We start from the raw sequence: 72,089 nt of genomic DNA on the forward strand, positions 1-72,089 counted from the left end.
TTTTCAGTTTGCATTGAGATTTCTCATCAGATATTTTGATCTCATTTCATATTTCTCACGATATTTGATATATAATTAATATTTCTCAGTAGATTTTCTAATCTCTATTTAATACTTATTTATTTTGTTGATATGCAGGCTGTCGTTGGTTGGCCATGGACGCTTTTTGCAATTATAGTGCAGAGTTTGTTTTTTATTTGTCTCTTTATTCTTATAAAATTTTGATTTTTGTATTTTTGGTTATATTTATTTATTTATTATTATTATTATTATTATTTTATTTATTTTTTTTCACATCTTTGTTTTTGTGAGCATGGCCATGCTAATTTATGGTTTGACACTTTTATCTTGTGTGTTTTTTTATCTAATTTTTTTGGTTCACATTTTCTTTTGGGTTAAATAGTGTCAATTTAGGGATGGTCCAGAGTCCAGAGGTGTAATGGGCAAGGCAAAAGAGGTATGTTTGGGGAATTTTCTTCTTATGCATAAAGACAAACAAGGTATGTATGGACAAATTTACTTGTTTGTTACTACATAGTTACATGGTTCTACGCCCATTTTTATTTAACTCATCTTTTGCTTCATAATTATATCATGTGTGTTTGTTGAAATGTAGATGTAGTGCAGATTAAGTGCAAATTAAGAAAGGTGAAGGAACCTTGCTAAAATGACTATTTTCTTTGCGTAAGAGAGATGTGAGGTGCCATAGCAAAGGTATAAGCACAGATAGAGGGTGAGTTATATTTTGTTGCAAGACTCATGTTTAAATAGATGCATATTATATTATTTGAGATTTATTTATATAATGTGTAGTATACAGATGTGGGTAAAGGACGATCGTGGAGTATTGAGAAAACTATGCAGGTATGTATGGGGGGCTTTACTTGTTTGTTACGACATAATTATATGATTCTATGTCCATTTTTATTAGACTCGTTTGTTCTTTCATCATTATATCATCTGTATTTCTTTGAATATTGTGTGTATTTAATATTACTCATAATATGTTTAAGTAGATGCATATTATTTCATTTCAAATTTAAATATATCGTGTGTGGTATGCAAATGTGGGCAAAGTAAGGTGGTGGAGTATTGAGAAAACTACATAATTGTTTTTGTATGGGAGAGACTTGCTAATGTGTAGGAGAACAAGGGCAAAAAGTGCGTTATCTTTTGGTTTTGACATGGATATCTTCCCCTTCCCGTTCCCCTTTCCCCTTCTTTTGGAATTACGATTTTTGGTCATTACATAAGATGCACTTTTGCATAATATTACTCATGAGACATTTTGTTTTGGTTTATGATTTGACATAATATATCTAAGTTTTTGTTTGATACATTGTGTAGGAAATTAAGGTAGGTCCTAACAACTATGTTTATACAAGCATGATGGATGAAGGCAAAGATTGAGGTGATATGTCTGGCTCCATTTTTGTGTATTTAAATTCAAGGCATCTTACATTATTTGTCATCTATGTAATGATTGACCACATTGTAATGCGGGTAATGTAATAATGTAATATGGAGAATAACTAACTAAATTCTTGAAATATATAAGATGTACTTTTGTGTAATATTACTCATAAGACAATTTTGGTTTATGATTTTTCATAATATATCTAAGTGTCTGTTTGGTACATTGTGTGGGAACTTAAGGCAGGTCGTAACAACCCGTAGTTACACAAGCATAGTGGGTGAACTCGAAGATTGAGGTGATATGTATGGCACCATTTGTGTGTATTTAAATGCAAGACATCTTACATTTTTTGTCATCTATCTAATTATTGACGTCATTGTAATGCAGGGAATGTAATGTGGAGAATCACTAAGATATTTTGATCTCCGCTTCATATTTCTCACAATATTTGATACTTCTCAGAGTATTTTCTAATCTCTATTTAATACTTATTTATTTTGTTGACGTGCAGGGTGCCCTTGGTTGGCCATTGATGCTTTTTGCAGTTATAGTGCAGAGTCTATTTCTTATTTGTCTTTTTATTTTTATTCTTGTTATTTTTGTATTTTTGTCTTTTGTTATTTTTGTTTTTTTTTTTTTTTTTATATTGTTTGTTATATTTTTCTTATTCTTGTTTTATTTTGTTTTTTCCATGTTGTGGCTGTTGTATCCTTGTTTTTGTAAGCATGGCCATGCTAATTTATTGTTTGGCATTTTTATCTTGTGTGTTTTTTATCTATTTTTTTTTGGTTCATATTTTCTTTTGGGTTCAATAGTGTGGATTTAGGGATTATCTAGAGTCCACAAGTATAACGGGCAAAGGCGAAATATGTATGTATGAGGAATTTGCTTCTTTATGCATAAAGACAAACAAGGTATGTAGGGGGGCTTTATATTTTTGTTACTACGTAATTGTATGGTTCTACGTCCATTTTTATTTAATTCATTTGTTGCTTCATCATTATATCATGCGTGCTTACTGATTTGATTAAGAAAGGTGAAGGAACACTGGTGAAATTACTATTTTTTTGCATAAGAGAGATGTGAGGCACAATAACAAAGGTATAAGCAAAGATAGAGGGTGAGTTATATTTTTTTGCTAGGCTCATATTTAAATAGTTTGCATAGGACAGATGTGAGGCACAATAAGAAAGGTATAAGCAAAGATAGAGGGTGAGCTATATTTTTTTGCCAGGCTCATGTTTAAATAGATGCATATTATATTATTTGAGATTTATGACTCATGTTTAAATAGATGCATATTATATTATTTGAGATTTATTTATATAGTGTGTGGCATGCAAATGTAGGTAAAGGAATTTGAGATTTATTTATAGTGTGTGGTATGCAAATGTAGGTAAAGAAAGGTGGTGGAGTATTGAGAAAAATACACAGGTATATATGAGGGGATTTACTTGTTTATTACTACATAATTATATGGTTCTATGTCCACTTTTATTTAATTCATTTGTTGCTTCATCATTATAACATGTGTTTATTGAAATGTAGATGCAGTGCAGATCAAGAAAGGTGAAGGGAAACAGGGGGTTTACTTGTTTGTTACTACATAATTATATGGTTCTATGTCCACTTTTATTTAATTCATTTGTTGCTTCATCATTGTAACATGTGTTTATTGAAATGTAGATGCAGTGCAGATTAAGAAAGGCGAAGGGAAACAGATGAAAGTACTATTTTCTTTGCGTGAGAGAGATGTGAGGCACCATAGCAAGGTATAAGCAAAGATAGAGGGTGAGTTATATTTTGTTGCAAGACTCATGTTTAAATAGATGCATATTATTTCATTTTAGATTTAAATATATAGTGTGTGGTATGCAAATGTGGGCAAAGTAAGGTGGTGGAGTATTGAGAAAACTACATAATTGTTTTTGTATGGGAGAGACTTGCTAATGTGTAGGAGAACAAGGGAAAAAAAGTGCGTTATCTTTTGGTTTTGACATGGATATCTTCCTATTCCCGTTCCCCTTCCCCCTTCTTTTGGAATTACGGTTTTTGTTCATTACATAAGATGCACTTTTGCATAATATTACTCATGAAACATTTTGTTTTGGTTTATGATTTGACATAATATATCTAAGTTTCTGTTTGGTACATTGTGTAGGAAATTAAGGTAGGTCCTAACAACTATGTTTATACAAGCATGATGGATGAAGGCAAATATTGAGGTGATATGTATGGTTCCATTTGTGTGTATTTAAATTCAAGGCATCTTACATTATTTTTCATCTATGTAATTACTGACCACATTGTAATGTGGGTAATGTAATAATGTAATATGGAGAACAACTAACTAAATTCTTGAAATATATAAGATGTATTTTTGTGTAATATTACTCATAAGACATTTAGTTTTGGTTTATGATTTCTCATAATATATCTCAGTGTCTGTTTGGTACATTGTCTGGGAACTTAAGGCAGGTTGTAACAACCCGTGGTTACACAAGCATAGTGGGTGAACTTGAAGATTGAGGTGATATGTATGGCTCCATTTGTGTGTATTTAAATGCAAGGCATCTTACATTTTTTGTCATCTATCTAATTATCGATGTCATTGTAATGCAGGTAATGTAATGTGGAGAATCATTAAGATATTTTGATCTCCGCTTCATATTTCTCACAATATTTGATATTTATTTAATACTTCTCAGAATATTTTCTAATCTCTATCTAATACTTATTTATTTTGTTGACGTGCAGGGTGCCCTTGGTTGGCCATTAATGCTTTTTGCAGTTATAGTGCAGAGTCTATTTCATATTTGTCTTTTTATTTTTATTCTTATTCTTTTTGGATTTTTGTCTTCTGTTATTATTATTATTTTTTTATATTGTTTGTTATATTTTTTCTATTCTTGTTTTATTTTGTTTTTTTTTTTTCCATGTTATGTTGTATCTTTGTGTTTGTGAGCATGGCCATGCTAATTTATTGTTTGGCATTTTTATCTTGTGTGTCTTTTTTTTTTTTGATTCACATTTTCTTTTGGGTTCAATAGTGTGGATTTAGGGATTATCTAAAGTCCACAAGTATAACGGGCAAAGGCGAAATAGGTATGTATGAGGAATTTGCTTCTTTATGCCCAAAGATAGACAAGGTATGTAGGGGGGCTTTATGTTTTTGTTACTACATAATTATATGGTTCTACGTCCATTTTTATTTAATTCATTTGTTGCTTCATCATTATATCATGTGTGCTTGCTGATTTGTAGATGGAGTGCAGATTAAGAAAGGTGAAGGAATACTGGTGAAATTACTATTTTTCTGCATAAGAGAGATGTGAGGCACAATAACAAAGGTATAAGCAAAGATAAAGGGTAAGCTTTTTTTTTTTGCCAGGCTCATGTTTAAATAGATGCATATTATATTATTTGAGATTTATGACTCATGTTTAAATTAGGTGCATATTATATTATTTGAGATTTATTTATATGGTGTGTGGTATGCAAATGTAGGTAAAGGAAGGTGGTGGAGTATTGAGAAAAATACACAGGTATATATGAGGGGCTTTACTTGTTTATTACTACATAATTATATGGTTCTATGTCCACTTTTATTTAATTCATTTATTGCTTCATCATTATAACACGTGTTTATTGAAATATAGATGCAATGCAGATTAAGAAAGGTGAAGGGAAACAGGCGGTTTAGTTGTTTCTTACTACATAATTATATGGTTCTATGTCCACTTTTATTTAATTCATTTGTTGCTTCATCATTGTAAAATGTGTTTATTGAAATGTAGATGCAGTGCAGATTAAGAAAGGTGAAGGGAAACAGATGAAAGTACTATTTTCTTTGCGTGAGAGAGATGTGAGGCACTATAGCAAAGGTATAAGCAAAGATAGAGGGTGAGTTATATTTTGTTGCAAGACTCATGTTTAAATAGATACATATTATTTCATTTTAGATATAAATATATAGTGTGTGGTATGCAAATGTGGGCAAAGTAAGGTGGTGGAATATTGTGAAAACTACATAATTGTTTTTGTATGGGAGAGACTTGCTAATGTGTAGGAGAACAAGGGAAAAAAGTGCGTTATCTTTTGGTTTTGACAAGGATATCTTCTCGCTCCCGTTCCCCTTCCCCATTCTTTTGGAATTACGATTTTTGTTTATTACATAAGATGCACTTTTGCATGATATTACTCATGAGACATTTTGTTTTGGTTTATGATTTGACATAATATATCTAAGTTTTTGTTTGGTACATTGTGTAGGAAATTCAGGTATGTCCTAACAACTATGTTTATACAAGCATGATGGATGAAGGCAAAGATTGAGGTGATATGTATGGTTCCATTTGTGTGTTTAAATTCAAGGCATCTTACATTATTTTTCATCTGTGTAATCATTGACCACATTGTAATGCGGGTAAGGTAATAATGTAATATGGAGAATAACTAACTAAATTCTTGAAATATATAGCATGTAATTTTGTGTAATATTACTCATAAGACATTTAGTTTTGGTTTATGATTACTCATAATATATCTAAGTGTCTGTTTGGTACATTGTGTGGGAACTTAAGGTAGGTTGTAACAACCCGTGGTTACACAAGCATAATGGGTGAACTCGAAGATTGAGGTGATATGTATGGCTCCATTTGTGTGTATTTAAATTCAAGGCATTTTACATTTTTTGTCATCTATCTAATTATTGATGTCATTGTAATGCAGGTAATGTAATGTGGAGAATCACTAAGATATTTTGATCTCTGCTTCATATTTCTTAGAATATTTGATATTTATTTAATACTTCTTAGAATATTTTCTAATCTCTATCTAATACTTATTTATTTTGTTGACGTGCTGGGTGCCCTTGGTTGGCCATTGATGCTTTTTGCAGTTATAGTGCAGAGTCTATTTTTTATTTGTCTTTTTATTTTTATTCTTGTTATTTTTGTATTTTTGTCTTTTGTTATTTTATATTTTTCCTTTTCTTGTTTTATTTTGTTTTTTCCATGTTGTGGCTGTTGCATCTTTGTTTTTGTGAGCGTGGCCATGCTAATTTATTGTTTGGCATTTTTATCTTGAGTGATTTTTTACCTATTTTTTTCTGGTTCACATTTTTTTTGGGTTCAATAGTGTGGATTTAAGGATTATCTAGAGTCCACAAGTATAACGGGCAAAGGCGAAATAGGTATGTATGAGGAATTTGCTTCTTTATGCATAAAGACAAACAAGGTATGTAGGGGGGCTTTATGTTTTTGTTACTACATAATTATATGGTTCTACGTCGATTTTTATTTAATTCATTTGTTGGTTCATCATTATATCATGTGTGCTTGCTGATTTGTAGATGCAGTGCAGATTAAGAAAGGTGAAGGAACACTGGTGGAATTACTATTTTTTTGCATAAGAGAGATGTGAGGCACAATAACAAAGGTATAAGCAAAGATAAAGGGCGAGTTATATTTTTTTGCCAGGCTCATGTTTAACTTGATTCATATTATATTATTTGAGATTTATGACTCATGTTTAAATAGATGCATATTATATTATTTGAGATTTATTTATATAGTGTGCGGTATGCAAATGTAGTTAGAGGAATTTGAGATTTATTTATATAGTGTGTGGTATGCAAATGTAGGTAAAGGAAGGTGGTGGAGTATTGAGAAAAATACATAGGTATATATGAGGGGCTTTACTTGTTTATTACTACATAATTATATGGCTCTATGTCCACTTTTATTTAATTCATTTGTTGCTTCATCATTATAACACGTGTTTATTGAAATGTAGATGCAGTGCAGATTAAGAAAGGTGAAGGGAAACAGGGGGTTTACTTGTCTGTTACTACATAATTATATGGTTCTATGTCCACTTTTATTTAATTCATTTGTTGCTTCATCATTGTAACATATGTTTATTGAATGTAGATGCAGTGCAGATTAAGAAAGGTGAAGGGAAACAGATGAAAGTACTCTTTTCTTTGCGTGAGTGAGATGTGAGGCACCATAGCAAAGGTATAATCAAAGATAGAGGGTGAGTTATATTTTGTTGCAAGACTCATGTTTAAATAAATGCATATTATTTCATTTTAGATTTAAATATATAGTGTGTGGTATGCAAATGTGGACAAAGTAAGGTGGTGGAGTATTGAGAAAACTACATAATTGTTTTTGTATGGGAGAGACTTGCTAATGTGTAGGAGAATAAGGGAAAAAAGTGCGTTATCTTTTGGTTTTGACATGGATATCTTCCCGTTCCCGTTCCCCTTTCCCCTTCTTTTGGAATTATGATTTTTGTTTATTACACAAGATGCACTTTTGCATGATATTACTCATGAGACATTTTGTTTTGGTTTATGATTTGACATAATATATCTAAGTTTCTGTTTGGTACATTGTGTAGGAAATTAAGGTAGGTCCTAACAACTATGTTTATACAAGCATGATGGATGAAGGCAAATATTGAGGTGATATGTATGGTCCCATTTGTGTGTATTTAAATTCAAGGCATCTTACATTATTTTTCATCCGTGTAATGATTGACCACATTGTAATGCGGGTAATGTAATAATGTAATATGGAGAATAACTAACTAAATTCTTGAAATATATAAGATGTACTTTTGTGTAATATTACTCATAAAACATTTAGTTTTGGTTTATGATTTCTCATAATATATCTAAGTGTTTGTTTGGTACATTGTGTGGGAACTTAAGGCAGGTTGTAACAACCTGTGGTTACCCAAGCATAGTGGGTGAACTCGAAGATTGAGGTGATATGTATGGCTCCATTTGTGTGTATTTAAATGCAAGGCGTCTAATATTTTTTGTTATCTATCTAATTATCGACGTCATTGTAATGCAGGTAATGTAATGTGGAGAATCACTAAGATATTTTGATCTCTGCTAAATATTTCTCACAATATTTGATATTTATTTAATACTTCTCAGAATATTTTCTAATCTCTATCTAATATTTGTTTATTTTGTTGACGTGCAGGGTGCCCTCGGTTGGCCATTGATGCTTTTTGCAGTTATAGTGCAGAGTCTATTTATTATTTGTCTTTTTATTTTTATTCTTGTTATTTTTGTATTTTTGTCTTTTTATATTTTTCATATTCTTGTTTTATTTTGTTTTTTCCATGTTGTCGCTGTTGTATCCTTGTTTTTGTGAGCATGGCCATGCTAATTTATTGTTTGGCATTTTTATCTTGTGTGATTTTTTACCTATTTTTTTCTGGTTCACATTTTCTTTTGGGTTCAATAGTGTGGATTTAGGGATTATCTAGAGCCCACAAGTATAACGGGCAAAGGCGAAATAGGTATGTATGAGGAATTTGCTTCTTTATGCATAAAGACAAACAAGGTATGTAGGGGGGCTTTATGTTTTTGTTACTACATAATTATATGGTTCTACGTCCATTTTTATTTAATTCATTTGTTGCTTCATCATTATATCATGTGTGCTTGCTGATTTGTAGATGTAGTGCAGATTAAGAAAGGTGAAGGAACTCTGGTGAAATTAATATTTTTCTGCATAAGAGAGATGTGAGGCACAATAACAAAGGTATAAGCAAAGATAAAGGGCGAGCTATATTTTTTTGCCAGGCATCATGTTTAACTAGATGCATATTATATTATTTGAGATTTATGACTCATGTTTAAATAGATGCATATTATATTATTTGAGATTTATTTATATAGTGTGCGGTATGCAAATGTAGGTAAAGGAATTTGAGATTTATTTATATAGTGTGTGGTATGCAAATGTAGGTAAAGGAATGTGGTGGAGTATTGAGAAAAATACACAGGTATGTATGAGGGGCTTTACTTGTTTATTACTACATAATTATATGGCTCTATGTCCACTTTTATTTAATTCATTTGTTGCTTCATCATTATAACATGTGTTTATTGAAATGTAGATGCAGTGCAGATTAAGAAAGGTGAAGGGAAACAGGGGGTTTACTTGTATGTTACTACATAATTATATGGTTCTATGTCCAATTCATTTGATGCTTCATCATTGTAACATGTGTTTATTGAATATAGATGCAGTGCAGATTAAGAAAGGTGATGGGAAACAGATGAAAGTACTATTTTCTTTGCGTGAGAGAGATGTGAGGCACCATAGCAAAGGTATAAGCAAAGATAGAGGGTGAGTTATATTTTGTTGCAAGACTCATTTTTAAATAGATGCATATTATTTCATTTCAGATTTAAATATATAGTGTGAGGTATGCAAATGTGGGCAAAGTACGGTGGTGGAGTATTGAGAAAACTACATAATTGTTTTTGTATGGGAGAGACTTGCTAATGTGTAGAACAAGGGCAAAAAGTGCGTTATCTTTTGGTTTTGACATGGATATCTTCCCGTTCCCGTTCCCCTTCCCCCTTCTTTTGGAATTACGATTTTTGGTCATTACATAAGATGCACTTTTGCATAATATTACTCATGAGACATTTTGTTTTGGTTTATGATTTGACATAATATATCTAAGTTTCTGTTTGGTACACTGTGTAGGAAATTAAGGTAGGTCCTAACAACTATGTTTATACAAGCATGATGGATGAAGGCATAGATTGAGGTGATATGTATGGTTCCATTTGTGTGTATTTAAATTCAAGGCATCTTACATTATTTTTCATCTATGTAATCTTTGACCACATTGTAATGCGGGTAATGTAATAATGTAATATGTGGAATAACTAACTAAATTCTTGAAATATATAAGATGTACTTTTGTGTAATATTACTCATAAGACATTTAGTTTTGGTTTATGATTTCTCATAATATATCTAAGTGTCTGTTTGGTACATTGTGTGGGAACTTAAGGCAGGTCGTAACAACCCGTGGTTACACAAGCATAGTCGGTGAAATCGAAGATTGAGGTGATAAGTATGGCTCCATTTGTGTGTATTTAAATGCAAGGCATATTACATTTTTTGTCATCTATGTAATTATCGACGTCATTGTAATGCAGGTAATGTAATGTGGAGAATGACTAAGATATTTTGATCTCTGCTAAATATTTCTCACAATATTTGATATTTATTTAATACTTCTCAGAATATTTTCTAATCTCTATCTAATACTTATTTATTTTGTTGACGTGCAGGGTGCCCTTGAATGGCCATTGATGCTTTTTGCAGTTATAGTGCAGTGTCTATTTCTTATTTGTCTTTTTATTTTTATTCTTGTTATTTTTGTATTTTTGTCTTTTGTTATTTTTGTTTTTTTGTATTGTTTGTTATATTTTTCCTTTTCTTGTTTTATTTTGTTTTTTCCATGTTGTGGTTGTTGTATCTTTGTTTTTGTGAGCATGGCCATGCTAATTTATTGTTTGACATTTTTATCTTGTGTGTTTTTTAATCTATTTTTTTTGGTTCACGTTTTTTTTTGGGTTCAGTAGTGTGGATTTAGGGATTATCTAGAGTCCACAAGTATAACGGGCAAAGGCGAAATAGGTATGATGATGAATTTGCTTCTTTATGCATAAAGACAAATAAGGTATGTAGGGGGGCTTTATGTTTTTGTTACTACATAATTATATGGTTCTGCATCCATTTTTATTTAATTCATTTGTTGCTTCATCATTATATCATGTGTGCTTGCTGATTTGTAGATGGAGTGCAGATTAAGAAAGGTGAAGGAATACTGGTGAAATTACTATTTTTTTGCATAAGAGAGATGTGAGGCACAATAACAAAGGTATAAGCAAAGATAAAGGGTGAGCTATATTTTTTTGCCAGGCTCATGTTTAAATAGATGTATATTATATTATTTAAGATTTATGACTCATGTTTAAATAGATGCATATTATATTATTTGAGATTTATTTATATAGTGGGTGGTATGCAAATGTAGGTAAAGGGAGGTGGTGGTGTATTGAGAAAAATACATAGGTATATATGAGGGGCTTTACTTGTTTATTACTACATAATTATATGGTGCTATGTCCACTTTTATTTAATTCATTTGTTGCTTCATCATTATAACATGTGTTTATTGAAATGTAGATGCAGCGCAGATAAGAAAGGTGAAGGGAAACAGGGGGTTTACTTGTTTGTTACTACATAATTATATGGTTCTATGTCCACTTTTATTTAATTCATTTGTTGCTTTATCATTGTAACATGTGTTTATTGAAATGTAGATGCAGTGCAGATTAAGAAAGGTGAAAGGAAACAGATGAAAGTACCATTTTCTTTGCGTGAGAGAGATGTGAATTACCATAGCAAAGGTATAAGCAAAGATAGAGGGTGAGTTATATTTTGTTGCAAGACTCATGTTTAAATAGACGCATATTATTTCATTTTAGATTTAAATATATAGTGTGTGGTCTGCAAATGTGGGCAAAGTAAGGTGGTGGAGTATTGAGAAAATTACATAATTGTTTTTGAATGGGAGAGACTTGCTAATGTGTAGGAGAACAAGGGTAAAAAGTGCGTTATCTTTTGGTTTTGACATGGATATCTTCCCGTTCCCGTTCCCCCTTCTTTTGTAATTATGATTTTTGGACATTACATAAGATGCACTTTTGCATAATATTACTCATGAGACATTTTGTTTTGGTTTATGATTTGACATAATATATCTAAGTTTCTGTTTGGTACATTGTGTAGGAAATTAAGGTAGGTCCTAACAACTATGTTTATACAAGCATGATGGATGAAAGCAAAGATTGAGGTGATATGTATGGTTCCATTTGTGTGTATTTAAATTCAAGGCATCTTACATTATTTTTCATCCGTGTAATGATTGACCACATTGTAATGCGGGTAATGTAATAATGTAATATGGAGAATAACTAACTAAATTCTTGAAATATATAAGATGTACTTTTGTGTAATATTACTCACAAGACATTTAGTTTTGGTTTATGATTTCTCATAATATATCTAAATGTCTGTTTGGTACATTGTGTGGGAACTTAAGGTAGGTCCTAACAACTCGTGGTTACACAAGCATAGTGGGTGAACTCGAAGATTGAGTTGATATGTATGGCTCCATTTGTGTGTATTTAAATGGAAGGCATCTTACATTTTTTGTCATCTATCTAATTATCGACGTCATTGTAATGCAGGTAATGTAATGTGGAGAATAACTAACTGAAGTGTTGAAATCTATTTCTGAGGAAAATACTGTAGTAGAGTGCAAAGGTACATGTGAGTTTTTTTTGACGCATATATTCATATATGATCCACTATTTACCAATATATGATCATCCTCCTTATCTATTTACAGTTTATGATTTTGTCTTTACATAAGATGTACATTCTAGTGCATGAAATTATTCATAATATCTCACAACATTTTGTGTGTATTTAGTATTTTGAGTTCAATGCAATGCAAATAATGGAATGTGAATAATCACTAATGAAACTACTAAAATATCTTTATGAGAGAGAGATTGTAGTAAAGTGTAAAGGTAAGACAAAGGTAGAGGTGATTTATTCCATACAAAATTTGTGTATGATTTGTGATGAAATCCTTCTCATTTCAAATACAAAAATTTTCCTTCCTCTTAATGTATTAAGTTTGAATTCTAGTGCATAAGGTTACTCATAATATCATTGGTCTCTAATTAAGATTTTTCATTAGATATTTTTATGTTACTCTGATCATTTTGTGTATATTTAATATTATTCATATTTTTGGTGTGCAGGGTGTCCTTGGTTGGCCATCGACGCATTTTGGGGTTGGAGATTGGTGTGTCCATTTGTTGTTTCTATTTTCTTGTTTTATTTTATTAGTTTTGTTGTTGTTGTTGTTTTTTATTTTATTTATTTATTTTGGTTTTGTTGTTGTGATTTTTTTTCTACTCGTGCTTTTTCTTACTTTCACATTTGTGAGCATGGCCATGCTAATTTGTTGTTTGATATATTTTTTTCTTTATTTTTTTTCTTCTATATATATATATATATTTTTTTTTTTTTTTGGTTTGGGGGCGAAGGGGTTGTAGTTAAACAAGTCATTACAACCTCTGCTCTTGGTTTAGTTTCAAAAGTGTATTGGACAAAGGTAATGGAGGTATGTACTAAGTAATTTACTTATTTATTAGTATATAATTTTGTTAATTGTCTTAATTTAACTCTTACTTCATAATTTTCTCATTTGTTTAAATTGAATGCAATGTAGGTTAAAGAAGGTGGAGGTGCACTGATGTAACGACTTAATATCTTGTGTGAGAAAGATGTGGGGCACTATAACAAAGGTAGAGGCAATGACATAAAGGGTGAGTTATATTTTGTGATAGAGGGTTAGTTTCTTGTTTTTGTTTTTGTTTTTCCACTACTATGGATCTTTGTTTTTGCATTTGTGAGCATGGCCTCCTTGGTGTGATGTAAACTAAGTCAAATATACCAAATAGTAGAAACAAATAGTAGTAATAATTGCATCCTCAAATGTGCCCCTTTATAAAAGTTGTTTAATCAAACTAGACAAGAGATATGTGGACAACTAAACCCCATGAGAAGATGTGCAAGTCAACCCTCCACATGCATGAATAGAAAGTCATTCAACCCCCCAAATAAACAATTTTCAGGTGAATGCTCAGGATCTGTTATCACTCAGAATTTACCCCGCTGTATAAAGGCAAATGCTGAGGCAACCCTTGAACTAGTCTTGGAGGTCGGAAGCTGGCCCTTCCAACCTAGAGAGTGCTTTCTCTAGAACTCAGTGGTCCAATGTCACTTCAACAACTAGTTGTTTGCTCAGATCAGTCTCCAGATCTTAGGTAGGGTAAAGGTTTTAATGGAGTGGTTGGACTAAGCAAAAATCCATTGGGCATGGAGTCAAAGGATATCAACTTCAGGGTTTCAGATTTGGTTGCAAAACAATTGAACTCAAAGGCCAGATAATTAGCTAATTACTAGACAAAATCATCCAAGCATGAATAAATGAAGTAGAAAACACTCAACCCAAAACAAAGTATCTGATAAGATGAATTCTATAATAACTTCCCAGACTGAAAGGGTGAATATTTGCTGGCAGATCTATTAGGCACCACAAAGAATGGTGTGATTTGAGACCACAAGGGATGTGGTAATCATAGAGGTTGAATTGGTAGTAGAAGAGGTAGAGGTCGAATGGGACGCTAGTCAAGCCAACAACCAAAATAGTAGTTGGCAGTTGTAGGGCAAGCCAACTCTAACAAGTTGTGTATGTGAGGAAGGAGAGGGCTGTCAAAGAAGCTGCCTGTAACCATTGTTGAGTCAGTGTCAACAATGTATGGGGCAACGAAAACCAACTGTCGAGGACAACAGTGGTTGGGCTAAGAGGAAAAATCCAGCTGCAATCAAATCTAGCAAGGTCAGCAATAAAACTGTTAGCTGACAAGAGAGTTGCGATTGTAAAGCCCATATGGTGCCGCAAAGTGGTCAAAACATAGTCATTCAAACAAGGAGAGCCGCGTTGTAGAGGAATCTAGCAGTCAACCATAGATTGGGTGAAGTCTTAGAGGTGCTGCCGATAACGAAGCAAAGATTATACAAGGGGCATACAAGGTTGGAGAGTTGCATAAGCGTGGTGCCAGTTTGTAGTACAACGAGTAGTGATGGGTGATCACCTCTTAGAGGGAGACCATACCAGCTGGTGCGTTGGAGTAATGGTGACAACAATGAAGTCGACAAAGGAGTAGTCACAGTCCTATAGTTTGTGTGAGAGCCACATATCAACCATAGTGTACATAGCATTGAGGGTGCATCTAAGTTCAGTCCTCGAAAGGTGAGGGTTTCATTGATTCTCATGGAGAAGGGCATATGGGAGTTTGCTAACTCCAAACTCACGATGCCTATAGATGTTACATAATTGGCCAGCTATAACTAAAAGTATGTGAAAGCTAGGAGAATTATCTTGGATGTGGTGAGGGATCATGTGATTCCTCACCTATCTGAGAAGAAGACAAGAAGGGACATGTGGGAGGCTCTGATGACGCTTTATCAGAGTGATGATGCAAACAGAAAAATGCTGCTAAGAGAGAAACTCAAGAACACTAAGATGACCAGAGCAAATACCATGACTAGTTATTCGACAAAGATCACATAGGTATGTGATGAGTCGGCAACGGTTAGGGCGACCATGACAGGGGCTGAATTGGTAAGGACGATCTTGAATGGCTTCACTAAGTTATGGACTCTTTTCATGAAGGGAATCATCCTAATTGGGAAAGATTATGGGATGATTTTGTTCAGGAGGTGATTAAGGAGGAATCTCTAGGAGGCCAATAGAGGAGTGATGATGAGAACCTTTCCCTTACCTATTAAGAAAGGCAAGGAAAGAGGAAGAAAAATACAGGTGGACAGGCTACTTCACAAGCTAGAACGAAGAAGGCTTTGAGCAAAATGAAATGATTTGCATGCCACAAGAATGGGCACTATGTATCACAATGTTTAGAGAGGAAGAAAAAGGGGAAGGGGAAGTTGCAACAAACATCAGTGTCAACAATGGTTCATGAGTTTGCATTGAAGTTTAAGAAGGGCTTCTCATTTGTCTCTTATCTATCAACCGACACCATCAGAAGGATTGACTTGTACCTGGATAGTGGTGCATCATACCATGTAAGAAGAGGCATAGGAGCTATTTAGCAGTCTAATGGATAGTGATTGAGACTTGTTTGTGGTGGTATTGATGCGAAGAATGCAGTGAGGGGTGTTGGAACTGTTAAGTTCCAACTCGAGTTAGGAGGTTCATTGGAAGTAAAGGACATGCTATATGTACTAGTACTAAAAAAACACTGATGTATCCTCCATCCCATCTTTGAATCAATAAACATAAGAGCCCTAACATAAGTGTATCCAATGTTTGGAGCAAATGTCTCCTCGTAATCCTTTCCGTCCTTTTGGGAAAAACTGTCAAACACACATGGAGAAGACAACCAGAGTAGGATAAATGTGAGATACATTCTATTAACAATATTCACATATAAATACAATTCCTTGTGACCCTTGGATTTTATATACTAAGTGGTCTCTTGGACTCTGGTGACTGTTCACATTCCACACCAACCCATAGAGGCTTAGGTGTCCAACATTCCCCCTTAATCCGAAGGGGTATGTATGAGTCCAAGAAGAGAGTTGTAAAAAAAAATGTGCAAAAATGCATGGCAACACTAGGCTGAATGTGTTCTCTGAAATGTTGGTATAAGGGGGTGGTTGAAGGATAACAACCAACACTGGGATGCTTAGTGCAGTTTCTAGAACTCTTCCAAGTCTGGCAAGAAGTTGAAATTTTCTGCTAGAGGAATTGTCCCTAATGCTTCGGAGAGGGAGACCTTCAACCTAGAAAAGGGAGGTCTACAACCTGCGATGGTTTAAGGATGACCACCAATTCTGGAATGCTTAATGAAATTCCTGGAACTCTTCCAGAACTGGCAAGAAACTGAAGTCTTCTGCTAGAGGAAGTGTCCCCAATTCTTTAAAGAAGGTGAAACTCAGCCTGAAAAGGAAGGTCTCACCCCGCATAGATGGTTTAAGGCTAACCACCAACCAATGGCATGCTCAGGAGCATCCTCTCTGGCTACAACTCTAAATCTAGTATGACAGGTTGTGGCTCAGGCTCGCTTGATGTGGCTTTGAAGCTTGTAGATGACCATCACTTCCCCCCTTGTCAGATACAAGGTGAGAAGATGGAGAAAACTCAAATGTAAGATTGTTCAATACTCTAGAACAAGTTCTGAAATATGATTGAAATATCTTCTTCATTGTTGAAGCCCATTGCCAAGAAGCGATCCATCCAAGGTGAATTTTTGTTCTTGTAGGAGGTTTGTTTTTGAAGCATGTGTTTGAAGACTGAGTGGTTTTATGACAATGCTCACATGGATGAAGATCAAAACAATGATCTTTCATATGGTCAACTCGGTCACAATGTTGGCATTTAACATTCTGTTGTTGTTGCTGTTGATCTTTCATATGGCCAACCTCAACTTTATATTCTTGATGTTGATGGGAGTCTGTCTCAATGCTCTGAACAGAAACAGGTTCAGAATGATGACTCCATTGTTGTAATTCTTCTCGTTGTAACTATGATTCAAACTACAAAAATTCTATGTTTTCTTGTGCATGTTGTAGAGGTTTGAATATCTCCGAGAGTGTCTTTGCTGACTTTAACTGTGCTTCCACCAGTAGATAAGATTAGAGTGCTTAATAACTCTAATAATCCATGAATTTTCTCCATTATTCAAACAATTCAAGTCAACAAATGACCAAAAATGTACTTGTAGAAACAATGGTTTTAGAAAATTAATTTGCCAACTTTTGAACTTGAATGTGAAAGAGTCCAAAAGTGTTCACTATAGATATCAAGGCAACAATAGGGAAGCACAAGAACCTTCTTTTTTTTCTCTTTACCTATCACAACTTCAACATATTCAAATTCCTTCACGTTGCAAAAAAAGAGAGCCGAACTTCACTAGAGATTACAGTTAGAGAACTTGTTCTGTGTTTAACTGTGGACTATAGAATTCAGTCAAGAATGGAAACATCATCGACTAATTCACCGAACTCGAAGTCATAATCGACGCTGCTTAAACTCATTCTTTAATGCAAATCTTTTAGGAGAAATTACCAATTTAATGCAAGATTGAAACCGCCAGAAGGGAATACATCACCGTGACATGGATAATAAACCACAACAAAATTGTTGTATGCGCACAATATGAATACATCACCTCTATAAAGAATCATTCTATTATGTAAACCTTGGCTGCTTTGCTATATAACTATGTACCAAACTCCAATATGACATGTACCATTCAGTGGACAACAGACCAAACGTACGATATTTAATTCACATGGTTCAACGCAGATTCCACAAGCATATACTTTACGGTTCAATGCATATATCACCATTCAACGATCATACCAGGCAGGAATGACACATGAAGAATGTGCACATATAAACTCCTTGCTTCAAGGCATTTCTCAACATTCCTCTATGGCCTCAACTTCACACATTTTTTAATAGTCTTCCACGACTTTCACAAGTCGGCTTCAAAAATTGGGTTTGTTTCTATCTATCAGCGGCTTACCCAACAAAATCATGTAGTTTTGGCAAACCAAGAAGTCCACAGGCTTCAAACCAAAGTCCTCAAATCAAACACAATCACAATGAGCATGGAATCTAGGTCGTGTTTAGCTCCAAAACCATTGTTTGAATTGCAAAATCAGAGTGCAACCGACAATACATGAAGCAATTTCTTTCTGATAATGGGATATGAATGAAATTTCGCAGATATGCCAAGTTCCCCTTCTTCCTTCTTCGTCGCTGCTTTTCCCAATGTTTTTTCATCACCGTTAAAAGTCAACAAAATAAAAGCACAAAAAGTGCAAGGAAAAATGATATTAATTGTGCCTACGAAGACAGGTCTCCTAGTGTCGTGTCGCTGGGCAATCTCCCAACATTGGCAATGACTATGCAAACCTAAATTAGGATTATGCAAAGCTCCTCTTTCAGAATGGCACACAAGACAAACATGTAGAGCTCCTCTCTCAGAATGTTGCTGACATGCACAAAGAGAATTGAAATGCCGCAAACATGTGTAGGGAGTGTTATCACTGAAATAGATAGCACTCTATTTGCCAGAAAGAACCTCTACCTTTTATTTTTATTTTTTATTTTTTTAATTCTGTCAGAAGATAAGGCAAACAGTCACTGATGGAGCACAAACATAAATGACGAGCAAAGGGAACACTGAGTATAAAACATATCAATCGTTTCTTAAAAATCCTTAGGTGCGTTTGTCCGTTATTTTTTTATATGGAACAGTAGGCAGAAACTCAACTCAAATTTGGTGGATAGAGGATTCAGAATCACAAATCTGAATGGCAAAGGGCCAGGTCTGACCAACCCACTTTGATACGCATTGCAGAGTTATCAGGCAGAAAGGCCACAAAATCAGTGGCTCAATTTAGGGCAAGAGATCGCCCGCTCTGATACCATGTCAAACACACATGGAAAAGACAACTAGAGTAGGATAAACGTGAGATACATTCTATTAACAATAATACAATTCCTTGTGACCCTTAGTCTTCATATACCAAGTGGTCTTTTGGACTCTGGTGACTGTTCACATTTCACACCAACCCATGGAGGATTAGGTGTCCAACAAAAACCTTTGGCCACGAACCTAGCCATGTACTTCTATATGCTCCCATTTGTAGCATGTTTGATCTTGAAGATCCATCTCGAACTAACGACTAATTTCCCCTTTGGCTGCAATAGAATGCCTTAGACATCATCCTTCATGATAGAAACATACTCTTTTACCATGGCGTCTTGCCAAACTTGTTGGCCTATTGCCTCCTCGTAATTGCTAGTCTCATAGTCAATGATGTCAGTCATGAGTGCCATTTAATGAGGAAACTATCTCGGTGGTTTGCTCTCCTTGAAAGTACTACTAAGAGCCTTCACATGCTCTTGAGCATCTCTTAGTGTCTACTCTAGCCATTTCAGCCTCCTCTTAACAGAACTAGAAGGTGCCTCTTGCTCCTCCTCTTGATCTGAAGACTGAGTAGTTGTTGCTGGTGTTGGCCTCTCGTCTGTTGATTTTTACATGGTCTTCTTTAATGATAATTATTTTTGATGATTTTTTCTTTTCTTATTTTTTTCATTAATTCCATCATTCAATAATTACACATAAGACATCAACCATATAGTAAATAAGATAGAAGGATCATAAAGAGACAGCCACACAAGAACACAAGAGATTTACCCTGGGAAAACCCGCAATGGAGTAAAACCCAACCACCCTTTTCAATAGAGAATTCTTTATTTCGATAGAGACACATCTAGGTCAATAACTAATTCAAGCTTGGTCCAAGGTCCATCCTTCTAGTCAGGTCAATCTCGCTCAAAACAAACTTTGCTCTAGCCTAAAAAATGCTGCTCTACTAGGATGGTTCAGATGTCGATCTTTGCTCCTCTTAGCTGCCTCAAACTTATACTATATGATGCCTCTAAGATGCGAATCTCTTTGCTTCAAATATGATGCCTCAAAGATGCAAGTCTCTTTGCTTCAGAATTGCGAGCTTTTTTACTTCGGAACTGCGAGCTTTTTTACCTCGGAACTGCGAGCTTTTTTACCTCGGAATTGCGAGCTTTTCTACCTTAGAGTAGATGAACAAGCTACCTTAGAACTACCTCAAAACTGCCATGCGAACTACCTCAAAGCTGCCTCAAAACATACGAAAAAGCTTGTTTCAGACCATCCGAAATTTCCACAGAAGATGCAAGCTCCTTCTTAGCTTGATAGAGGAACGAATTGGCACTTTATATAGTTTTTCTTTAGGCCGAATGGGTGTGTCCTTTGTTGGAGCCAACTTGGCTATTTGAGAAGGGAGGAGGTCGACATAACCATTTGGAGCCAAAACTTTTCATTTTGAATTTCTTTCTTTTGAAAGTTCAAATGGGACGTGTCACAAAATAATTTTCTTTAGCGTTTAAAAATATGCTTTACAAATTCCTAATGACTCAAGCATACATTATGAATGTTGGAAAACTTAGTAGGTCATGCATTTAAACAATTCTCCTTATCCTTAATAATTGCTTGTGAAATTTAGTTAACTTCTTATTATTCTTTATTAGATTTTCTTCATCAGACAATTACCAAGAGCATAAACCATGAGGATCATAAAAGACAATGAACACAAAATTTAGGCTCCAATCTAGGGCAAAATCCCAAGGGAAGACATTGAAATAACTTCTTCTCTTTTTATAGAATCAAGTCAAATGAGAAATTCAAGACCCAAAGACCAAAGTTAAAACCTCCTCCAAGCACCAAGTCAACCCTCCAAGGAATCCTTCCTTAAGCAAGTCAAAGTCTTCAAAGTCAACGAAAGTCATGCTTCTTTGAATTTGCTCCAAATCTCAGTTTTGACCCTTTACATCAGACTTACAGTTTAGACTTGCAATTCTTGGCCTCCTAGTAGCTGCAAAATTCCTAATTTTCACACGTGTGAGAGAATCAAAGCAAAAAATCAGATTTTTCTTCTTGCTCTTTGACTTCCTGTTCTTCGCTCTTCTTGTCTCCCTTTTCTTGCTTGAGATTGAACTTTTGAAGTGTGTTTGAATGATTCAAACTCTCTTCCTTACATACCCTTCACATTAGGTTGAATAAGCCTCTCCTAGGTCGACTTTTCATTGGCAGGGCTGTTTTGGTTTTGGAGGTCAAATTTTACTTTCTAGACACAAAAATAATATCTTTTACATGTTACAACTTGCACAAATGGGTCTTGTATAGATGATAATGACTCTTTTGACTGCATGAAATGCATGCTTGACCTAGTTGATCAACAAAATAAAGCAAAGCATGAAACTCATGCTTGAAAATAATATTTTTCTTTCTTCTTTTGCTCATTACATTAAGATATACATAATGACAATTATGAAGACCGAAACTAGTTACTTTTTCCAACAATGAAGACTGACCATAGTTGCAAATATCAACATCCTCAACCTTCAAAGGCTCTTGCTCACCTTTGTCTTCCCTTGTGATGGAATGCACACCTTATATGCCTTGGAAGTTTCATTGCACCCAAAAGAAAATGCCCTTTTGTCTTGAGGGCTCCAACTTTGTCCTCTTCTCTGATGGTACATGGATATACGCTGGACACTCGAAGATACAAAAATGCCCAACCTTTGGTTTCACTCCTGTCAGCATCTCCTCAAAAGTCTTATCCCCTAAAGGCTAAGAACTTGTGAGGACTCTTGTTTTGAATATAAATTGCTATGTTGCATCCTTTTCCTCATAGGAGCATGGGAAGATATTGATTACGGATCAGGGCTTTAACAACCTCGATGATGGCACTATTCTTCCTCTCAACAACCCCATTTTGTTGGGAGTTGTAAGGAACTGTCATCTTTTCTTGATGCTTTCCTATTTGCAAAATTCCTTGAACTCATTTGAGGTATACTCACCCTCATTGTCCAACCTAAGGACTCTGATCTTCCTCCCAGTCTGGTTTTCCACGAACTCTCGAAACTGATTAAAGACCTTATCCTTGGTCTTCATGAGGTAAATCCATGTCCTCATAGAACAATCACCTATAAAAGTCACATAATAGTTGTACCCACTCAAGGACCCTACTGACATAGAACCACACACATCAGAATGTACTATATCCAACAACCCTTTGGACTTGGAATCATTGCGTGGGAAAGTGGTCTTGGCATACTTGCCAAGTGCACACCCTTTGCAAACACCCTATTCCTCCACACTAAACTAAGGAAGATTAATGACAATCTCCCGAAATACAGGCAAAGCCTTGTGATTCAAATGTTCCATTTACCTATGCCACAACTTGCACAAAGTTATCACTATCATGAACCAAGGCACGTACCGGCTAACCCTTTCCTCCCAATAACTCATCTTGTGTTAGAAGTTGAAGATCTGGACTTGATAATCACCTACCCCTCCCGGAAACAAGCCTCATATCCCTTGTCCTTCATGGCTGAGACTGCAAGAGGGTTCTTGTCTAGCCCTACAACATAAAAAACATCTGTAATATCTCGAATTGAATAGCTCGAAGCCCTTTATTGCACACTTGGCACTTTTGCCAAGCTCTACAAAGTCATTCTCTCTCATGCTGGCCAATTACTCCTACAATCACGTCATATGATGAGATGCTCCACTGGCCACGAACCATGCATATTTATCAGTGGTGCCAGAAATACATGTTACTACCTTGAACTCCTTGAACTTGTTGGAAAACTTGCTCACTTTTGAGTCTATTGATGTTGCAACTTGTGACTTCCCTTTGCCATTATTTTTGTTTGGACACTGACTTGCATAGAGGCCAAATTTGTGACTTGCAAAGCATTTCACTTTGTTCATGTCCTCCTTTTCTCCCTCTTTTAAGGTATTCTTTCCTCTTGTGTTGTTCTTCCCCATTCCCTTCCTTGCCTGATTAACAAGGGCAAGGTTCTCATCATCACCTTTGGACTAGCTCCCATGAAAAGACTCCTTGAATTGAATCTCCCCCTGAATGAAATCATCCCATAGCCTCTCCTAGTTAGGTTCTCTCTTGCTTTGATCCCTTTGTTGAAGAATACCCATGGCTTTGAAAATCCATGTAAGGTTGTCCTAACCAACTCTTAATTTGATATTGCCTTCCCATCTCTAGCCTACTCATCTTGGACCTATGTGATCTTGGTGAGAGATGTAGCAACTGTATTTAACTTGGACATCTTGTTGTTCCACAACTTCTCCTTCAACACCATTTTCATTAGAACTTAGTCAAAGCCTCCCACATTTCCCCACATTTCCCTTGCAGATTTCTTCCTATAAAGATGAGGGATCACATGATCTCTCACCCCATCCAGGATGATTCTCTTGTACTTCACGCTCTTTTGGTTACGGGCAGCCAGTTGTGAAACATCAACAGGGGGTGGGCATGCTACTCGTAGGCTCCCAAATCTCATTCTCCATTAACACTAATAATATCCTCTTATAGACTTATAGCTGGATGCACCCTCCAACAGGTCTTCAAACCCCAACTTAGTTGCAATCATCTTCACAACTTCTAAATCAAATACTGAAACCCCATAAAACTAAAAAAATAAATCATTTTGTCGTTACAACCCTTGTGACAAATTGATATTCATTCTCCTCAAAGTTTTAGTGCTTCAATACCATGTTAATTTTTATACAAGAACTAATTAAATTTTCCTAGCAATTTATTTTATACCCAAAAAATATTTCACCTAAAATTGTTAAAAATAAATACATTGGTATTTAACTTCATAATTTGTGGAATTAAAAATAGAAAATCATTCACAATAACAACAATTTGCCCAACAAATTCTCCACTTTTCTATTACTTAAGAAAATTAGGGCTCCTTTACCAAGGAAAACAACCCTTAGAGAACACAGGAAATACATCAATTTAAAACTTGGAAATATCACCTCCTAGAAATTTCAGCCTGCTAGAAAATTCTACCCTTGAAGATTTTCGGCCTTTAAAAACTCAACTCTTGCAATTCGACCTTTTCTTTTCCATCTATACAGTCCCCTACGCATCAGAGAAATTGACCCCTCTTTTAGGTCGTGCGCAATCCTCCACTAGAACTTGGCTGCCTCACAAAACTCGCCCTCCTCTCTCTCGAAGATCTTGGCTCTTGAATTCTTCTTGTTGTAATCTCGCCCTCCGGTCTCTCCAAGATCTTGGCTCCTGAATTCTTCTTGTTGAAATCTCCTTGTTGCACACTTTTCTTCTTCTCTTCAATTTTGAGTCTTTCACTTTTGAGAAAATTGCTCCTCCAAGAATAATGTGTCTTTCACCTCTCCCTTAGACTTATAGACTTATTGTATAATTTCATTAAGACAAATCCCTAACCCTAATCTCCTAGGTGATGAGTGGCTAAGATTAAATCATAAGTTTCACTGAGATCAACGTGATGAGTGTCTAAGATTAGATCATAAATCTCACTTGAGATCAACGGTAGAGATTCGATCTAATTCCTTAAATAGCAAACATTAATCAAGTAAATTAATTAGTGTACTTTTCCTAAGTTAGACTAGGGGAAATAAATCATATTAATCACTTCTCATGAGCAAACACCTAAAAAGGATTTTGGACGTCTTCTGCATGCTTGAATTTTAGAATATGTACAGGCACCTGTCCAAGCTATAATTATCAACAATCATGTTGGTTTGAGGTGGAGGTCCCACACATGTTTGCCATCCCCTACTGATGGTAGGTGTGACCACTATTGGTGGTCAATTGTCCAAGTCTCCTTGCTTTATAATTTGCTCATTACCCCTAGCATTAACATTGTCCTGCACATGTTTGCCAACCCGTACCCATGGTAGGTGTGGTCACCAGTGGAGGTACCACACATGTTTTCCATCTCCTACCCATGGTAGGTGTGACCACTTTTGGTGGCCACTTGTCCAAGCTTCCCTACTTTCTAATTTGCTCATTACCTCTGGCATTAACATTGATATATCTGAGCAATACCCTTAAAACAACAACTAAAACAGATTTTATTTTTTACCTAGACAACAAGGAGATAAAAGCAAGCAACAGAAGTGACAAATGCCTAAGAAGATTGAATCCATTGCTTTATCTCTATCTCCATTTTCAGTTGCTACGGGTCTTTCATTTTGCCGCCCCACAAATTAATGTGACTTTTAGCCATTGATACTGGTAGAGGGGAAAGAACCTGTTTGTGATCCTTTTCCTGGGGTTAAGATGCATAACCATTATATCATGAGGGTGAATGGTCCTTCTCCTTGATTAATTGTAAGATGCATAACCATTATATCATGAGGGTGAATTGTCTTTCTCCTTGCTTAATTGTGCTGGTTTGAGGTAGAGTGACTGCATTTATTTGTCCCTTACACTTGTGACAGTTGTTACCCCTAGCATCAAGAGTTGATATTTGGGTATTTGGGCAAATTAGTCACGTGAAAATTATTTGGGTATTTGAGCAAATTAGCTACGTAAAAATTATGAATCTATTTTAACAAATTTATGAAAAAATAGCCTAGAAGATGATTCAAGTAAGACAGATTTTTAACTCTAATAATTTAGGAACATTCCCATTGTTTTGAGTGGACACCCTAGCCATCATTAGAGAATCCAATTGAAGCTTTGCTCCCCTTCAAAGTTTCAATTTGATCAATTTGATCTGCCAATGATGGGTAGAGTGTCTCTCATTTCTTTGATAATGGGTAGACTTTCACAATTTTAAAGTCCAGAAATTATAATTATAATTGAACTCTAAATAACCATGAACTTCCACATACTGAAATATGTAAGATTATGTTTTTGGGAATTCATATTGTAGATTCTGATTTGTTGTTGTTAAATAAATTTCATTATATCGCTTGTCTCTTACATGAAACACATGATCTGATGGTTATCTTTACATTACATTTTTGATAAAGAACCATACCCTTCCCAGTTTCTAGGGGTATCTTTTGGTTTCTTCTTCTTAAATAAATTTCATTATATCTCGTCTCTCAAATGAAACACATATGATCTGATGGTTATCTTTACATTATAATTTTGATAAAGAACAATACCCTTCCCAGATTCTAGGGGGAATCTTCTGGTTTCCTGTTAAATAAATTTTATTATATCTCTTGTCTCTCATATGAAACAAATATGATGTGATGGTTATCTTTACATAGCAATTTTGTTAAAGAACAGCACCCTTTCCAAATTCTGAGGGTATCTATATGCCAAATTTGTTTAGGAGTAACAGCCGACCTACTAAAACTCAAGCTATTCGAGCAGGGTAGAGCTTTGTAGGAATGGAGCTTGGTACTCTTCATCAACCTCACGAGTGAACCCCTGCTTCATTGGCCTGTCAATATGCTTTCATATTAAGAAATGAGTTATCACCATGTACAGGAAATGCTTTCTTGATTCTTTCTATTCAAGTACAATTAATTCTATTGATCCTTCTTTCATATTAAGAAATGAGTTATCACTATATATATGAAATGCTTTCTTGATTCTTGATTCTTCCTTTCCAAGCACAGTTAATACTTTTGATCTACAAAGTTAGAAAGAGAAGAAGAAGATAGTAGAAAAATTGCTATTGATCTACAAAACTAGAAAGAGAAGAAGAATATAGAAGAAAAATTTCAGGCACTTGAGGAAGTGTCTCATTATGACTCTTTACAATTAGCCTTTTTCGAGGTACATTTTTATTTATTTATTAATTTCAGGCACCTGAGGAAGTGTCTCATTATGACTCTTTACAATTAGCCTTTGTCGAGGTACAAAATTTCCCAGTGATGCTTGAGTGTGGTTCCCAGTGATGCTCGAGTGTGGCCCCTTCCTCTTTAATTGCTAGTTATCTTCTAGAGAATCATGACTTACTCTTTACAACTTTGTTTTTTGAACTAGCTATTGGAATCAAAACTCTGTTGGAACGAAAATCTGCCAGACACGAAGAATATAAGCTTCATCGTTTTCCAAGCTAAGAAATAAGATAATTGTTTCAATGGGCTCCAAAGATTATGGTAACATATGAACTTTGTGGCGACAGACGAGAGACTGGAGGAAGCTGAGTGCTCTAGAAGAGTTAGAGGACCTATTCCCTAAGGAGGTTATGGTAATGTGGTTAAACTTGTGTTCTTTCATTTGAACTTTGTGGTGACAGACAAGAAACTGGAGGACGCTGAGTGCTGTAGAAGAGTTAGAGGACCTATTCCCTAAGGAGGTTGTATATATTATATATAGCAACTTTTGATCTTGTTACTTTTAATCCAATGCCTAATCATTCACTTAGAAGCTTACTCTACTGCAGAGGTGATTGACCTCATTGTAGCAAATATATATGATTTGGGACCACCGAATCTAAATTTTGTTAGGAGAATAGATTTGTTTTGGGTGTGGGAAAGACCTTTTAATTAAAGCATAGGGGAAATATTTTTTTTTATCAGCTATATATATGTTGGGGGAAATTGTAGTATTGTTGAAAGAATCCTTTGTTCCAAATTAGCACCTATTCAAGGGATTGATGCTGAGATTTCAATATTTGTCTGTTGGAATTTGCCAATAGTAGAGATGAGAAACAAAGAGTGATCAACAAGCAAATCTTCCAAGACAAATTGGCATCTCCTTTGAGGAAATCGAGTAAAATTCCAAGGATGTTAGGTTGAAGTCACTCTTCGTGACTTAAATCTAACATCCTTGGAATTTCGCTCCAATGTGATTGGCCTGCAACATGTTGGCCAGACAGACACAAAACAAATTGAAGATCTTGGCTAGACTAGAAAATAACAACGCCAAGATGGGACTTGAGCAGCGAAAGTGGAGGCGTACTGGGTGAAAGAAAGAGGAGAACAAATAGCTAGATAAGAAGAATATATGTTGGCAGAGGTTCATTTTTTCTTGGGTTGGGGAAAAAGGAAAGCAGGAACAAAGAGGGAAAAAACGTAGGTAGAGAGAAAACAGATCATGTATGTAAAAGAAAATGCTGGAAATTTCGAGCTGACAAGACATGAACATCAGTGCTAACGGTGAGCAATCATATAATCACTGAGGAGACCTTAACATTTGCACAGAATGTGATCAATCTTATTGATGCTAAGGATCCATCGTATAGTCCCTAAGGAGACTTGAACACCTGTGTAGAAGGTGATCCATCTTATGGTTATTGAGGAGGTATTGTATTGTTACTGAGGAGGCATGCACATCAACACAAGTGGAACACCATAGGAGTAAGAGTGTGTAACAACACGTGTAACACCACCAGAGTAAGAGTGTGTAACAAAGTTGTAAAGGGGTGTTTAAAGGCAACTTTACACAAAGGGATCTTGGATTTCCATAGCACACAGAGGAGAAACACAATTTGGTTGAGCAATAGGAGTATTGACCAATGTTACCAGACTCGAAATCAACAATAAATCGACGAGGAAAAAGAGCGAAGAGTTTTAATCGGAACGGAAAAAAATCGGTGAATTCAATAAATAAAGAGATACACATATATTGAATTAAAAAAAAAGAAAAACATTTTTCATTGATATTCAATAAAGTCATGTCAAAACAATGCATAATATCAATAGATGTCCAAAATATCATGAATGAATAAGTATCTCATATATTTTATGAGTCCAAACATGGTACAAACTTCAAAGTTCCGAGTCCAGACTCTTAACTAGTGACTACATAGAACCAGAAGCATCTGCTTCTAAAAGTTTACAAAACACTGCATACTAATCAGTAAAAAATCAGTAACTAAGAGTCTAAGACTCCTAGAGTGAGAACTAGAAGCGATTACTCCCACTCCTTCGCTTGCTTGAATCTCAAAGTTCTCTAAGCCATGTAGGCTTAAAAGTGGAGCCTCTTCTAATTGGACCCAATTTGATGCATTTGTAGTTTGTAGATCTATCTCTTCAAGGCCGATTGGTGAATGATCCAAACTTGTCATTATCATGAGAGATTGAAATGTGAATTAAAGTTTGAACTTTAGTTTAAACTTCAAATTAGATTATGAAGCCTTCAAATTCAGGATCTCACCTAGTATTTGCTTGTTGCGAAGTCGTAGATTGTAATGGACAAATACAAAGTCATTTAAGCGCTTGTGTCAATCAATTCCCCTTCTTAGAATGTATTTTCTCAAACATGCTCCAGTTGCACTCGCAACCTGAAGCACTGCATTATTGGTTTAAGATTTGAATGGCAAATCTCTTCAAATCTAGCGTATCACTACCAAAGTTTTGCCACCAAAGACCTAGCAAGTGGCAATTGTTCGTGAGTAGTAAGTACTAAATACTAAATAGTAAAAACTTAAAAAGACAAAAAACTTTAATAAAACATTTAACATACAGAATAAAGTTTAAACCAATTTAATGAATTGGTGAAGCCTTCAAGCCTCAAAGGGTACCTAGCAACATCTTAGTCCTTTCTCATATAGCATTGGTATAGGAAAATGATTTAGATGGCATCCTATAACCTGTAATTCAAAGACACGACTTCGAAATTTTGGAACAGGGAAGCACCTTTCCATGCATGTCAAAAGTCCTCTGCCAACATTCCCATCCTCATTAAATTTTCTCTTATCATAAAAATATTGTGGGATTAAGAAGTACCCAACAACATTTAAGGGCGAATGCAATTGCCTATCCCAACTTGCATCAATAATGTCCCAAAGAGGCAAATAATCTGCTCCTCATCCCCATATCTTCTTTTGATGGCCTCCTTTGCAGATCCATCATCTCATAAATGTGACCGATAGCGGGTTTGTCACCATCAACCATCTTGAAAGTTCAAGCTTTCAAATTTAATGAAATATGCAACCTTGAGAATAAAAAGAAGCTTGAAATGAAATTTAAAAAATGAAAAAGTTAAAAGACTTGAAGTACATGAGAACTCTGACAAGGGACTCTGTCATAGCAATAATCTCTTCGACATCTTTCCAGAAACTGTCATTAAACGCAAGTGCAACAATTTCAATGCCTTCAAGGGCCTTGGAATGGATGCTATCCACTCAGGTACCAAGAACATCCTCTTTAGATTTATCTTTTGCTCGACCACATATTGCAAAGATATGAAATTGTTGCAAATCTAGTCACTGTAGGTCGAACAATCTCTTTACCTTTAGTGTATTTTCTCATGGTGTTTAGGACAATAGTGTGGATTGGTTATGGATTTTGCCTTCGCCACAACCTCATGTATCCAATGAAGTTTACCAATGTCCTCAAGCATTAAATCTATGCAGTGGGCAGTACAAGAGGTCCAAAAAATAATGGGGTGCCTAATCTCAAAAAGTCTACCAGCAACCATATAATTAGCTGCATTCTCAGTGACAGTTTGTACAACATGTTCTTCTCCCACTTCTTGAGCGACTTGGGTAGTCTTAACCTTGTTTGAGGCATCCACTGATTTGAGAAACATTATGCATGTTGGACAAGATACAAGGAAATTTATTAAAGTTCTATTCCTCTGATCTGTCCATCCATCACTCATGATAGTGCACCATGTTTCTACCCATGATGAATGAAACTCAGATAGCACAAGTATGGCATCTTCAACACTCTCTAACAGCAAATCTGTCCTAAGGTGACATCTTCAACACTCTCTAACAACAAATTTGTCCTAAGGTTCTCGATGAAGGGGCTTTGAACCTTGGACGTGCAACAACAACTACATCAATCATAGCTTGCGAATGAGGACTTCTGGCACAATGGAAAAGTGTATCAGAATAGTACCAAAAGCTAGTAATGGCCTTCCTTGCCTGACTATGGATATTTTTTTTCCAACCAGTGCCATCCAAGGTAGGTTGGGAACCGGTTTTTGTGTTGGGAGCGAAAAAGTGTTTATGCTTCCACCTCCAGTGTTGAATGCAGGATGATTCATTTGGCCTTGAGTTTGACTTGGACTTAGAGGCATGTGTGGGAAACTTGGGAATGACATTGAGGATTCAACAGAGGGAGGTGACAAGGAGGTATTGGAAGAAGAATGGTCAACTCCAAGAGTTCCTATTTCTTTGGGAACCAGTTTTTGTGTTGGGCGCAAAAAAGTGTATATGTTTCCACCTCCATTGTTGAGTGCATGATGATTCATTTGGCCTTGAGTTTGGCTTGGACTTGGAGGCATGTGTGGGAAACTTGGGAACGACATTGAGGGTTCAATAGAGGGAGATGGCAAGGGGGTATTGGAAGAAGAATGGTCAACTCCAAGAGTTCCTATTTCTTTATTTTGCTTTGCTTTGCTTTCTTAGCATTAGGCTGGCTCAACATATCAAGGGTCGAGATTGCTTGGTGTTTGACATTTTCGTCAACATTGTCGCAGAGATATCATGGTTGAGTATCTGTGCAAGGTGGTACTTGAACTATAAATGCCTCCACTACATTTCACTTTGCAAAATTTACAAAGGAGCCTGGGGTCTTTAGGAATCTTGTCACAATAAGCTCAAGCAAAGTCCTCCCTCGGCATTATTAATTTTTGGACTTGTGTTTAATTTGTGGCTCTTGTAGGCCCGTAATAGACAAAAAATAAAAATAAAAATGATACAAAAAACTGAAAAATTAAATGAAATCAATGCACATTGCAAACCTGGAAACTTTCTTAATCATAATGAAGAAGTTAAAATTTAAAAGATGAATATATATGTGATCTGCTTTGTGATCCATGCAACAAAAGGTAACCCAACTCAGCACAACCAATAATGGGTATTGTCATATAGACTAGATTTCGGGAAAAAATTGGTTAAAAATCAAATGAAGGAAAAGAAATAACAATCAACATTGTCTATTGGTCAAAATTACCAGATGATAATACTTGGTACGCTTGTGTCTCTGAGGGCATTCTTTAGCAACAGTTTTACCCACATCTATTTTTACAGCACCGCCATTATTTTTACTGATAGGATCACCACTGACCATTGGTAGAAAAGATCTGAGATTAAATTTAGCTCTATTTACACTAGGGTGAACCCCGACAATTTTATTATTATTGATACCATAAAAATTGCTATTGAATCCCCAGTAAGAGCCACCCTTCACCATTATTCCACTTCAATGGAAGTAAAATATGATTAAATAAAAATAAAAACAAATAAAAGCCAATGAATCCATCCTTTGACAACCCTCAGTTTAATGTCCCCGTGTTGACTTCAAATAAATTTATGTAACTGACATGATCACCACCAACCATGGATGAAAAGGATCTCTTCTTAAATCCATCTTTATTTCCACCAGGATTAAACCCAAATAAATTTATGTTACTGAAATGATCACCACCGACCATGGATGAAAAGGATCACTCCTTAAATCGATCTTTATTTCCACCAGGATTAACGCCCAACCAAAAACATGATTCAAATTTTATTACTATTGCTACCATAAAAATTGTCACTGAATTCACCATAAATAAACTATGGAAAGTTTAATGGAAAAACACATATTATGTATGTTAATGTGAATTCAAAGTCAGAACCTTCAAAGTTCGACATCTCACAAGTTCACTATTTCGCGAAGTTCAACTGACAGTTCGACAAGTTCAGTTGAGTTGACTTACTTCATGATAGAACTTCACTGTTCCGCGAAGTTCAACTGACAGTTCGACAAGTTTAGTTGAGTCGACTTACTTTAGGATAGGTGGGCCGCGACATTGTAGTGTGACTAAAATCCGAATAGGCGGGCGACAACAAGACTGCTGTAAGTCGTGACTATGACATGCAACACTCAGTGTGGCTGTGATGTGTGGGCAGCAACAAGTTACAAAATGAAAGCCGAGCTCTAATCGACCTATTTGCTATCCAGAATTGGTGATTGCATGTGTCGAACGACAAAGACAAAGTTTCGTCAAAGTGGCTAGACGACAAAGTAAGTTGTAACGCTTGCGATGTTAGTCTCCACGTGCTGCAATAGAAAACCAACAACGAACTCCACGGGTGTGGCGGCAATAAGGAAAATAAAAACGCAAACCCAAAAAAAATACCGTTGACTTTATCCTAATTTTTCTGACTCATCGCCCGAGCCCATTGCAATCACTGACTTGCAAGTCAAAATCACGTTGACCACGAGTCAAAATCGGTCAACGGGAGATTGCGAGGACTCACTTTTGTTTGGTTGAGGGTGGAGACATAGGTCTTTAGACTCCCTTGTGCTTTGTTGAGGGGTGGAGACATAGGTCTCTGGATTCCTTTGTGTTTATTCAAGGTGGAGGTGGCAGACCTTTGGATTGTCTGCAGTATATTCAGTTGGCAGTGTTGGTCTCATCCCTTGAGCATACCTCCTTAACTCAATCTAGCTTGGGGGTGATTGGGTTGCAAGAAAACCACAATGCAGCCCCATGTATGGTTGGGCAGAGAGTTGCAGTCCTCGACTCATTTGCCTTGTCTTATTTTGAGATAAGTATCTATCATTATTGACATGAGAAATGAGTGTCATGTTTACATTGCTGGAATGGTCTATACACTAAATTCAGTGTGAAAGATGCCTTCTCATGGAATTGGAAATTCACAATCCTAATATTTCAGTCAGGAACTATTTTGACAATTGATGGAGATAATATCTTTAAACTTAATAACAGTTGGCCCTGGGTCTGCTGAGAAGGCAAACTGTATGTGATAGCTTTTATACGGATTGTTGTTACAATTTCAAATAAAACAAATTGTGGCCAAATAGATGTGCCTCAAAAAGAGATTGATCCAAGAAAACAATAATGATAAGAATGGCTACAAAAATCACCCACCACAAATGCAATGGAATTAGTTGTCAAAGGTACAATTAGAGGAGGAAACTGCTTGACATAATCAATTGCATGTTTGATGCTAGCATTCAACTTGTGTTTGGAAAGATGGTCCAGTTCATTAAACTATCTGAGAAACCACCATGATCATCATACCACCTCAGCGATGCCCCTATGCTTGGTCAGTTGTAAAGTTATTTTATAGGCCCCAAAAAAAGATATACCAATATGAAAATCATAAGAAATAGAGAGAGTGCTGCCTTGAGCTTCAATATAACATGTCGATGCCCTTGAGCTTAAATATGATGGTCAGTTGTAAAGTTATGCTACAGACCCCAAAAAGAGATATACCGATATGAAAATCATAAGAAATAGAAAGAGTACTACCTTGAGCTTAAATACACCATCTCGATGCCCTTTTGCTTAAATATGAACCTAGAGGCAGTTGTCAGGAGTCAGAGGAGGCAGAGATCAAAGAACACGCTCCATAAGAAATAGAGAGAGTACTACCTTGAGCTTAAATACACCATCTCGATGCCCTTGAGCTTAAATATGAACCTAGAGGCAGTTGTCAGGAGTCAGAGGAGGCAGAGATCAAAGAACACGCTCCAGTATCTTAGACCAATCAAACATCCAAACTGAATAGGACCGATTTAAATTTGGATGACCAGCAGATGGTGAATAAATAATTTTTAGGACCTGAAAGTGTGCAGAGTTAATATATTTGTTCATGTTCTACTTCCAAAGACATTAAATCTGAACACAACCAATTTTGAATTATTTGCAGCTGCTCACTATAAACAGAAAGTTTCAAGTGGATCTCTCTGGAAATCGAATTATTAAAAGCTGCTCATTATAAACAGAAAGTTTCAAAGGGATCTCTCTGGATTTCTAATTGGTCGATATTTACCTGGTATGTAGTGTGGCAATCTAAAATAAGGTTTGCTTAGCGGAGATATATTCATAACGCTGCATTTTCCACATGGAAAGCTTTCAAGGGGGCCAAGAGACTAGCCAACAATCACTTTTCCTGAAGATAGATCATAAGCAAAGCTTATGATCAAGTTAATTGGTCTTTCATTTGAAAGATGTTGATTAATTTGGGTATTGGTCCGAGGTGTGTAGCAATGGTGAACACTCCATTCATTAATGCATCGACCTCTCTGTCTGTTAGTAATTCCTTATCTCGATTCCCCTCATCTATCCATGTGACATGGATGCCTCTTGACAGCTTGGGAGATTGTTTGCTGGAGAGACTGAAAATTTCCTCACCGGTGGAGTATTTACGATGCATTTCAAGCCATGGGAGGAGTCTCACCCATATTTAGCCATAACTGAGGTAATCCAATGACTGCACCCAAAAGCTATGTCCATTATAGCAGAGCCTTTGGTGCAAGTAATGTCTTATGAACCATCTCTGACTACCATTGTATGCATCGGGATTATTCACATACATCCAAAGGGTAATGGAACGCACACAATTTAGTAAATATTTTTGTAGGGCACAACAATGGGAAACTGACAAGTGGCAAAGCACGGTCAGTTTCTGTATCATCTTGTATCTCATTGTCGTTATATAGAATGCCTTTTTATAATTTTTTTTTTTTTTTACTTGTTTATGAGCTTTCCTAATTGCAGTCCTGTATCCCGACTTGATGATCTATTGCATGTTTCAGATTTTTTTTTTCCCTTGTTTATGAGCTTTCCTAGTTGCAGCCCTGTATCCCGACTTGATGATCTATTGCATGTTTCAGAACGAGGACAGGGAGGACTGAAAATTCAACGGTCTGTAACAATAATGGGAACATGAAACCTTGGTTCTCACATATAGGTCTCACTGGACAAAATATGTAAAATTTGATCTCCATATCTACAACAATGCAATATCAAATTAATTAATTGGTTCTCAATTGTCGCAGGAATGCAATCTAAAATTAATTAATCGGTTCTCAATTTTTGCAGGAAGTTCATTTATATTCCTATTCATTTTGGTTTGTTATCCGTTTCTATTCATTTGTCGTTGAGTTCAGGACATCTGTATCTATTCATTTGTCCATTGAGTTCAAGACATCTGTATCTATTCATTTGTTCCTGGAGTTTAGGACAGATTAGATGATGGTAAAATTGAAGCCAATTTTTTTTTTTTTTAGTTCTCTTGTCCTGGAAGGTCTCAATTGTCATGCCAATACTTGTCGCAGGAAGTGCATTATATTCCTATTCATTTTGGTCCGTTATCTGTTTCTATTCATTTCTCCATTGAGTTCAGGACTTCTGTATTATCTGTTTTCATTCATTTGTCCATTGAGTTCAGGACTTCTGTATCTATTCATTTGTTCATGGAGTTTATGGCAGATTAGGTGATGGCAAACTTGAAGCTATTTTTTTGATTCTGGAAGGCAATTACAATCTGCTGCCTCTGAAGCTGCTTCAAAATTTTGAGGCTGCTCCATAATTTTCTCCTGTCCTGGACAATCTCAATTACCATCTATGCACCAATGAAATTTAATTTTTACTGCTAGATCATTTAATTGATGAATTATCATCTATGCACCAATGACATTTCGTTTTCACTGCTAGATCTAAAATATGTCTGCTGGCAAAGTTTCCAGGTTTTTCTTGCAAATGTAGATTCTATAAAAAGTATCCAAGATTCCAATATACTTATAAATTCAAAGAACATAATCTGATCAGAAAATTTGGTGGCTTGCCTTGTGGCCTCTTCCAAGCATATTGGTTGGCACAGATTCCTATTCACCTGTCTTTGACATACTTGACTATATTTTGAGAAATGTAGTTTATGGTGAACTTGATTAAGCTACAACAACAGCTATATGGGGAAAAAGCTTTTGTAAATGCATCACATTGTTCAGGCCAAAAAAACGTTTCATTATTTCACTACTTAGGAGTTGATTCCCATTAGATCTTGCTCTGTGCCTCTGACTGTATGTGGTTATGACGGTAATATTTATTTTCTGTAGCTTATATTTCTTGATGTGCAAGCTTTTAGGTTTCTTTCTGGGTTTGTATTTACAGGTGGTCTATGTTTTTTTTTGTTTAAGCTCTCATATCTTAAAAATTCGTTTTCTAATGCGTGTATTTTATTTTGAATGAAAATATAGCTATCAAGGCTATATTGCGTTCTGCATTTTATTGTTTTTGTAGCTTAGTGTATAAAATTTTGTCACGCAACCTTGTTAGAGCTCCTACTCTTCTTCGTTTTATGTGAAGAGTTATCTTTTGACAATTGCTTAAAGTTTTGGCTTTGGTGAGCTTTTCCTTTTAGTTTATGAATTACATTTGTCATTCTTGGGAGGGAACGATTTCTCATTTTCTTATGGAATTTGATATTGTTTTTTCGTAATACGTTGATAAATAAACAATTTTGACCAAAAAAATTCATTTTCTTATGGAATTTGATACTGTTTTTTCGTAATACGTTGATAAATAAACAATTTTGACCAAAAAGTTGCTTGTGATACTTTACAGGTATATCTGTTAGCTATATTCCAGTTTGAAGATGCAGATCTTTGTGAAAACTCTTATTAAGACCATCACTCTTGAGGTTGAGAACTTTTACACCGTTAAAGATGTCAAAAATAAGATCCAGGCCAAAGAAGGGATTCATGTCAAAGATAAGATCCAGGCCAAAGAAGGGATTCCCTTCGATCAACAGAGTCTGATATTTGCAGGAAAGCATCTTGATGATGGACGAACCCTCATTACAACAATCAGAAGGAATCTATCCTCCACCTTTTTCTCTGTTTGAAGGGCGGTATTGAGATCAAGCTTAAGAAAAGAAGACACTCTAAAATGAGTGCCAGAGCTTCAGCGATATAGTTGAAGAAGTGTATCCTCCTTTTTAACGGTTTTTGCATAATGTTAAGGGTTTATTGGAATTTCCCCTTTATCATGTATCATTGTCTACCCGAATCCCTTCTGCGGCTCAGCAGACTGCGACACAACCACATCTGTACCCTGTAAGAGGTGCAGATCTGTGCTCATATCCATTGGTTCCTCCAGGGCTTATACCGGGAATCTCCTGCGGCTCATTAGACTGCGACACCACCACACCTGTGCCCTGTAAGAGGTGCAGATGGGTTCTCATATCCATTGGTTCCTCAAGGAATTATACCAGGAATATTTTGGATATTTTGAACCCTCTGGATATCTGATGATTCCACTAATTATATCCTTGAAAGAGTTGTACAGATTTTCGAAATTAATCTTTTACAAAGTCAGACAGCATTATCTGATGCAATAGAGAATGATAAAAGGGAGTGCACCAAGTCACACTGGTAGTGATTATCTTCTACCATATGGAATGGCATTTCAACCACCAAATGTCATCAATTCCATGAGCCTTCAGCCTTTCATCCAATAGTTAAGATGGGATTCGAACTATGACAGAAGAGGCATGCTGATTATCAATTTCAACAAAAATAGCCGAAGGTTAGTTGAGCATTCCACTGCAAATCCAGAACGGCACGTGATTGTTTATCTCAGTACTGTTTTCCAAGAATTGATCTCAAATTTCTTTTATGGCCAGCCTTATTCTGCCAAGGAGGATGAAGATATTGGAGTAGTCGTTACCAGCTGTTTTGTAGCCAGCTTTCGTATTTTGCCCAGCAGGATGAAGATATTGGAGTATTTTTAGCAGTGGTATTGTGGCTTCTTGTTCTCTGGAGTTGGCTCTTGGGCGATATTGTAGAACAGCTGCTTCGGTGAGAAGGTTGTTGGAGATGACAACTTGGAGATGCCTTTATGGGTTTCCTTTACGAGTATTGATCCTTCTCGGCCAATTTTCTGAACTGCCTGTTGGCTATGTCCAGATTCATGACTCTTTTGAGGTTCTTCAGTGCTCAGTTTTACTGCTTTGTTATGATCTCTTTGGCAGTACTCTTAATGCATGGCCTGATTACTTGAACGGTTAAACATTTAACTACTGGTATGCTTCACTTGCACAGTCACATTTCCGTTTATTGTTGACAACAGTTTGGGGTTTCAATTTCATTTGTTGCTGCGCTCATCTCTGATTTGTAGATGGTGATAATCTATGCTAAATACATGGAATATTTCCTTTGAGGACTGTTATACTTCCTTGTGAATCAAACAACTGTATATTAGCATAGCTCATATGGATCTACTTTGAGAACACTGTGATATCATGCTATCAATATAGTTATATGATCACTGCCCTTGTTGGCTATAATTCACTGTGAATATATGATGGCAAATGCCTCTTGAAGCTCTGGAGTTTTGGTGTTTGGAATCGATTTGCAACTAGTCCCACTGGTGTTCTCCAAAATTGTTTATGTGAAGAGTGATTTTTTGTTTATGTGAAGCCATTTTTTGGCATCTGCTTAAAGTTTTGGCTTTGGATAGCTTTTCCTTCAGTTTATGAATTACGTTTGTCATCCTTTGAAGGCAATGGTTTCTAAATTTCTGATGGAATGTGGTACTGATTTTTTATAATATGTTGGTAAATAAACAATTTTGACCAAAAAAATTTGCTTCTGATGATTTACAGGCATATCTGTTAGTTATTTTCTAGTTTCAAGAAGCAGATCTTTGCCAAAACTCTTATTAAGACCATAACTCTTGAGGTTGGGAGCTTTTACACCTTTAAAGATGCCAAAGAAGATCCAGGCCAAAGAAGGGATTCCCTCTGACCAGCAGTGTTTGATCTTCGCAAGAAAGCATCTTGATGACGGACGAACCCTTTCTTATTACAATTATCGGCAGGAAAGCATCTTGATGACGGACGAACCCTTGCTTATTACAACGATCGGAAGGAATCTATCCTCCACTTTTTTCCCTGTTTGAAGGGCAGTATTGAGATCAAGCTTAAAAAAGGCAGACACTCTAAAATGGTGCCTGTGCTTCAGCAAAATAGTTGAAGAAGTGCGTCCTTCTTTTCAACGGTATTTGCATCATGCTAAGGGTTTATAAGAATTTCCCCTTTATCATGTATCTTTGTCTACCCAAATACCTTAAGCGGTTCAGTAGACTGCGACACCACCACATCTATCCCCTGTAATGAGGTGCAGATTGGTGCTTATACCAGGACCATCTATCCCCTGTAATGAGGTGCAGATCGGTGCTTATACCAGGACTATCTATCCCCTGTAATGAGGTGCAGATCGGTGCTTATACCAGGAATATTTTGGATAATGAAAATAGGACACGGGTGCCGCATTATATCCTTGAAAGAGTTTCAAAGGTTTTCAAAATTAATCTTTTAGAAAGTCAGACAACATTACTTGATGCAATAGAGAATGATACAAGGGAGTGCACCAAGTCACACAGGTAGTGACTATAATCTAACCATATGGGAATGGCATTTCAACCACCAAATGTCATCAATTCCATGAACCTTTCAGCCTTTCATCCAAAAGATAGGATTCGAACTATTACAGAAGAGGCATGCTGATTATCGATTTCAACAAAAATAGCCGAAGGTCAGTTGAGCATTCCACTGCAAATCCAGAGCATGTTATGTGAGTGTTTATCTCAGTACTATTTTCCAAGACTTGATCTAAAATGTCTTTTATCGCCAACATTATTCTGCCATGGATGATGAAGATATTGGAGTAGTCGTTAGCAGTTGTTTTTATAGCCAGCTTTCTTATTCTGCCAAGCAGGATGAGGATATTTGAGTATTTTTAGCAGTGGTATCGTGACTTCTTGTTCTCTGGAGTTGGCTCTTGGGCGACATTGCAGAACAACTGCTTCGGTGATAAGGTCATTGGAGATGACAACTTGGAGATGGCTTTATGGGTTGCCTTTACGAGTATTGATCCTTCTCGGCCAATTTTCTGAACTGCCTGTTGGCTATGTCCAGATTCATGACTGTTTTAAAGTTCTTCAGCGCTCGGTTTTACTGCTTCGTTATGATCTCTTTGGCAGTACTCTTAATGCATGGCCTGATTACTTGAATGGTTAAACATTTAACTACTGGTATGCTTCACTTGCACAGTCACACTTCCGTTTATTGTTGACAACAGTTTGGGGTTTCAATTTCATTTGTTGCTGCGCTCATCTCTGATTTGTAGATGGTGATAATCTACTCTAAATACACGGTATATTTCCTTTGAGGACTGTTATACTTCCTTGTGAATCAAACAATTGTATATTAGCATAGCTCATATGGATCTACTTTGAGAACACTGTGATATCATGCTATCAATATAGTTATATGATCATTGCCCTTGTTAGCTATAATTCACTGTGAATATATGATGGCAAATGCCTCTTGAAGCTCTGGAGTTTTGGTGAAGAGCCATTTTCTGGCAACTGCTTAAAGTTTTGGCTTTGGATAGCTTTTCCTTCAGTTTAAGAATTACTTTTGCTGTCATCCTTTGAAGGCAACGGTTTCTAATTTTCTGATGGAATTTGGTACTGATTTTTCATAATATGTTGATAAATAAACAATTTTGACCAAAAAAATTTGCTTCTGATGATTTACAGGTATATCTGTTAGTTATATTCTAGTTTCAAGAAGCAGATCTTTGTCAAAACTCTTATTAAGACCATAATTCTCGAGGTTGAGAGCTTTTACCAAAGAAGATCCAGGCCAAAGAAGGGATTCCCTCCGACCAGCAGCGTTTGATTTCACAGGAAAGCATCTTGATGATGGACGAACCCTTGCTTATTACAACGATCGGAAGGAATCTATCCTCCACCTTTTTCCCCGTTTGAAGGGCAGTATTGAGATCAAGCTTAGAAAAAGCAGACACTCTAAAATGGTGCCAGTGCTTCAGCAACATAGTTGAAGAAGTGCGTCCTTCTTTTCAACGGTATTTGCATCATGCTAAGGGTTTATAAGAATTTCCCCTTTATCATGTATCTTTGTCTATACCTGAATACCTTAAGCGGTTCAGTAGACTGCTACACCACCACATCTATCCCCTGTAATGAGGTGCAGATCGGTGCTTATACCAGGAATATTTTGGATAATGAAAATAGGACATGGGTGCCACATTATATCCTTGAAAGAGTTTCAAAGATTTTCAAAATTAATCTTTTAGAAAGTCAGACAGCATTACTTGATGCAATAGAGAATGATACAAGGGAGTGCACCAAGTCACACAGGTAGTGATTATAATCTAACCATATGGGAATGGCATTTCAACCACCAATTGTCATCAATTCCATGATCCTTTCAGCCTTTCATCCAAAAGATGGGATTCGAACTATGACAGAAGAGACATGCTGATTATCAATTTCAACGAAAATAGACGAAGGTCAGTTGAGCATTCCACTGCAAATCCAGAGCATGTCATGTGAGTGTTTATCTCAGTACTATTTTCCAAGACTTGATCTCAAATGTCTTTTATTGCCAACATTATTCTGCCATGGATGATGAACATATTGGACTAGTCGTTAGCAGTTGTTTTATAGCCAGCTTTCTTATTCTGCCAAGCAGGATGAGGATATTTGAGTATTTTTAGCAGTGGTATCGTGACTTCTTGTTCTCTGGAGTTGGCTCTTGGGCGACATTGCAGAACAACTGCTTTGGTGATAAGGTCATTGGAGATGACAACTTGGAGATGCCTTTATGCCATATGGGTTGCCTTTACGAGTATTGATCCTTCTCGGCCAATTTTCTGAACTGCCTATTGGCTATGTCCAGATTCATGACTGTTTTGAGGTTCTTCAGCGCTCGGTTTTACTGCTTCGTTATTATCTCTTTGGCAGTACTCTTAATGCATGGCCTGATTACTTGAATGGTTAAACATTTAACTACTGGTATGCTTCACTTGCACAGTCACACTTCCGTTTACTGTTAACAACAGTTTGGGGTTTCAATTTCATTCGTTGCTGCGCTCATCTATGATTTGTAGATGGTTATAATCTACTCTAAATACATGGTATATGTGCTTTGAGGACTGTTATACTTGTGGATCAAATAATGGTATATGTGCTTTGAGGACTGTTATACTTCCTTGTGGATTAAATAACTGCTTATTAGCATAGTTCATATGGATCTATTTTCAGAACACTGTGGCATCAAGCTATCAATATACTTATATGATCACTGCCCTTGTTGTTTATAATTCACTTTGAATATATGATGGAAAATGCATCTTGAAGAATTATTTATGCGAAGAGTTATTTTTTGGCAAATGCTTAAAGTTTTGGCTTGGGAGTCCTTTTAGTTTATGAATTATATTTCTCATCCTTGGGAGGCAACGGTTTCTCATTTTCTTACGGAATTTGGCACTGTTTTTCATAATATGTTGCTAAATAAACGATTTTGACCAAAAGAAAATTGCTTGCTTGTGATGATTTACAGGTATATCTGATAGTTATATTCCAGTTTCATTTTTGTCAAAACTCTTATTAAGACCATAACTCTCGAGGTTGAGAGCTTTTACACTGTTAAAGATGTCAAAAGATAAGATCCAGGCCAAATAATGGATTCCCTCCGACCAGCAGCATCTGATCTTCGGGGGAAAGCATCTTGATGTCGGACAAGCCCTTGCTTATTACAACAAACAGAAATCTTCCACCTTTTTCTCTGTTTGAATGGCGGCATTGAGATCAAGCCTAACAAAGGCAGACACTCTAAAATGAGTGCCAGAGCTTCTGCAATATGGTTGATATCATGTATCATTATCTACCCGAATCCCTTCAGCGGCTCAGTAGACTGCGACACCACCGCATTTATCCCCTGTAAGAGGCGCAGATCGGTGCTCATAACAATTGGCTCCACCGGGGCTTATAGCAGGAATATTTTGGATAATGAAAATAGGACGTGGGTGCCTCACACCCCACTTTGAACCCTCGGAATATCTGATGATTCCACTCCTCATTATATCCTTGAAAGAGTTGCAAAGATTTTTAAAATTAATCTGTTAGAAAGTTAGACAGCATTATCTGATGCAATAGAGAATGATGAAAGGGAGTGCACCAAGTCACACTGGTAGTGATTATCTTCTACCATATGGGAGTGACATTTCAACCACCAAATGTCATCAATTCCACGAGCCTTTCAGCCTTTCATCCAATAGTTAAGATAGGATTCGAACTATGACAGAAGAGGCATGCTGATTATCGATTTCAACAAAAATAGCCGAAGGTCAGTTGAGCATTCCACTGCAAATCCAGAGCATGTCATGTGAGTGTTTATCTCAGTACTATTTTCCAAGACTTGATCTCAAATGTCTTTTATGGCCAGCGTTATTCTGCCAAAGAGGATGAAGATATTGGAGTAGTCGTTAAAAGTTGTTTTATAACCAGCTTTCTTATTCTGCCAAGCAGATGAAGGTATTGGATTATTTTTAGCGGTTGTATCGTGGCTTCTTGTTCTCTGGAGTTGGCTCTTGGGCAATATTGTAGAACAGCTGCTTCGGTGAGAAGGTCGTTGGATATGATAACTTGGAGATGATGCCTTTATGGGTTGTAAAGTATTGATCCTTCTTGGCCAATATTCTGAACTGCCTGTTGGCTATGCCAGGATTGATGACTGTTCTGAGGTTCTTCAGCTTTCCGTTACTGCTTAGTTATGATCTCTTTGGCAGTATTCTTAATGCATGGCCAGTTAAACATTTAACTATTTGTATGCTTCTCTTGCACAGTCACACTTCCGCAACAATTTGGGGTTTCAATTTCATTCGTTGCTGCGCTCATCTCTGATTTGTAGATAGTGATAATCTACTCTAATACGTGGTATATGTGCTTTGAAGACTTATACATCCTTGTGGATCAAACAACTGTTTATTAGCATAGTTCATATGGATCTACTTTGAGATATACATCCTTGTGGATCAAACAACTGTTTATTAGCATAGTTCATATGGATCTACTTTGAGAACACTCTGATATCATGCTATGAATATAGTTATACCATCACTGCTCTTGTTGATTATACGTCACTTTGAAAACTATGGATCTACTTTGAGAACACTCTGATATCATGCTATGAATATAGTTATACCATCACTGCTCTTGTTGGTTATACGTCACTTTGAATATAAGATGGCAGTTGCATCTTGAAGGTGGGCTTTGTCATGGTATTTTTGAGCATTGTAGACTGTTGGATATAATTTACTTTGAATCTTGCTATGAATATATTTGAGCATTGTAGACTGTTGGTTATAATTTACTTTGAATCTTGTTATGAATATAGTTATATGATCACTGCCCTTGTTGGTTGTAATTCACTTTGAATATACATTGTTGGTTGTAATTCACTTGAGTATGTGCTGGCAAATGCACATTGAAGGTTGGCTTCTTTATGGTATTTGTAGACTGTTCGTTATAATTTACTTTTAATCTTGCTATGAATATAGTTATATGATCACTGCCCTTGTTGGTTGTAATTCACTTTGAATATACATTGTTGGTTGTAATTCACTTGAATATGTGTTGGCAAATGCACTTTGAAGGTTGGTTTCTTCATGGTATTTTTGAGAGTTGTGTAGATATTTTTGAGAGCTGTGTATACTGTTGGTTATAATGTTTACTTTGAATATATGATGGCAAATGCATCTTGAATGTTGGTTTTTTCATGGTGTTTCCGAGCATTGTAGACATGTTGCTTTTTCATGGTCTTTCTAAGCATTGTAGACATGTTGCTTTTTCATGGTGTTTCTGAACATTGTAGACATGTTGGCTCTTTTGCTCTTTCATGGTGTTTTTAGCATTGTAGGCTCTTTCATGGTGTTTTTAGCATTGTAGACAATTGAATTTCACATCATGCACACTGTGTTTCATGATTAAGAAAATACTTTGACATATTGGATGGTATTATTTTTGTCATAGATGTTAATGTGTTTATTAGCAGTATGGACAGTTGGTTGGGCAACATAACATGACATAATTCAATATTATTTTTGTGTCTTACACTTGGTCAATAATACTACTAATAATAATAATAAACTTGTGATATTGTTGAAATATTGATCACTATTTATGGTTAGTTTTTTTTTTCCGAAGGTGGCAAAACCTATCAAACTCAGGTGTCAAACCAACAGTGAGGACAGCCATCTCTGGCTGCTATCCGCGAATGTCGGTTTGACTCATCACCGTTATCAAGGAAAACCACGCCACCTGAAATAACCCGCTGGTGGTCCGTAAGGGAGCAGGCTTTCACTCCTGCCAAATACCTCTGGGTCTTGGGCCGTTAACCTGTTTCCTTACGTCCGAGGAAGACGAGCTCTTAGCCAAGCAGAAGCAGTTTTACGGCATACTCCAGGCCGAACTATTTATGGTTAGTTACATCACTGTTTTGTGGTTATTATTTATCTTTGTTATATTATTAATTAAAAAGTATTTTGATATTTACTATTTCATAGTTACAATCTGTGATACACTTGATCAATAACAATAATAATAAAGTTGTGATAATGATAATAATAAACTTGTGATATTGTTGAAATATTGATCAATATGTACTGTTAGTTACATCACTGTTTTGTGGTTACTATTTATCCTTGTTATATCATTAATTAAGTAGTGTTTTGATATTCACTATTTAGTTACATCACTGTTTTGTGGTTACTATTTATCCTTGTTATATCATTAATTAAAAAATGTTTTGATATTCACTATTTCACAGTTACAATTTATGATGAAGAAGCACATTAATGATAATAATAATAATAAACTTGTGATATTGTTGAAATATAGTTGCATTACTACTTTGTGGTTACTATTTATCTTTGTTATATCACTGATTAAAAAGTGTTTAAGATATTCACTATTTTGCAGTGACAATCTGTGATGAAGCACACTAATAACAAGTGTTTAGAGATTCACTGCTTTGCAGTTACAACCAGTCCATCTAATAAATTGGGTTTTAAACTGGAACTAGTCAAATATGGAGTGATTAGATCTCAATGAAATGGTTTTAAAAAACACATGAAATAATTAATTAAAAAAATATTTTTAAAATTTAAAACCATAATTCCAAACCAATAATCAATATGCAAAGTTTGCTCATATATATGCCATGTAAAGGTGAATATATCAAAATAGCACCAAGTGCAATACATAACAACAACAAAATATATAATCAAAGAGGCTTTAAAGGACCTCTAGAGTCTAAAACAAAGTCTACAAGCTATTGGGCCATTGATCTACTACAAGTCTATATATATGATATTAGTGATCAACATTATCACTTGAAAGTTGAAACTTCTCATGGTTGAGTCTTGACTCCCATACTTTTCAATTCCTTTTGCCACAAATTTCTCTGCTGGTTCAGTGACTTGAGTTTCAAATTTCTTAAGGTATTTTGCCTTAACATGCCCTATTACTTCTTTTGGTGCTCCACATGGCTTTACATGGCCTCATATCCCAGCCAAGTGTTGCTTGAACTTGTTAATACCCCTTCCTTCAATAGATTTTTGGTCGTATTTGCAGATCATTTTGCCATCAATCCTATCACAATGAGCCCATGCAGTATCCTTGGATTTTGGAGGCATGGTGACTACTACTTAGCTCAAACTCTGTATTGTTCCACTACTTTAGCAAAAACTTAACATTCTCCAAGCTCACAATGAAGCTCACAAAAACTCCAAATGAGATGTGTGAGGCAAATGAGAGGGGATGCTTCCTTTTATTGGCTTGGAGAGGGATTGTTTTTGGAGGGAATCAATCCTTATTTTCCCTCTAAACCACTTCACAAGCCTCCAAAAATGCCTTTCGTAAGTCCTAGGCCGACTTGGCAATGCATTGGTTGGTTTATGCGTAGTTTGTCTAAAAAAAGGGCGAATGAGGGCTATTGACCGGGTTTTTTGACCGGTTCGGTTAGTTTGGCCAATGAACTGACTGGTTTGACCGATTTCAGGTTTAGACCGATTGATTTTTAATACTGTGTGATACACATTGATAACTAGTGTTTTGATATGCACTGCTTTGCAGTTACAATCCATGTTTAAGCACACTGATAATGAGTGTATTGATATGGGTGTCTATTAAGCCTTTGTTGATCACTATTTACCAGCCATGAACATTGGAGTGATTGGAAATATTAAGCCTTTTGTTGATCACTATTTACATTGCATGACAATGACACGGACTTTGGAATGCTATAAGATGGTCATTTGGCATCATTAATATGTGATATTAGAGATTTAGTGGTGGGCATATACATTGTAGAAAACAATTTTGATCATCATAATGAAATTGTCTTTTGTATGCAGTCACACATTCTAAAAATGCATGTTGAATCAATGTTTTCCTTGCTTCTTGATCATCATAATGAATATTGTTTGTTATGTAATTTCACATTCTAAAAATTCTAGAAGTGCGTGTTGAATCAATGTTTCCCTTGGTTAAGATAAAATGCCAAGTTCAATATTTAATGTTACAATTGCTCTATCTTAATAGAGCTACACTATTGGTATACATCCTCATGATTTCGTAATTTTTGATGTTGGTAAATGAATAATCTATGATTGTCACTCTAAACATATTTGAAGATCTATTTTCAAAGACACATGTTCCATTAACATAACATTATGTATGTTTAATTAATGGTTAAGTTTCAAGGGACATTTGAACATGAAATGAGAACAATATTTCATATAACATTAGTTATAACAACTTTCAAAATTGTTGTAATAAGATTCAAAATAATTAAAAATGCAAACCAAAAAAAATTATTAAACCCTCTCTCTCATTATTTAAGTGTGGAAAGCTCATTATAACAATGCAGCCTAGCTATTCACAATGAGAACAATATTTCAATTTCTAACAACTAACTTTCAAAACTGTTATAATAAGATTCAGTTTTTTTTTTTTTTTTTTAACAATGCAGCCTAGCTATTCACAATGAGAACAATATTTCATATAACATTATTTCTAACAACTAATTTTCAATACTCTTGTAATAAGATTGAAAATAATAAAAAATGCAATAAGCAATGTAGAGTCATTACCAAAATAATGTAATGTCTTTACAAATTAGCACAATTAAATGAGTAAATATGTGGATGGTGGTCATTTTCCCCTTCTAAAATATCATTTGCAATTTGTGATGTGATGTAATGTCTTTACAAATTAGCACAATTAAATGAGTAAATATGTGGATGGTGGTCATTTTCCCCTTCTAAAATATCATTTGCAATTTGTGATGTGATGCCATTTGTTATTTTACCATATTACTATTTATTATTTAATAATTTGCATAATAGTCTTATAATTATATTAAGTAAATATAAAAATATAACATTGATTTAGAAATATAAAATAATTAATATTTAAAATTTAAATTATAAAATAATTAATATTTGAAATTTCATTTATTATTAATTTAAATAAAACTACAAAATATATATCATATTCTATATTATTATTATTATTATTTATTTATTTATTTATTTTTTTCAATATCCATGGTCAGAGGGTCCGCTAAGTCGAACAATGCTAGGGTGGACCCCACCCGAAGGGGGTCACATCCCTCGGCCTATTCACTGACCTAACCCCAAGAGCTTTCAGGTTTCGACCTTGTGACCTCCCATTGGTGAGGTCAAGCCCCGGCTTGACCGATTAAACTAACCCTTGGAACTTATATTAAATTAATTTAAATTAAAAAAAAATAATATATTATAAATAACCATCAACACAACCGGAACTAGCAGAACTGTGGCCTTTTTTTCCTCCATGGCATTCAACTTTCTATTCAATGAATAAGAATCCACCATGGCTCATTCATAGTTTTGAATAAGAAAAGCGCTTGATTACCAACCATGAACGGCCAAATCGGGTGGCTGAGAGGCTGCCACGTGTCACAGATATGATGGCCAAATTAGATGGTTGAGCAACCGCCACGTGTCACAGATTTGATTTCTGAATCAGGCGTATGAGAACAAATCCATCTACTGCGGGGTTTCATATGCACAGCTGTAAACACTAATACAGACACATTCAGCCCAATTCTTATATGTGCTTCTTTAAACAACCAACCCATCTTTTCTTGCTGGCTTGATCTACTCAGCTCAATTCTTATATGTGCTTCTTTAAACAACCAACCCATCTTTTCTTGCTGGCTTGATCTACTCTGGTTCTACTCTGGTTTAAACATCAGGACAAATCTGGTTGATATACTCTGGTTTAAACATCAGGACAAATCCGGTTGATATACTCTGGTTTAAACATCAGAACAAATCTGGCCGGGTGAAGCCCTCTTGAATCCCAAAATGGTATCAGCCACCGAAATGGACAACAATGGGCGGCCATTGCAGGAACGAGAATCGCTGGTCCTAAATCCTCTGAGCAGGCCGACCCGCAGGCTCCCTGATCCTCCAAGTTTGCTGAGATCCGGCAATCGCTGTGATGAATTCATTGAAATGGTGGCAGACAGGAGCGGTTTGAAAGTAGCAAACAGCGTGTTTATATTTCATGGCTCGCAGAATTGGCACAGCGTACAAATTCCAGAAATTCTCCCCCAGGAATCGAACCTGCGTTTATCGTTTCCAGCAGAGGCGTATCCACTCATACGTGATCTACGTATAGCGTTACCTTATTGGTTGATAGCGTATCAACTGATAACGTAAGCTATGATAGATTATGCTTTGATAGGATATTTGCTGAGAACTTATTATCATAGCTTATCGGATATAGCGTATTATCTGCTGACAGCTTATCTACGATACGCCATCTGAGATAGCTTATCCATGAGGTCTTATCTACGATAACCTATGGATGATAGTTTATCTACAGAGCTCTTATCTGCTAATAGCTTATCCTTTGATAGCTGCCTCGTTGATAGCTTATTTGTTTATAGCTTATCTCCTAATGGGTTATCTGTTGATAGATTATCTATTGATAGCTTATCTGTTAATATCTTATCATTGATAGCTTATCGTTGGAGCTTATCTTTAATAGCTTATCGTTGATAGCTTATCTATGATAGTCTATCGTTGATATCTTATCTTTAATAGCTTATCATTGATAGCTTATCGTTTATAGCTTATCATGAATCTTTAATAGCTTATCAGTGATAGCTTATCTATGATAGCCTATCGTTGATATCTTATCTTTAATAGCTTATAATTGATAGCTTATCGTTGATAGCTTCTCTATGATAGCCTATCGTTAATATCTTATCTTTAATAGCTTATCGTTGATAGTTTATCTATATAGCCTATCGTTGATATCTTATCTTTAATAGCTTATCATTGATAGCTTATAGTTAATAGCTTATCTATGATAGCTTATATTATATAGCTTATCTAATGATAGGTTATAACTTTATAGGTTCCTAGTGATATCTTATATCCCGATAGGTTCTCTGGTTATACTTGATACGATATTTGCTGATAACTTATTTATGATAGCTTATGGGATTTAGCTTATTTACGAGACCGTATCTACAGATATCTTATCTTATGATAGCTTATATATTAATAGCTTATCTGTTGATAGCTAATGTTCTAATAGCTTATCTAATGAGAGCTTATCTGTTTATAGCTTATCTTTGATGCTTATTATTTGATAGCTTATCTTTGCAACTTATCTATTGATAGCTTATCTAAAGAGAGCTTATCTGTTAATAGCCTATCTAATGATAGGTTATAACTTTATAGGTTCCTGCTGATATCTTATATCCCGATAGGTTCACACCATAAGTTATCTACCAATTACTGATAAGCCGAAATTGGACCGCACTTATCTATTTATCGTTTCTCCGAATACACCTGATAAGTTTTACAGTTTGCAGAGAAATTTTCTCCGGAAAGGGTTTGGTAATGGCGATTCCAAAGACTGTGAATGGAAATCGCTCCTTGAAATGGCGGCCTTCCTGTAAAAAGCTACTCGCGATCGCAGAGGCGAGCTCATGGATGGCCTTCAGCCTTCTTTTCCTGCGGTCTCAAAGATTTTCTTCGGCAGAATTAAATCTGGTGCATATTTTTTTTTTGTCTGCCATGACAGACAGCTGGTTCGCCTGCACATTTATTTTCGACTTTATTACTACGATCCAGCGACTGGCAAACCCGGGTCGCTGCCGCCTAACTTTTCGGCGGCAGTAAACAGTGTGGCTCTGTGCGGTACGCCAGCTGTTATTCGGCTGGCTCGGCGACAAACCCGGGCGCAAGAAAGTGTACGGGATGACGCTGATGACCATTGTGATCAGTGCCATAGCTAGCGGTCTCTCGTTCGGCCACACGGCGAAATCAGAAATGACAACGCTCTGCGTTTTCAGATTTTGGTTGGGCTCTGCGTTTTAGAGAAGCTGGGAGTATTTATTTTGAAGCTTCACAGAAGAATAAATCTGTTCTATAGTCTATTTTCTTTTTTTCTTTGACATTGGTTGAGATTACCCATTTCTTTATTTCTTTCTTTGACATTGCTCGAGAATAGCCGTTATTAACCACTATATATATTCAACTTCTAACTCAAAGTATGTCCCCATAGTTTTAAATTAAAATTTTAAAACAAACAATTTTCATTTCTGAATTGTATAATTAATTATTTAAGAATATTTGTATTAATAATTTACATTCATGAATGATAATAATAAAACTATAATTCAAAAATTATATATTATATGAAGTAACACTATTTTATATGGTGTAAAACTATACATATAATTTTTTTTTATTGCATATGGAATAAAAATAAAATATTATATATTGTGTTTATGAGTGATTATTAAATTATAAATAATAAATTTTTATACAAAATTATAAATATTTATAAATATTTGTTTTTTTTAAATAAATATTTTCCGTAATACTCTAAGTATATTTATGAAATAAAAATAAATTAATGTAGGTGGGATTTAGTTTTTATTAGATTTCATTCTATTTCTATGAGAAACTAAGAACTATCTTTTAAAAAATATAAATTAAGGTATCTCAAAAAGCCTTTTTAAGCTAGACCAAATCTCATACTATGAAAAATATAAATATAAATTATTTTTTCAATTAAAGATGAAAATTCCAACCTAAACTCTACATAATAAATGATTAAAATATCATTAGTACTGCTATCACCATTTCAATTTTTTGTGAAATCTTTTCATTCACCTTTTTTCTTTCTTTATGTCTCTTGTTTGTTTCATGCCAAACTTGCAAATTGAAGTTGACGTGTTTTTTGTGGATCTAGCTTGGAGTTGAAACCATTATCTCATTGGAGTATGTGATGGTCTCAATTCGATGCCATGTTTTTCTTTGGGTATTGAAGTAATTTTTTAAGCAAATGCATTTAACTAGATAATTATATATCCAATAGAATGAGACTATTGAGATTTGAGTGATGTTCTTTAAAATGGTTACTGTTCATTAACATGGATTTTGTTCTTTAAAATTCTGAGGAAAATTTGAGATTTGAGTGCTATTCTTTTAACATGAGTGCAACGTGTCACATATATGATGGCCAAATCGTGTGGCTGAGAGGCCGCCACGTGTCACAGATTTGACGACCAAATCATGTGGCTGAGAGGATGCCATGTGTCACAGATCTGACTGCCAAATTGGGTGGTTGAGGGACCACCACGTGTCACAGGTCTGACGACCAAATCAGGCAGATGAGAGGCTACCATATGTCACATATCTAACGGCCAAATTGGGCAGCTGAGAGGCCACCATGTGTCATAACTCTGACGACCAAATGGGAAGGCTAAGAAGCCACCACGTGTCATAGATATGATGACCAAATTGGGCATCTGAGAGACCGCCACATGTCACAAATTTGATGGCCAAATTGGGAAGCTGAGAGGCTTCCACATGTCATAGATATGACAACCATATTGGGTGGCTGAGAGGCTGCCACGTGTCACATATTTGATGGCCAAATTGGGCGGCTGAGAGGTCGCTGCGTGTCAGAGATCTGATGACCAAATCAGGTGGCTGAGGGGCCACCATGTTTTGAAGATCTAACTGCCAAATCAGGTGGCTCAGAGGTTGCCATGTGTCGAAGAACTGACGACCAAATTAGGTCGCTGAGAGGCCGCCACGTGTCAGCCATCAGTAGGTCAGATCAACGGTTGAGAGGTCGCCATGTATCATCCACCGATAGGTTAGATTGGGCGGTTGAGAGGTTGCCACAAGTCAGCCATCGGTAGGTCAGATCAGATGGCTAAGAGGCTGCCACGTGTCAGCCATTGGTAGGTTAGATCGAGCGGCTGAGAGGTAGCCACGTGTCAGCCATTGGTAGGTCAGATTTGGCGGTTAAAAGACCACCACTTGTAAGTAAAAATCTAGAGAGAGAGAGTCCAATTTTGCACATAAACACACATACATATTATTTTGATAAAAAAATATTTTTACAATATAAACATAAATATCTTTAAAGTGATTAAAATCGTATTTTTTTTTTTACATATATATATATATTAGTTTCACTCAAATATGTAAAAAATACGATTTTTGGATCGTTTCCTTGACATCTATGACAATGCCCTAGTTAGAACCTTTATCTTTCTTTCGAATCCTTTTGTTTCAACGCAACATAGACAACACTGTTAATCTAGGTTGTCATTGATGTCAATATAGTAGTGTTTGTGAAGGAAAATTATTTGATACATGATTGATATATGATGATATGATGAGATGGAGGACCCAAGTGGATTGAACAGCAAATGACACGTCAATTGAACAACAAATGACGCAGGAGGTCAATTGATCAGCAATTGAACAACAAATGACACAGCAGGTCCAATAAAGCAACCGGAGCAAGAAGCCAAAGAGTAAGATGAAGAGTTTATCGAAAGCCATCAAAGAAACAAGTCACAGGAGCAACAACTATCGGAAGCGCGAGAGTAGAAAAGTATGGACTTCCTTGATCATGGCTGAAGTCCCGCACTCAATCCAAGCCGTCGATCTCATAGTCAACCCTTAGATCACAGTCAAATGCGGGGGTTAAGGTCGATTTTAATCCATGTGCCAGTCGAAGTCCCAAAAATCCTCCGATTGTGATAACATTATGGACTTGCTGCACCATTATAATACATCCTAAAGAAATATCACATCCGTCGCATATCGCAAGTCTTGAAGAGATGTAACGATGGTAAAAGCTCCGATTGCGACAAGGTTGTGGACCCGATGGGTTTATTAACAACTTCTTAAGATCATATCGCATTCGCTCTGTTGGTCGTAGGGGATCGACTATGTTATGAGAAGACCTATGGAAGTTGAGATTGCGATTAAAGGTGATGGCGCGGCATGTGGGACCTCCATATGGGTAACATATCTTGGGCATCTATCACAGAGAAGAGGTAACAGTTCACAACTCGTGAACTTGAAGGAACAAAGGAAGTCGAAAGGTCAAGCGAATGAAAGAAGAAGTCGAAAGGTCAAGAAGCCAAAGGTCTGGCAGATGATGAAGGTACAAAAGAAGTTGGATATCGAGTGAGAGAGAAGCAAGCAGGAGGACAGAAGTAAGTCATAGGTTCAGCAGGGTTGGGAGCAGAGGGTTGGAGCCCTTGAGGTTGGTGCCGTAGAATTAGAAGGATTGGTGTCCTTGGAGTTGGTGCTCCTAAATCCAAGGTTGGTGCCTTGACAAGACAGGGTTGGTGCCCTGGAGGTTGGAGCCTCACAAAAAGTCCAAGTTGGTGCTTGGCAACTGGTTGAAGCCCTATATACATTGTACTTGATTTATTGTAAATATTATATTAATGAAATCATTTTTTCCTGTTGTTCATTTTGTGTTCTAAATATAAATGATTTAACTAATAAAAATAGCAGTTGAAAATAAATACTGATTCACCCCCCCCTCAGTATTTCCAACAATTGGTATCAGAGCCAACTTCTTCATATCAGCCTAACAGTTAGAAGAAGGATTGTTAGTCACAATGAGAAATCAAGAAGTGTCAGGAAGACCTCCTTTGTTCGATGGGACAAATTTTGGTTTTTGGAAAAAAAGAATGTCCTACTACTTAATGTACCTTGGACCTGAAGTTTGGCATTCGGTTTTAAATGAGTACATAGCTCCTTCCACTCTTCCAACAGATCAAGATGAAAGGAAAGATTACATTGCAAATGTAAAAGCCTTAAATTCCATTGCTAGTGGAATCACTGATTCTGAATTTACAAAAGTCATGAATTTTGGTTCAGCCAAATAAGTATGGGATAAGCTAGTTAGCTTATACGACGGGGAATCCAAAGTTAAGAAGGCAAAGCTTCAAACTCATAGAAGGAAATTTGAAAGTTTGAAAATGGATGATGAAGAAGATATTGCATCATACTTTCTCCAAGTAGCTGAAGTGGTCAACTCTCTTAAAGGATTGGAAGAAAACATTGAAGAAAGCACTATTGTTCAAAAGGTCTTAAGATCTCTCCCAAACAGATTTGACTCCAAGTAAGTGCTATAGAAGAAATGAAGGACCTAGATACTCTCAAGATGGATGAACTTCATGGAATCCTCATTGCCTATGAGATGAGAAAAGGAATCCCAAGCTCCAAAGATGCAGCATTCAAGGCCTCAAAATAAAAAAAGAGGAAAGAATGGAATACCAGTAGTGATGACTCCGATGTTGAATCCGAATTGGCGCAATTTGTACGAAGACTAAAGAAAGGATCTAAGCTAAAAGGTAAGTGCCCTCTTATTTGTTTAAAATGTGGAAGAATAAGTCATTATGATGTGAAATTTCCTCATAAGCATGATAGTGATGGCGAGGAAAATTCTAAAAGGATGGTATACAAAAAGAAAGGGTTCAATAAGAAGAATTTATTCTCTAAGCAAGATGAGTTTGATGAAGGTGAATTTGTAGTCATAAAAAAGAAATCAACTAATCAGTTACCTCACCGCAAAGGAGCTAATGAAGAATCAAATGAAGACAATGACCATGTTGGAAGCCAAGAAGTATTATTCATGGCATTCACAAATGATGATGATTCAGGTCTAGAAGGAAATGTAGATGAATTGTTAATAAGTGCCATTGAAGAAAATGAAAAATTATGAAATAAAATCATCTCTCTCAAGGTAGAAAACGAGGAAACAAAAATAAGGGAATACCTCTTGAAAAATAAGCGAAAAGAAAAAGAAGAAATTTGTGAAGAACGTGAAGCCAAAATAGTATCTCTGAGGGAGGAATTGGAGCAAGTCAAAAAGGGTTGGGAAAGCTCTCAAATACTTGACTCTATCCTAAATAATCAAAAACCTCAACATGACAAATCTGGATAGGTTTTAAAGGAGAATCATCAAGTACTGAGAATAATGCGAAAATATATGTCGACGTACTTTCCAGCAAACCAAAAGAAGAAAGATTATTTCATCAAAGGCCCATCTCAAATCCAAAGAATGAAGAGAGAGTAACTCTAAGGAAGAATGTTGATTCAAATCATGGCTATTACAACATGTACAAAACTATATTTTTTGGGCATTGTTTTTATTGTAAAGTTTTGGTCATCAAGCTAGACATTGCATGGCCTGTAAGAATGAAACACCAAAATTAAAGGATCAAACAAACAAACCATATGATCTCAAAGGGAAAGGACAAATCAAGGCCTACAACTCTTTTGATCCATTGGCCAAATTTGATCCAATTTGCTCATTATTTAATGATAATGGACATAATGAACAAAATTTCCCCCTCAAAAGAAGAAAAGCAAAAAATGAGAATCCCAACACGGATAAATGTGGCCTAGCTCTATGTGTGCACAGTGAGGAAAATCATTGGTTTGTGGATAGTGGGTGCTCGAGACACATGATAGGGGACAAAAGGAAGTTTGTCTCATTGAACAAAAAGGAAGGAAATGTATCCTTTGGAAGTGGATTTGCCAAAAGAAATATTACCCTTATTAATGGAAAAAGAAAGGCTCAAAATGCTTTGCTAGTAAACGGGCTCAAACACAATCTCCTAAGTGTTAGCCAAATCTGTGACCAAGGACATAATGTTGTCTTTAGCACTAAAGATTGTGAAATAAGAAACTCTTCCTCAGGGGAACTTGTGGTGAAAGGAGTTAGAACATCAGATAACGTCTACATTCTGAACAAAATTCAAGAAGATAAATGTTACTTAAGTCAAACAGATGAAAGTTGGCTGTGGCACAAGCGACTTGGACATACAAGTTTCGATAACTTGATCAATATCAACAAGATTAATGCAGTACGAGACATCCCAAAGTTATTCAAACCAAATCAAGGAGTATGTGGTCCATGTCAACATGGAAAGCAAACTAGAACCAACCACAAGACCAAGGAGTTTTCTACATCAAAACCTTTAGAGATCATCCATGCTGATTTATGTGGACCAACTAGAACATCGACACTCCAAGGAGAAAGGTACTTTGCTTTATTTGTTGATGACTATACTAGAATGACGTGGGTATATTTCATAAAACATAAATCTGAAGCATTTGAGTGTTTTAAGAATCTTAAAGCTCTTGTAGAAAATGAAAAGGATTCTAAGATTAAATGTCTTAGAACGGATAGAGGGGGAGAATTCACATCAAAAGAATTTGAAGAATTCTGTAAAGTAAATGGAATCGAAAGAGAACTCTCTGATGCCAGAACACCCAAAAAAAATGGGGTAGTTGAAAGAAGAAACCAAACAGTTCAATAAATGGCAAGAACAATGTTAATAGCAGCATACTTGCAGCCAAAATTATGGAGAGAAGCAGTCGGGACAACTGTTTATACCTTGAATCGAACTCAACTAAGACCAAATAATGAGAAGACTCCTTATGAATTATGAAAAGGAAGACTTGCTTCAGTAAAATACTTCAAGATTTTTGGAAGCAAGTGCTTCATAAAAATCAATGATGGCTTACCAGGAACATTTGATTCTCGGGTTGATGAAGGGATATTCCTTGGATATTCTACAAGGAGAAAAGCCTATAAGTGCTACAATAATTGACTACGGAAAATAGTGGAAAGCATTAATGTGAAGATTTATGAAGACCTTCTAGAAAAATAAATTGAAGATCATGAAGTTGACCCTCTCATTGAAGAAGAACCTGAAAAAGAGGAAAAAGATCAAGAAAAACACAAGGAGAAAGAACCATCTCAAACCCCTTCAAAGATGAAGTTTCTCCAAAAACATCATCCAAAAGAGCAGATTATTGGCAATATAGATGAAGGGATACAAACCTGAATAAGGATGACTAGTACACCAAACAAAAATGATGTTTCTCTCCTATCTATGATAGAACCAGAAACATTTACTCAAGCAAGTAAGGATCCTCATTGGGTAAAAGCCATGGAAGAAGAAATGTCTCAAATCGAGAAGAATGAGACATGGGAGCTGGTACCTCGTCCAAAGGATAAAAATATAATTGGAACCAAGTGGGTGTTCAAAAACAAAATGAATGAAGATGGACAAATCATCATAAATAAGGCAAGGCTTGTTTGTAAAGGTTATTCACAAATTGAAGGAATTGACTTTGAAGAAACCTTTGCACCAGTAGCTCGTGTGGAAGCTATAAGGATGTTCTTGGCATTTTCTTGCTCAAAAGGATTTAAAATCTATCAAATGGACGTAAAATCAGCATTTCTGAATGGGGAACTCAAGGAAGAAGTCTACATGGAGCAACCAGAAGGGTTTAATCTAGCAGAAGGAAAAGACTTTGTTTGTAAGTTGAAAAAGGAATTATATGGGTTGAAACAAGCTCCTAGAGCTTGGTATGCAAGATTGGATCACTATCTACAACAACAAGGCTTCAAGAAGGGGGTGGCAGGAAGTAATCTCTACATAAAGGCGGATGAGGATAAGTTACTAGTCACTCTCGTCTATGTTGATGATCTGATTTTTGCTAGTAATAATGATGAGATGAGCCATGAGTTTGCTCAAAATATGTCAAAAGAGTTCGAGATGTCGATGATAGGAGAGTTATCTTACTTCCTTGGACTATAAGTATCTCAAACCACGGCAGACATGTTCATATCTCAAGCCAAATATCTTAAAGATATGCTTAGAATATATGGAATGGAAGACTGTGCACCCATGAGCACACATATGACCACAGGTTGAAAATTAAGCAAAGACGATGACTCTCCTCTAGTAGATGCAACTCATTACAGGTCAATAATTGGATCCCTTCTATACTTAACTGATACGAGACCCTACATTATGCAAGTAGTAGAAATGGTGGGAAGATTTCAATCAACTCCTAAACAATCCCATTTGTTGGCTGTAAAAAGAATTCTCAGATATTTGAAAGGAACTCCTGATTTCGGTCTTTGGTACCCTAAGAGCTCAACTCTTACTATGACTACATACACTGATGCTGATTGGGCTGGAAGTGTCGATGATCGAAAAAGTATTAGTGGAAATTCATTCTTCCTGGGAGATTGTCTAGTATCTTGGCTCAGCAAAAAACAAACATCCATATCAATATCTATAGCTGAAGCCGAGTATATAGCTGCTGCAGATTGTTGTACTCAAATATTATGGATGAAGCAAGCTCTGAAAGATGTCAACATAGGTACAAATCAACCAATCACAATCTATTGTGATAACACAAGTTTTATCAGTCTCAACAAATCCAGTGATGCACTCAAAGACCAAACATATACCAATCAAGTATCATTTTCTTCATGAACAAGTAGTTGAACAAAACATCACCTTGTAATATATCAATACTAAGGAACAAATAGCTAATATTTTCACAAAACCTCTTCCTCGAGAAGCATTTGAATATCTTCGCCAAAATATGGGGGTTATTTCTCTAACATCACATTAAGTTGATTCATAAAGATGTTGCATGATAGGGGGAGAAGTTCGATAGGGGGAGTCCTTGTGCACTCCTTTTCCATTGATGTCAAAGGAGGAGAGAAGAAGAATATTGCCATCAACGACAAAGGGGGGGATTGTTGAACTAGCTTGTCATTGATGTCAATACAGTAGTGTTTGTGATGGAAAATTATTTGATACATGATTGCCCATTGATGCCCATTGATCATAATGCTCAAAGTTTGATATATGATGATATGATGAGATGGAGGACCTAAGTGGACTGAAAAATAGGAGGTCAATTGAACAAAAAATGACGTGTCAATTGAACAACAATTGGCACAGGAGGTCAATTGATCAACAATTGAATAACAAATGATGCAGTAGATCCAGTAAAGCAACAGGAGCAAGAAGCCAAAGAGTAAGATTAAGAGTTTATCGAAAGCCATCAAAGAAACAAGTCATAGGAGCAACAACTATTGGAAGAGCAGGGCTAGGAAAGTACGAACTTCCTTGATCATGGCTGAAGTCCTGCACTCAATCCTAGCCATCGATCTCATAGTCAACCCTTAGATCACGTCAACTGTGAGGGTTAAGGCCGGTTTTAATCCATGTTCTAGTCGAAGTCCTGCAAATCCTTCGACTACGATAATATTGTGGACTTGCCGCACCATTATAATACGTCCTAAAGAAATATCGCATTCGTCACATATTGCAAGTCTTGAAGAGATGTAACGATGGTAAAACCTCTGATTGCGATATCATATTGCGGACCCGCTGCACCACTATAACATGACTTTATACAATATCGCATCCGTAGTATCGCTAGTTTCTAAGGGATGTCAAACCGCCAATTGCGACAAGGTTGTGGACCCGACGGGTTTATTAACAACTACTTAAGATCATATCGCATCCACTCCATCGGCCGTAGCGGATCAACTATGTTATGAGAAGACCTCTAGAAGTTGCGATTATGATTAAAGGTGATGACGTGGCATGTGGGACCTCCATATGGGTAACATATCTCGGGCATCTATCACAGAGAAGAGGTAACAATTCACAACTCGTGAACTTGAAGGAACAGAGGAAGTCGAAAGGTCAAGCGAATGAAAGAAGAAGTCGAAAGGTCGAGAAGCCAAAGGTCTGGTAGACGATGAAGGTACAAAAGAAGCCAAATATCGAGTGAGAGAGAAGCAAGCAGGAGGACAGAAGTAAGTCGTAGGTCCAGCAGGGTTGGGAGCAGAGAATAACTACCAAACATATCTAGACAATATATAGCAGAGGGTTGGAGCCCTTGAGGTTGGTGCCTCAGAATTAGAAGGATTGGTGTCCTTGGAGTTGGTGCTCCTAAATCCAAGGTTGGTGCCCTGGAGGTTGAAGCCTCACAAAAAGTCCAAGTTGGTGCTTGGAAATCGGTTGAAGCCCTATATACATTGTACTTGATTTATTGTAAATATTATATTAATAAAAGCATTTATTCCTATTGTTCATTTTTTGTTCTAAATATAAATGATTTAACTGATAAAAATAACAATTGAAAAGAAATATTGATTCACCCCCCCTCAGTATTTCCAAAAAACACTCACATCCTAGTGGACATGGCACCATTGATCTCTCCAACTGGGTCTCAACTTATGATATTCCCCCATCCTTGCAAAAAGAGGTGGGGGCAAAGAACCTCTCTAAAATTCTCTCCTTTACCATTGAAAAGTTGGTTGGCACTCAATGATTTATGACCAACACCCAAAGATTTAACAAATTGTGTTTTATATTCTCAAGATATAAATTAAAATTAAAGTGCCAACATTTGATAATTCATCTCGAAATATCTCAAAAGGAGAATTTTTCCAGAATTCGTAACTTCAAAAGATCGATTTCCACTATGACTCCTGATCAAATTATTTCATAGACGCCACAGACAAGCTAGTTACAACATAGCTTTGGAGAATTCTTCACCAAAAGACTTGAGCTAAGATATTTTCGTTATAGTGATTTGGATTTTAACTAATAACTTTTTATAAATTGATGTATTGATAAATTTAATAGTCCTATGGAGTTTTTGAATGGAATATTTAAGGTTTTTATTAACATAAATTAAGATAGTGAGGAGTTTGTAGCATTGAATATTAATATTCTCTCAGGGATTTGTGAATGCAACTTAAGAAAGGTATGCCTGTTGAAGTAATTAGTTTAAATGGAATGCCAAGCATTGGAAATAGTTTCCCAAATTGATCTAGAACTTTTGCCAAGTGGATATATTTTAATGTTATAAATTACCTTAGTCTCATTTTTATAAAAGAATGAAAGTTGTTAAATCATATTGTAAAGTTGCATGGTCACATTGCAAAAACACTCAAATTAAAATTTTCCAACATCTACGATCTCAATATCCAAAATATGGAACTCTTTATCAATCTAAAAACAAGATCCGCATAAGTGTGATATTTAAGTGTAAAAATGCAAAAAAATTATAGATATTTTCTATCTTTTACTTATTATTAATCACTAAAATCAAAACCTAAACTGAAATATCCCTCATCAATGCTTTACATCACCTTCATTACCTAAACCCAATGAATGTCTTCATTTCAAAAAAAACTTAATATGTGAAATTCTTTTTGTACTTAATAAAAAGAGAAACCTTTGTATCACAATGAGATCTCTTCATACTTTGGCTAAGGTATTTATCTTTTCAATAAATATAGTTGAATTCTATGATCTCAATATCCAAAAGATGGAACTCTCTATCAATCTAAAGAGAAAGATCTATAGAAGTGTGATATTTAAGAGTAAAAATGCAGAAAATTAATAGATATTTTCTATTATTTAATTTTTATTAATAATTAAATCAGAACTCAAAATGAAATATCCCTCATCAATGCTTTACTTCACCTTCATTACCTAAACCCATTGAATGCCTCACTTTCAAAAAGAACATTGATATGCGATTTTTTTTTTACTTAATAAAAGGAGAAATCTTTGTAACACAATGAGATCTCTTCATACTTTGGCTAAAGCCTTATAGTTAAATTTTTTTACTTAATAAAAGGAGAAATTTTGTAAAACCAATGCAATATTCATACTTTGATTAAGGCCTTGATATTCACAATAAATATAGTTGAGACAATATCTAAAGCATCAATGCTATTTCTTCTAATGTAAATAAAATTTCACATATATTTCTTTATAATTGATTGTTAGGATATTCCGACACATAGGAAATAGTTAAGTACAACTTGGTCTAGTATAGAGTTAGGTAAAGTGTGTTTCTTTACTATGTACATTTTGTAACTTACAATCCGACGATCACGATATGTAGTGATCCGACGGTTCATTCTCTCCTCGGTATTACCGACACTTGATCCGTGGCTTAACACCCGATTGGTCCATGATCTCTATTTAAAGAGCATGGAGGGTCATTTGTAGGTTAACCGTTCATGAGAGAAGCTTATGTAAATTTTCATTCTTTTATTAATAAATTGCCTGAAGTGGTTGCGTTGGCTCAGGCCGTGGACTGTTTCCCTCTTTGAGAGTTTTAACCACGTCAAAAGTACTGGTGTATTGATCTGCGATCTGTTTGTGAGCGGTGTCCTTTGGTGTTCTGTCTGAGGAACTTACCCTGTAAATTCCTACATGGTATCAGAGCTATTTGAGTGTCGCGTCCATTGGTGATCCAAATCTGAAGCCGGTAGAACTGCATCCGACTACCGTTTCCTAGATCTACTGTTTCTGACTGCTTTTAGGCCGAGAGGAATGCTTTGTTGTGTTGGAAGCATCTGTTCCAGTGAGGAACCCCTTTCGTTTCACGAGAAAAGGTTTCCGGTAGCCCTAGCTGCGTCATTTTTAAGATCTGGAGGTATACAGTGTTTATTTGCAGTTTACAGTTATTTTCTCTCTGTTTATTTCAGTTTTTGGTTTATTTAGCTTTTTTTTTTATTACCGAATCTATACCTTTCATTTCTGCGTATGCTCTTTGCCCTGCGACTCTGTGCGACCTGGGCAAATCAGAAACAGAAAGGAAGGATTTTTCTCATGCGTATGCTCTTTTCCGCTGCGCCTTAGTGTGATCTCGAAAATTAGAAACATTGAGGAAAATATTTAGTTTCTAGCTAAAGCTAACTTCGAGCCGCAAGGTTTGTTTTTAAAAATATTTAGTTTTCGGCTAAAGCTAACTTCGAGCCACAAGGTTCGTTTTTTTTTTTGTATGTCCGTGTTGGGTTTTGTGTTTTTGCTTTGTAGGAAAAAGAGCTTTCTCAAAGCAAGCACGCAACCCAAAGCATCTCTCTCTCTCTCTCTCTCTCTCTCTCTCTTTGTATAGCTCACTTGGTGCAAAGCTAATTTATGAGAGTAGAGGTCTTGGGTTCAAGTCTCTCTCTCTCTCTCTCTCTCTCTCTCTCTCTCTCTCTTTGTATAGCTCACTTGGTGCAAAGCTAATTTATGAGAGTAGAGGTCTTGGGTTCAAGTCTCCATTTTGTGGGGGCGGATTTTTCATTTCCGCACTTTGTTGGCGACTTCATCAAATTTTCTTCAAAAAGCCATAACTTCTTCATCCGGAAGCCGTTTTCAGAACCGTTTTTTTTGAAACAGCCTAATTTTTTGAGATCTTTCCATTGAAACACTTAGTTTCAGCATCTATAGCTTCAGTTTTTTTTTTTTTTTTTTTAATGGAAAGTCCATGCCAAGTTATTCTTGACAACACCAACTACTTCCAATGGTGGTCCTACATTGTGGATTTACTTAGAAGTAAAGGTCTTTACAGAATAGCCACAGGCCAAGAGACCAAACCGAAAGATGAAGACAAGGTAGCCAAATGGGAAAATAGGCAAGACCAAGAACGTGGGTTGATAGGGATGTCTATTTCTCCAGATCTTAGATTCCATATTGCAGAACTTGATACTCCTGATGAAGCAATGAAAAAGATTACTAAAGTATTTGGAATTAAAAATGAACTTAAAGCCCATCAACTTGAAAATGAATTGCTTACATTGGACCCTAATAATTTTTCTTGCATTGAAGATTTTTTGTCCAAGTTCAAGACCCTTAGACTTCTCTTGGAAGGTGTTAAGGTTAAGAAAGAAGATAGTAGCCTTATCTACTCCATTCTTACTAAGTTGGGACCAGCCTATTCTGTGTTTGTTTCCACCTTCCATTCTACAAGAGAAGCCTTCATTTCTCAAGGACAAGCCTACAAGTCCCCTTCCTTTGATTCCTTTTGTGATTCTTTAATAAGAGAACAAGAAAAACTCTTACACCTTGGTATTCTTCATCTTGGAAACTCTTCTAAGAAAGCGTTAGCCGCCCAACAGCAACCAAATTCAAAGAATCCTAAGAAGTCGTATCCTAAAAGGAATGGTCCTAAAACAAACAAGGGTCCTAAGCAATTTCCGCCTCAAAATGAAAAATCATTTCAACAAAATGATAAGACAAATAAAAACAAATGGAAGAAGACTGATAGACATTGCAACTTTTGTAATCGAGATGGCCACTTAGAATCCAAATGCTTTAAGAAGATGGAAGCCTTGGAAGCAGCAATGAAGACGCATAACATCCATTTGGAGCAATCTTCAACTTCAACTTCATCTTCAGGAATGGCACTTTCTGCATGTGGTTGTCAAGCATCTCGGTCTGGCTATGCACTAAATGTATCTTCTTCTTCTCATCCTCATGAGTGGCTCATTGATTCTGGAGCTTCTTATCACATGGCCAAAAACAAAGCCATGTTTTATTCTTTAAATGATTGTAACACCAAAAATATATATGTTGGTGATGATAGATCTCTTAGTGTTGTAGGGACTGGAACTGTTCATCTAGACAATGGTCAGTTTAATGATGTATTATGTGTTCCAACCTTATCCTGCAACCTTCTATCTGTATATTAGATAACCCATTCAGGTGAAGGTAAAATCGTTGAATTTTCACCTCACGATGTTGTAATTAAGGACCTAAGAGATCCTAGACAGATTTTAGCTACTGGCATTGCTGATGATTCTACAAGGTTGTATAAGTTTCACAACTTTGGGTCATCAAATCTTCCCTCAGTATTTGTTTCTCATAATGATGAAGTGAGCAAACTTTGGCATGAGCAATTTGGTCACTTAAACTATCTTCAGAATCTATGTAAAGAAAATATGGTGACAGGTCTTCCAATGGTATCTTGCAGAGATGGTGTTTGTTCCGGATGTGTACTCGGAAAACATCATCGGGACCATTTTGAAAAATGTGCCTCTTGGCACGCCTCAACCCCTTCACAGCTCGTGCATAGTGATTTATGTGTTCCACTTCCAATTGCTTCATTCTCTGGCTACAAGTATTTCTTAACTTTCATTGATGATTTCTCCAGACGCACTTGGGTATACTTCTTAAAACTCAAGAGTGAAGTATTTAACATGTTCTTGGCCTTTAAGGGCTTTGTTGAAAAATAATTTGGACATCAAATTCTTAAGCTACGATCTGATAATGGCGGAGAATATGTTAAAAACACATTCATCAACTTTTGCACTGAGAATGGAATTCAAATGCAACATACTGTTCCATATACTCCACAAAAAAATGGTGTAGCTGAAAGGAAGAATCACACCTTAAAGGAAATGGCTAATTGTATGCTTCAATCTAAAGGACTTAGTCTTAATTATTGGGCAGAAGCAATTAACTGTGCAAATTACATAATAAATCGCACTCCTACTAAGGTTTTAAAGAATATCACTCCAGAAGAAGCATGGAGCTCAATCAAACCAGATGTAAGTCACTTTCGTGCTTTTGGAAGTGAAGCATGGGCCCATATTCCAGATGAGAAACATAAAGCTTTAGAACCTAAGAGTGAAAAATGTATTTTTGTTGGATATTCTGAAGATGTCAAAGGATATAGACTTATTCCACTTAAGTCCAAAAATGTTATCATTAAAAGAGATGTAAAGTTTGCTGAAAATATATCGGCCTGCGAGCCTAGTTCGGCGGATGTGCCACCTCTCCCTATCTCTTCTACTTTTGAAAATATTTCTTCTTCAGATGATGAAAGCGAGGATGAAAATCCTCCCCCACCTTCTCAGGATCCTCCTTCAGCTCCTCAGCTTCCAAAATGGGTCCATGCTACTCGGGATGCAGCAGGTGATCTTGCCGGTGATCCTACATATCAACGACGTACACGTTCTCAGTTCGAGAGAGCCTCTTCTTTACTGGCTCAAGCTTCAGTGAATTATGATCCTGACACCTTTGCAGAAGCTTCAGGCCATCCAGATTGGGAAGCAACTATGAATGAAGAATATCAATCATTATTGGCAAATGATACATGGAATCTTGTTCCTCTACCAAAGGGACGAAAACTTGTTAGATGCAAATGGGTTTACAGAACCAAGTATGGACCAGATGGGAAAGTTGATAAACATAAAGCTCGTCTTGTTGCTAAGGGTTTTTCACAAGTTGAAGGCATTGACTATACTGAAACCTTCTCCCCTGTTGCCAAAATGAACTCTATCCGCCTTGTTCTTTCCCTTACTGCCTCTTTCAAATGGGAAGTCCATCAGATGGATGTTAAATCCGCCTTCTTGCATGGGGACTTGCATGAAGAAATCTATATGGAACAACCTATTGGCTTTATACAAACAGACTCCAGCCTTGTATGTCGGCTTAAGAAATCCCTTTATGGTCTCAAGCAAGCTCCTCGAGCTTGGTATGCCAAAATGGATAACTTTCTTTTAGAAAATGGCTTTTCTAGGTGTCATTCTGACAATACTGTCTACACCAAGAAAGTGGGCAAGTCTCTTATCATTCTTGTTCTTTATGTTGATGATCTTATCCTGACTGGTAGTGATCCCAACCTTATAAACCATGTGAAGTCTAGCCTTAAAAGGAAGTTTGAAATGACAGACTTAGGACACTTACATTATTTTCTTGGTCTTCAAGTCTTGCAATCCAAGGAAGGTATTTCCTTTTCCCAATCCAAGTATGCCTGTGATATTCTACGCCATTTTCACATGGAAGACTGTAAGCCAGCCCCTTCTCCCTTTCAGTCTGGAGTCAAACTTTCAGTCACTTGTACTTCTCCTGAAGTTGATGCTACCTTATACCGTCAACTTGTAGGAAAAATTTTGTATCTAACCCATACTCGTCCTGACCTTTCCTTTGCTGTTGGCCTTGTTGCTCGGTTTATGCAAAACCCACGTGAAAGTCATTGGAAAGCAGCTAAAAGAATACTTCGTTATGTTCGAGGTACAGTTTAGTTTGGGATTCATTACAGTGCCGAAACATCTCCTCTATTGGTTGGTTTCACTGATTCCAATTGGGTTGGTGACCCTGATGATCGGAAGTCTACTGCAGGTTATGTGTTCACTCTTGGTTCAGGACCTATTACATGGGCTTGCAAGAAACAAGGTGCCATTTCTCTTTCTTCAGCAGAAGCAGAGTATCGTGGTGCTGTAGAAGCTAGTAAGGAAGCCTTGTGGCTTCGTCAGATCCTGTCAGAGTTTGGCTTTCAGCAACAGCATCCGACTACACTTTGGTGTGATAATCAAAGTGCCATTCAAATATGCAAAGATCCAGTCCAACATCAGCGCAGAAAACACATTGAACTGCACATGCACTTCATTAGAAAGCTCATTCATGACCATGTTCTTGAAGTGCAATATTTTTCAATAGATGATCAAGTTGCAGACATCTTTACAAAGGCTCTCACAGAGGCGAAGTTCACTAAACTTCGATTTATGGTTGGAGTTTAGGAAGTTGTCACTAAGGGGGGATAGGCTCTAGTGCCTCCTTCCTTCTCCTATTGTGTCGTATTTGTAAATCCTTCAATCCTATCCCAAGTTGTTCTTAAGGGGGGATGTTAGGATATTCCGACACATAGGAAATAGTTAAGTACAACTTGGTCTAGTATAGAGTTAGGTAAAGTGCGTTTCTTTACTATGTACATTTTGTAACTTACAATCCGACGGTCACGATATGTAGTGATCCGACGGTTCATTCTCTCCTCGGTATTACCGACACTTGATCCGTGGCTTGACACCCAATTGGTCCATGATCTCTATTTAAAGAGCATGGAGGGTCATTTGTAGGTTAACCGTTCATGAGAGAAGCTTATGTAAATTTTCATTCTTTTATTAATAAATTGCCTGAAGTGGCCGCGTTGGCTCAGGCCGTGGACTGTTTCCCTCTTTGAGGGTTTTAACCACGTCAAAAGTACTAGTGTATTGATCTGCGATCTGTTTGTGAGCGGTGTCCTTTGGTGTTCTGTCTGAGGAACTTACCCTGTAAATTCCTACATTGATCAGGTGCTCAATATCAAAAATTAAAGTTCTCAGATTAGCTCGAAAACTGTATGACTGCGTCCGTCTCATCAAGACAATCGCAACACAATTTGTTTCATTGAAAAGGAGTCCGGATGAAGGAGAAAATACCTGTTGTTTGTTTCCTAAACAACTAAAAAAATTGCAGAATGGGACAGAATGATGACATGGCAGTCCAGTCAACAATCCAGTCAGCAAATTGCAGAATGGGACAGAATGATGACATGGCAGTCCAGTCAACAATCCAGTCAGCAAGAGGAATCTTTTTCAGTTTTCGCCCAATGGGGCTGTGACAAGTGTCACCTCCAGATTCATTAGTGTGGTTGTATGAAAGGAAAATTGTCTAGTTGGCTCCAAGGTGGAATTCAAATTTGTTTTTATTTAAATATTATTATATATTATATATAGTTATTATTTATATTATATAGTTTTAAAACTATATATATATATATATATATATATATATATATATATATATATATATATATATATATATATTAAATCAAATATGCATTTATATAAGTTCTGAACTATTTTAATGTCAACAAATAAATTCGAGGTGCAATGTTTATTTTAAAATGGTTTGAACTATAGAGATGGCACATATATTTTATATGTAAAAACATATATGGGTTGGACAAAGGCGGGTTTGAACTCGTAACCTCCCCCACCCAAACTCCATGCTTTGCCATTGAACCAAAGTGGAACCATTGAAATGAATTGCCACGTTATTTTATTTAAAGCATACGGATTTGCCAACTTCAGGGGTGGTGGGAGCCAGCCCTGCGGGCCAGTCACCACCCCATGCGACCATGCGCCTGAACCAGGAGCTAGGGGCTAACACTAAGTGCATTTAGAGCACCATTAATCATGTTTTAAATTAATTATTCCGTTGATTAAGTTGGTGGCATTTATGGCGGAGCCACCAAATCCAGAACTGCCACCAAACTTAGCAGACTTAAGTGGAGTCTCTCCAGATTTAGCAGGGTTACCTATGAAAAATTGAATGAAGCATAACTCACTCAATTTTGACCAAATTGAGATAAAAAAGAAGTGTTTTTGGCTAATGGGGACCTTCTGAACACATTGGTGCAGGTATCAGGAGCCATAGAGCTTTGTAAAAAACATTTTTGCCACATTGAGCTAATATAGAGGCCCAAGCCATGGAAGCTGGACCAAGGAGATGTAGCCCAGGAGGGGTGAACTCCTTCATAAAAACACTGTGTTAATGTGTCTCTTTGATGGTTTGCTGCACTGTACATGTTTGTTGTTCATTATTCATTTTTGAAGTTATATTTCTCATGAATGTCTTGTATAACTTAAGGAAAATTACCTGTTTGTAAGCACCAACAACTAAGGAAACCTCATCACAAAAAGCAAGAAGCAAGCACATGTTTATAAATATGTAATTGTTATTAGCACAATAAAACTAATCATACAAAAATAGATCAAGTTGGTATCAGAGCTCAAGGTTGAATTGCTTGATTGCTTGAGTTTGTGCAATTAGGGTTTTAATGATTGCAAAATTGTGATGCCTACAATGTTAAATTTGCAGAGAGGAGAAGGGAAGCTATTGGTTACAACTCCTGAGGTAATGCTCAGAAGAAGGAGAGCCACAAGGCCACAATCTCCACCTTCCAAAGATCCAATTCTAGTTGGCCTTCAACTGAGATTGAAGAGGTACAATTAGTACAAATTTCTGACCCTGAATCCATAGCCATTATGTCTAGATAAAGAGAGCATGAAGGCCCCTCTTCAGAAGATGAAGAATTCAAGAAAGCTTTCTATACTTTGACTTAGATGGTTAAAGTACTCTATGAAGAGAGGAACACCAGAATGGTTGGAGAGAGTTCTAACCTCCACATGGAGAAGGAAGCTTAGAGGAGAAAAAAAATGAGAAGAAGGATTCCAAAGGGAATGGTGGAAATCCACCTCCATATCCACCATTCTCATCATCTTCCTCATCATCTTCACCATCTCACACAACATCATCTTCCAATACCACCACTGCAACTGGCCATACTCATTCCAAAACCCAAAAAGGAAAAACTCCAATACTGAAATTGGACATAAAATTCGAACTTCCCATGTACAATGGAGAGGTGAATGCAGGAAAGTTGGACAATTGGATTTGACAGTTGGAGGTATACTGCAAAATTCAGTACCTT

General features: G+C 36.2%; 3 long non-coding RNA genes across 5 annotated transcripts; all 3 read left to right on the forward strand.

The window, feature by feature from the left end:
- Window positions 1-9,215: 9,215 nt before the first annotated feature.
- Window positions 9,216-13,280, forward strand: LOC149181454 (uncharacterized). Its single transcript, XR_016257540.1, has 6 exons — window positions 9,216-10,933; window positions 11,049-11,134; window positions 11,291-11,328; window positions 11,443-11,685; window positions 12,510-12,585; window positions 13,092-13,280. It is a non-coding gene; the product is annotated as an uncharacterized LOC149181454 (long non-coding RNA).
- Window positions 13,281-13,341: 61 nt separating this feature from the next.
- LOC149181455 (uncharacterized) lies at window positions 13,342-42,611 on the forward strand. 3 transcript variants are annotated; one of them, XR_016257011.1, is made up of 6 exons: window positions 13,342-13,456; window positions 13,565-13,661; window positions 37,564-38,526; window positions 38,624-39,022; window positions 39,605-41,034; window positions 41,545-42,611. It is a non-coding gene; the product is annotated as an uncharacterized LOC149181455 (long non-coding RNA). The 3 variants fall into 3 exon arrangements; XR_016257010.1 differs by having other exon boundaries at window positions 37,564-39,022; window positions 39,605-41,156; XR_016257009.1 differs by having other exon boundaries at window positions 37,564-39,022.
- A 35-nt stretch (window positions 42,612-42,646) lies between these two features.
- LOC149181456 (uncharacterized) lies at window positions 42,647-44,349 on the forward strand. The gene is made up of 2 exons (XR_016257012.1): window positions 42,647-42,825; window positions 43,373-44,349. It is a non-coding gene; the product is annotated as an uncharacterized LOC149181456 (long non-coding RNA).
- The last annotated feature ends 27,740 nt before the right edge of the window (window positions 44,350-72,089 follow it).

Source organism: Pinus tabuliformis, chromosome 3_2 (genome assembly GCF_031772625.1).
Source record: "Pinus tabuliformis cultivar Carrire ecotype Pingquan chromosome 3_2, CPIR1, whole genome shotgun sequence".
In the NCBI taxonomy this organism is placed as follows: Eukaryota; Viridiplantae; Streptophyta; class Pinopsida; order Pinales; family Pinaceae; genus Pinus; species Pinus tabuliformis.